Genomic DNA, 72089 nt, shown 5'->3' on the forward strand with positions numbered 1-72089 from the left:
ACGTGATACGATATATCGTAATGCAATATAACGTTATAACTTATATCGTAATAATATATGACGTTATACGTTATATCGTAATAGTATATAACGTTATACGTTATAACGTATTACTATATAACGACATACGATATATCGTAATGCTATATAACGTTATACGTTATATCGCAATAGTATATAACGTTATACGTTATATCGTTATACTACATAACGTTATACGTTATATCGCTATGCTATATAACGTTATACGTTATATCGTAATAGTATATAACGTTATACGTTACATCCTAATACTATATAACGTTATACGATACAACATAATACTATATAACATGATACGATATATCCTTATGGTATATAACGTTATACCTTGAATCGCAATAGTATATAACGTTATACGTTATATCGTAACAGTATATAACGTTATACGTTATGTCATATTACTATATGACTTTATCTGTTGTGACGTAATACTATAAAACGTGATACGATATATCGTAATGCTATATAACGTTATACGTTATATCCTAATACTGTATAACGATATACGTTATAACGTATTACTATATAACGTGATACGATATATCGTTATGCTATATAACGTTATACGTTATATCGTAATAGTATATAACGTTATACGATATATCCTAATCCTATATAACGTTATGCCTTGAATCGCAATAGTATATAACGTTATACGTTATATCGCAATTGTATATAACGATATACGTTATACCGTAACAGTATATAACGTTATACGTTATATCGCAATAGTATATAACGTTATACGTTGTATGGTAATAGTATATAACGTTATACGTTATATCGTAATTGTATATAACGTTATACGTTATATCGTAATTGTACATACCGTTATACGTTATATCGCAATAGTATATACCGTTATACGTTATAACGTATTACTATATAACGAGATACGATATATCGTAATGCTATATACCGTTATAACTTATATCGTAATAGTATATAATGTTATGCGTTATAACGTATTACCATATAACATGATACGATATATCGTAATGCTATATAACGTTATACGTTATATCGCAATAGTATATAACGTTATACGTTATATCGTTATACTACATAACGTTATACGTTATATCGTTATGCTATATAACGTTATACGTTATATCGTAATAGTATATAACGTTATACGTTATATCGTAATTGTATATAACGTTATACGTTATACCGTAACAGTATATAACGTAATACGTTATATCGTAATAGTATATAACGTTATACGTTATATCGTAATAGTATATAACATGGTACGATATATCGTAATGCTATATAACGTTATACGTTATATCGCAATAGTATATAACGTTATACGATATAACGTAATACTATATAACGTTATACGTTATATCGTAATAGTATATAACATGATACGATATATCGTAATGCTATATAACGTTATACGTTATATCGCAATAGTATATAACGTTATACGTTATATCGTTATACTATATAACGTTATACGTTATACCGTAATAGTATATAACATGATACGATATATCGTAATGCTATATAACGTTATACGTTATAACGTATTACTATATAACGTGATACGATATATCGTAATGCTATATAACGTTATACGTTATATCGCAATAGTATATAACGTTATACGTTATATCGTAATAGTATATAATATGATACGATATATCGTAATGCTATATAACGTTATACCATGTATCGTAATAGTATATAACGTTATACGTTATATCGCAATAGTATATAACGTTATACGATATAACGTAATACTGTATAACATGATACGATATATCCTAATGCTATATAACGTTATATCTTATATCGTAATAGTATATAACGTTATACGTAATATCGTAACAGTATTTAACGTTATACGTTATATCGTAATACTATATAAAGTTATACGTTATAACGTAATACTATATAACGTGATACGATATATCGTAATAGTATATAACGTTATACGTTATATCGTAATACTATATAACGTTATACGTTATAACGCAATAATATATAACGTTATACGATATAACGTAATACTGTATAACATGATACGATATATGCTAATGCTATATAACGTTATAACTTATATCGTAATAGTATATAACGTTATACGTAATATCGTAACAGTATTTAACGTTATACGTTACATCGTAATACTATATAAAGTTATACGTTATAACGTAATACTATATAACGTTATACGTTATATGGCAATAGTATATAACGTTATACGATATAACATAATACTATATAACGTTACACGTTATATCGTAATAGTATATAACGTTATACGATATATCGTAATAGTATATAACATGATACGATATATCGTAATGCTATATACCGTTATAACTTATATCGTAATAGTATATTATGTTATGCGTCATAACGTATTACCATATAACATGATACGATATATCGTAATGCTATATAACGTTATACGTTATATCGCAATAGTATATAACGTTATACGTTATATCGTTATACTACATAACGTTATACGTTATATCGTTATGCTATATAACGTTATACGTTATATCGTAATAGTATATAACGTTATACGTTATATCGTAATTGTATATAACGTTATACGTTATACCGTAACAGTATATAACGTTATACGTTATATCGTAATTGTATATAACGTTATACGTTATACCGTAACAGTATATAACGTTATACGTTATATCGTAATAACATACAACGTTATACGTTATAACGTAATACTATATAACGTGATGCGATATGTCGTAATGCTATATAACGTTATACGTTATAACGTATTACTATATAACGTGATACGATATATCGTAATACTATATAATGTTATACGATATAACGTAATACTATATAACATGATACGATATATCCTAATGCTATATAACGTTATACCTTGAAACGCAATAGTATATAACGTTATACGTTATGTCGTAATTGTATATAACGTTATACGTTATATCCTAATACTGTATAACGTTATACGTTATAACGTATTACTATATAACGTGATACGATATATCGTAATGCAATATAACGTTATAACTTATATCGTAATAATATATGACGTTATACGTTATATCGTAATAGTATATAACGTTATACGTTATAACGTATTACTATATAACGACATACGATATATCGTAATGCTATATAACGTTATACGTTATATCGCAATAGTATATAACGTTATACATTATATCGTTATACTACATAACGATATACGTTATATCGCTATGCTATATAACGTTATACGTTATATCGTAATAGTATATAACGTTTTAAGTTACATCCTAATACTATATAACGTTATACGATACAACATAATACTATATAACATGATACGATATATCCTTATGGTATATAACGTTATACCTTGAATCGCAATAGTATATAACGTTATACGTTATATCGTAACAGTATATAACGTTATACGTTATGTCATATTACTATATGACTTTATCTGTTGTGACGTAATACTATAAAACGTGATACGATATATCGTAATGCTATATAACGTTATACCTTATATCCTAATACTGTATAACGTTATACGTTATAACGTATTACTATATAACGTGATACGATATATCGTAATGCTATATAACGTTATAACTTATATCGTAATAATATATGACGTTATACGTTATATCGTTATACTACATAACGTTATACGTTATATCGTTATGCTATATAACGTTATACGTTGTATCGTAACAGTATATAACGTTATACGTTATGTCATATTACTATATGACTTTATCTGTTGTGACGTAATACTATAAAACGTGATACGATATATCGTAATGCTATATAACGTTATACCTTATATCCTAATACTGTATAACGTTATACGTTATAACGTATTACTATATAACGTGATACGATATATCCTAATCCTATATAACGTTATACCTTGAATCGCAATAGTATATAACGTTATACGTTATATCGTAATTGTATATAACGATATACGTTATACCGTAACAGTATATAACGTTATACGTTATATCGCAATAGTATATAACGTTATACGTTTTATGGTAATAGTATATAACGTTATACGTTATATCGTAATTGTATATAACGTTATACGTTATATCGTAATTGTACATACCGTTATACGTTATATCGCAATAGTATATAACGTTATACGATATAACGTAATACTATATAACGTTATACGTTATATCGTAATAGTATATAACATGATACGATATATCGTAATGCTATATAACGTTATACGTTATATCGCAATAGTATATAACGTTATACGTTATATCGTTATACTATATAACGTTATACGTTATACCGTAATAGTATATAACATGATACGATATATCGTAATGCTATATAACGTTATACCATGTATCGTAATAGTATATAACGTTATACGTTATATCGCAATAGTATATAACGTTATACGATATAACGTAATACTGTATAACATGATACGATATATCCTAATGCTATATAACGTTATAACTTATATCGTAATAGTATATAACGTTATACGTAATATCGTAACAGTATTTAACGTTATACGTTATATCGTAATACTATATAAAGTTATACGTTATAACGTAATACTATATAACGTGATACGATATATCGTAATAGTATATAACGTTATCCGTTATATCGTAATAGTATATAACGTTATACGTTATATCGCAATAATATATAACGTTATACGATATAACGTAATACTGTATAACATGATACGATATATCCTAATGCTATATAACGTTATAACTTATATCGTAATAGTATATAACGTTATACGTAATATCGTAACAGTATTTAACGTTATACGTTACATCGTAATACTATATAAAGTTATACGTTATAACGTAATACTATATAACGTTATACGTTTTATTGCAATAGTATATAACGTTATACGATATAACGTAATACTATATAACGTTACACGTTATATCGTAATTGTATATAACGTTATACGTTATATCCTAATACTATATAACGTTATACGTTATAACGTATTACTATATAACGTGATACGATATATCGTAATGCAATATAACGTTATAACTTATATCGTAATAATATATGACGTTATACGTTATATCGTAATAGTATATAACGTTATACGTTATAACGTATTACTATATAACGACATACGATATATCGTAATGCTATATAACGTTATACGTTATATCGCAATAGTATATAACGTTATACGTTATATCGTTATACTACATAACGTTATACGTTATATCGTAATAGTATATAACGTTATACGTTACATCCTAATACTATATAACGTTATACGATACAACATAATACTATATAACATGATACGATATATCCTTATGGTATATAACGTTATACCTTGAATCGCTATAGTATATAACGTTATACGTTATATCGTAACAGTATATAACGTTATACGTTATATCCTAATACTGTATAACGTTATACGTTATAACGTATTACTATATAACGTGATACGATATATCGTAATGCTATATAACGTTATAACTTATATCGTAATAATATATGACGTTATACGTTATATCGTTATACTACATAACGTTATACGTTATATCGTTATGCTATATAACGTTATACGTTATATCGTAATAGTATATAACGTTATACGATATATCCTAATCCTATATAACGTTATACCTTGAATCGCAATAGTATATAACGTTATACGTTATATCGTAATTGTATATAACGATATACGTTATACCGTAACAGTATATAACGTTATACGTTATATCGCAATAGTATATAACGTTATACGTTGTATGGTAATAGTATATAACGTTATACGTTATATCGTAATTGTATATAACGTTATACGTTATATCGTAATTGTACATACCGTTATACGTTATATCGCAATAGTATATACCGTTATACGTTATAACGTATTACTATATAACGAGATACGATATATCGTAATGCTATATACCGTTATAACTTATATCGTAATAGTATATAACGTTATGCGGCATAACGTATTACCATATAACATGATACGATATATCGTAATGCTATATATCGTTATACGTTATATCGCAATAGTATATAACGTTATACGTTATATCGTTATACTACATAACGTTATACGTTATATCGTAATAGTATATAACGTTATACGTTACATCCTAATACTATATAACGTTATACGATACAACATAATACTATATAACATGATACGATATATCCTTATGGTATATAACGTTATACCTTGAATCGCAATAGTATATAACGTTATACGTTATATCGTAACAGTATATAACGTTATACGTTATGTCATATTACTATATGACTTTATCTGTTGTGACGTAATACTATAAAACGTGATACGATATATCGTAATGCTATATAACGTTATACGTTATATCCTAATACTGTATAACGATATACGTTATAACGTATTACTATATAACGTGATACGATATATCGTAATGCTATATAACGTTATAACTTATATCGTAATAATATATGACGTTATACGTTATATCGTTATACTACATAACGTTATGCGTTATATCGTTATGCTATATAACGTTATACGTTATATCGTAATAGTATATAACGTTATACGATATATCCTAATCCTATATAACGTTATGCCTTGAATCGCAATAGTATATAACGTTATACGTTATATCGCAATTGTATATAACGATATACGTTATACCGTAACAGTATATAACGTTATACGTTATATCGCAATAGTATATAACGTTATACGTTGTATGGTAATAGTATATAACGTTATACGTTATATCGTAATTGTATATAACGTTATACGTTATATCGTAATTGTACATACCGTTATACGTTATATCGCAATAGTATATACCGTTATACGTTATAACGTATTACTATATAACGAGATACGATATATCGTAATGCTATATACCGTTATAACTTATATCGTAATAGTATATAATGTTATGCGTTATAACGTATTACCATATAACATGATACGATATATCGTAATGCTATATAACGTTATACGTTATATCGCAATAGTATATAACGTTATACGTTATATCGTTATACTACATAACGTTATACGTTATATCGTTATGCTATATAACGTTATACGTTATATCGTAATAGTATATAACGTTATACGTTATATCGTAATTGTATATAACGTTATACGTTATACCGTAACAGTATATAACGTAATACGTTATATCGTAATAGTATATAACGTTATACGTTATATCGTAATAGTATATAACATGGTACGATATATCGTAATGCTATATAACGTTATACGTTATATCGCAATAGTATATAACGTTATACGATATAACGTAATACTATATAACGTTATACGTTATATCGTAATAGTATATAACATGATACGATATATCGTAATGCTATATAACGTTATACGTTATATCGCAATAGTATATAACGTTATACGTTATATCGTTATACTATATAACGTTATACGTTATACCGTAATAGTATATAACATGATACGATATATCGTAATGCTATATAACGTTATACGTTATAACGTATTACTATATAACGTGATACGATATATCGTAATGCTATATAACGTTATACGTTATATCGCAATAGTATATAACGTTATACGTTATATCGTAATAGTATATAATATGATACGATATATCGTAATGCTATATAACGTTATACCATGTATCGTAATAGTATATAACGTTATACGTTATATCGCAATAGTATATAACGTTATACGATATAACGTAATACTGTATAACATGATACGATATATCCTAATGCTATATAACGTTATAACTTATATCGTAATAGTATATAACGTTATACGTAATATCGTAACAGTATTTAACGTTATACGTTATATCGTAATACTATATAAAGTTATACGTTATAACGTAATACTATATAACGTGATACGATATATCGTAATAGTATATAACGTTATCCGTTATATCGTAATACTATATAACGTTATACGTTATATCGCAATAATATATAACGTTATACGATATAACGTAATACTGTATAACATGATACGATATATCCTAATGCTATATAACGTTATAACTTATATCGTAATAGTATATAACGTTATACGTAATATCGTAACAGTATTTAACGTTATACGTTACATCGTAATACTATATAAAGTTATACGTTATAACGTAATACTATATAACGTTATACGTTATATGGCAATAGTATATAACGTTATACGATATAACATAATACTATATAACGTTACACGTTATATCGTAATAGTATATAACGTTATACGATATATCGTAATAGTATATAACATGATACGATATATCGTAATGCTATATACCGTTATAACTTATATCGTAATAGTATATTATGTTATGCGTCATAACGTATTACCATATAACATGATACGATATATCGTAATGCTATATAACGTTATACGTTATATCGCAATAGTATATAACGTTATACGTTATATCGTTATACTACATAACGTTATACGTTATATCGTTATGCTATATAACGTTATACGTTATATCGTAATAGTATATAACGTTATACGTTATATCGTAATTGTATATAACGTTATACGTTATACCGTAACAGTATATAACGTTATACGTTATATCGTAATTGTATATAACGTTATACGTTATACCGTAACAGTATATAACGTTATACGTTATATCGTAATAACATACAACGTTATACGTTATAACGTAATACTATATAACGTGATGCGATATGTCGTAATGCTATATAACGTTATACGTTATAACGTATTACTATATAACGTGATACGATATATCGTAATACTATATAATGTTATACGATATAACGTAATACTATATAACATGATACGATATATCCTAATGCTATATAACGTTATACCTTGAAACGCAATAGTATATAACGTTATACGTTATGTCGTAATTGTATATAACGTTATACGTTATATCCTAATACTGTATAACGTTATACGTTATAACGTATTACTATATAACGTGATACGATATATCGTAATGCAATATAACGTTATAACTTATATCGTAATAATATATGACGTTATACGTTATATCGTAATAGTATATAACGTTATACGTTATAACGTATTACTATATAACGACATACGATATATCGTAATGCTATATAACGTTATACGTTATATCGCAATAGTATATAACGTTATACATTATATCGTTATACTACATAACGATATACGTTATATCGCTATGCTATATAACGTTATACGTTATATCGTAATAGTATATAACGTTTTAAGTTACATCCTAATACTATATAACGTTATACGATACAACATAATACTATATAACATGATACGATATATCCTTATGGTATATAACGTTATACCTTGAATCGCAATAGTATATAACGTTATACGTTATATCGTAACAGTATATAACGTTATACGTTATGTCATATTACTATATGACTTTATCTGTTGTGACGTAATACTATAAAACGTGATACGATATATCGTAATGCTATATAACGTTATACCTTATATCCTAATACTGTATAACGTTATACGTTATAACGTATTACTATATAACGTGATACGATATATCGTAATGCTATATAACGTTATAACTTATATCGTAATAATATATGACGTTATACGTTATATCGTTATACTACATAACGTTATACGTTATATCGTTATGCTATATAACGTTATACGTTGTATCGTAACAGTATATAACGTTATACGTTATGTCATATTACTATATGACTTTATCTGTTGTGACGTAATACTATAAAACGTGATACGATATATCGTAATGCTATATAACGTTATACCTTATATCCTAATACTGTATAACGTTATACGTTATAACGTATTACTATATAACGTGATACGATATATCCTAATCCTATATAACGTTATACCTTGAATCGCAATAGTATATAACGTTATACGTTATATCGTAATTGTATATAACGATATACGTTATACCGTAACAGTATATAACGTTATACGTTATATCGCAATAGTATATAACGTTATACGTTTTATGGTAATAGTATATAACGTTATACGTTATATCGTAATTGTATATAACGTTATACGTTATATCGTAATTGTACATACCGTTATACGTTATATCGCAATAGTATATACCGTTATACGTTATAACGTATTACTATATAACGAGATACGATATATCGTAATGCTATATACCGTTATAACTTATATCGTAATAGTATATAACGTTATGCGTCATAACGTATTACCATATAACATGATACGATATATCGTAATTGTATATAACGTTATACGTTATACCGTAACAGTATATAACGTAATACGTTATATCGTAATAGTATATAACGTTATACGTTATATCGTAATAGTATATAACATGGTACGATATATCGTAATGCTATATAACGTTATACGTTATATCGCAATAGTATATAACGTTATACGATATAACGTAATACTATATAACGTTATACGTTATATCGTAATAGTATATAACATGATACGATATATCGTAATGCTATATAACGTTATACGTTATATCGCAATAGTATATAACGTTATACGTTATATCGTTATACTATATAACGTTATACGTTATACCGTAATAGTATATAACATGATACGATATATCGTAATGCTATATAACGTTATACCATGTATCGTAATAGTATATAACGTTATACGTTATATCGCAATAGTATATAACGTTATACGATATAACGTAATACTGTATAACATGATACGATATATCCTAATGCTATATAACGTTATAACTTATATCGTAATAGTATATAACGTTATACGTAATATCGTAACAGTATTTAACGTTATACGTTATATCGTAATACTATATAAAGTTATACGTTATAACGTAATACTATATAACGTGATACGATATATCGTAATAGTATATAACGTTATCCGTTATATCGTAATACTATATAACGTTATACGTTATATCGCAATAATATATAACGTTATACGATATAACGTAATACTGTATAACATGATACGATATATCCTAATGCTATATAACGTTATAACTTATATCGTAATAGTATATAACGTTATACGTAATATCGTAACAGTATTTAACGTTATACGTTACATCGTAATACTATATAAAGTTATACGTTATAACGTAATACTATATAACGTTATACGTTTTATTGCAATAGTATATAACGTTATACGATATAACGTAATACTATATAACGTTACACGTTATATCGTAATTGTATATAACGTTATACGTTATATCCTAATACTGTATAACGTTATACGTTATAACGTATTACTATATAACGTGATACGATATATCGTAATGCAATATAACGTTATAACTTATATCGTAATAATATATGACGTTATACGTTATATCGTAATAGTATATAACGTTATACGTTATAACGTATTACTATATAACGACATACGATATATCGTAATGCTATATAACGTTATACTTTATATCGCAATAGTATATAACGTTATACGTTATATCGTTATACTACATAACGTTATACGTTATATCGTAATAGTATATAACGTTATACGTTACATCCTAATACTATATAACGTTATACGATACAACATAATACTATATAACATGATACGATATATCCTTATGGTATATAACGTTATACCTTGAATCGCTATAGTATATAACGTTATACGTTATATCGTAACAGTATATAACGTTATACGTTATATCCTAATACTGTATAACGTTATACGTTATAACGTATTACTATATAACGTGATACGATATATCGTAATGCTATATAACGTTATAACTTATATCGTAATAATATATGACGTTATACGTTATATCGTTATACTACATAACGTTATACGTTATATCGTTATGCTATATAACGTTATACGTTATATCGTAATAGTATATAACGTTATACGATATATCCTAATCCTATATAACGTTATACCTTGAATCGCAATAGTATATAACGTTATACGTTATATCGTAATTGTATATAACGATATACGTTATACCGTAACAGTATATAACGTTATACGTTATATCGCAATAGTATATAACGTTATACGTTGTATGGTAATAGTATATAACGTTATACGTTATATCGTAATTGTATATAACGTTATACGTTATATCGTAATTGTACATACCGTTATACGTTATATCGCAATAGTATATACCGTTATACGTTATAACGTATTACTATATAACGAGATACGATATATCGTAATGCTATATACCGTTATAACTTATATCGTAATAGTATATAACGTTATGCGGCATAACGTATTACCATATAACATGATACGATATATCGTAATGCTATATATCGTTATACGTTATATCGCAATAGTATATAACGTTATACGTTATATCGTTATACTACATAACGTTATACGTTATATCGTAATAGTATATAACGTTATACGTTACATCCTAATACTATATAACGTTATACGATACAACATAATACTATATAACATGATACGATATATCCTAATGGTATATAACGTTATACCTTGAATCGCAATAGTATATAACGTTATACGTTATATCGTAACAGTATATAACGTTATACGTTATGTCATATTACTATATGACTTTATCTGTTGTGACGTAATACTATAAAACGTGATAAGATATATCGTAATGCTATATAACGTTATACGTTATATCCTAATACTGTATAACGTTATACGTTATAACGTATTACTATATAACGTGATACGATATATCGTAATGCTATATAACGTTATAACTTATATCGTAATAATATATGACGTTATACGTTATATCGTTATACTACATAACGTTATACGTTATATCGTTATGCTATATAACGTTATACGTTATATCGTAATAGTATATAACGTTATACGTTACATCCTAATACTATATAACGTTATACGATACAACATAATACTATTTAACATGATACGATATATCCTTATGGTATATAACGTTATACCTTGAATCGCAATAGTATATAACGTTATACGTTATATCGTAACAGTATATAACGTTATACGTTATGTCATATTACTATATGACTTTATCTGTTGTGACGTAATACTATAAAACGTGATAAGATATATCGTAATGCTATATAACGTTATACGATATATCCTAATACTGTATAACGTTATACGTTATAACGTATTACTATATAACGTGATACGATATATCGTAATGCAATATAACGTTATAACTTATATCGTAATAATATATGACGTTATACGTTATATCGTAATAGTATATAACGTTATACGTTATAACGTATTACTATATAACGACATACGATATATCGTAATGCTATATAACGTTATACGTTATATCGCAATAGTATATAACGTTATACGTTATATCGTTATACTACATAACGTTATACGTTATATCGTAATAGTATATAACGTTATACGTTACATCCTAATACTATATAACGTTATACGATACAACATAATACTATATAACATGATACGATATATCCTTATGGTATATAACGTTATACCTTGAATCGCAATAGTATATAACGTTATACGTTATATCGTAACAGTATATAACGTTATACGTTATGTCATATTACTATATAACTTTATCTGTTGTGACGTAATACTATAAAACGTGATACGATATATCGAAATTCTATATAACGTTATACGTTATATCCTAATACTGTATAACGTTATACGTTATAACGTATTACTATATAACGTGATACGATATATCGTAATGCTATATAACGTTATAACTTATATCGTAATAATATATGACGTTATACGTTATATCGTTATACTACATAACGTTATACGTTATATCGTTATGCTATATAACGTTATACGTTATATCGTAATAGTATATAACGTTATACGATATATCCTAATCCTATATAACGTTATACCTTGAATCGCAATAGTATATAACGTTATACGTTATATCGTAATTGTATATAACGATATACGTTATACCGTAACAGTATATAACGTTATACGTTATATCGCAATAGTATATAACGTTATACGTTGTATGGTAATAGTATATAACGTTATACGTTATATCGTAATTGTATATAACGTTATACGTTATATCGTAATTGTACATACCGTTATACGTTATATCGCAATAGTATATACCGTTATACGTTATAACGTATTACTATATAACGAGATACGATATATCGTAATGCTATATACCGTTATAACTTATATCGTAATAGTATATAACGTTATGCGTCATAACGTATTACCATATAACATGATACGATATATCGTAATTGTATATAACGTTATACGTTATACCGTAACAGTATATAACGTAATACGTTATATCGTAATAGTATATAACGTTATACGTTATATCGTAATAGTATATAACATGGTACGATATATCGTAATGCTATATAACGTTATACGTTATATCGCAATAGTATATAACGTTATACGATATAACGTAATACTATATAACGTTATACGTTATATCGTAATAGTATATAACATGATACGATATATCGTAATGCTATATAACGTTATACGTTATATCGCAATAGTATATAACGTTATACGTTATATCGTTATACTATATAACGTTATACGTTATACCGTAATAGTATATAACATGATACGATATATCGTAATGCTATATAACGTTATACCATGTATCGTAATAGTATATAACGTTATACGTTATATCGCAATAGTATATAACGTTATACGATATAACGTAATACTGTATAACATGATACGATATATCCTAATGCTATATAACGTTATAACTTATATCGTAATAGTATATAACGTTATACGTAATATCGTAACAGTATTTAACGTTATACGTTATATCGTAATACTATATAAAGTTATACGTTATAACGTAATACTATATAACGTGATACGATATATCGTAATAGTATATAACGTTATACGTTATATCGTAATACTATATAACGTTATACGTTATATCGCAATAATATATAACGTTATACGATATAACGTAATACTGTATAACATGATACGATATATCCTAATGCTATATAACGTTATAACTTATATCGTAATAGTATATAACGTTATACGTAATATCGTAACAGTATTTAACGTTATACGTTACATCGTAATACTATATAAAGTTATACGTTATAACGTAATACTATATAACGTTATACGTTTTATTGCAATAGTATATAACGTTATACGATATAACGTAATACTATATAACGTTACACGTTATATCGTAATTGTATATAACGTTATACGTTATATCCTAATACTGTATAACGTTATACGTTATAACGTATTACTATATAACGTGATACGATATATCGTAATGCAATATAACGTTATAACTTATATCGTAATAATATATGACGTTATACGTTATATCGTAATAGTATATAACGTTATACGTTATAACGTATTACTATATAACGACATACGATATATCGTAATGCTATATAACGTTATACTTTATATCGCAATAGTATATAACGTTATACGTTATATCGTTATACTACATAACGTTATACGTTATATCGTAATAGTATATAACGTTATACGTTACATCCTAATACTATATAACGTTATACGATACAACATAATACTATATAACATGATACGATATATCCTTATGGTATATAACGTTATACCTTGAATCGCTATAGTATATAACGTTATACGTTATATCGTAACAGTATATAACGTTATACGTTATATCCTAATACTGTATAACGTTATACGTTATAACGTATTACTATATAACGTGATACGATATATCGTAATGCTATATAACGTTATAACTTATATCGTAATAATATATGACGTTATACGTTATATCGTTATACTACATAACGTTATACGTTATATCGTTATGCTATATAACGTTATACGTTATATCGTAATAGTATATAACGTTATACGATATATCCTAATCCTATATAACGTTATACCTTGAATCGCAATAATATATAACGTTATACGTTATATCGTAATTGTATATAACGATATACGTTATACCGTAACAGTATATAACGTTATACGTTATATCGCAATAGTATATAACGTTATACGTTGTATGGTAATAGTATATAACGTTATACGTTATATCGTAATTGTATATAACGTTATACGTTATATCGTAATTGTACATACCGTTATACGTTATATCGCAATAGTATATACCGTTATACGTTATAACGTATTACTATATAACGAGATACGAAATATCGTAATGCTATATACCGTTATAACTTATATCGTAATAGTATATAACGTTATGCGGCATAACGTATTACCATATAACATGATACGATATATCGTAATGCTATATATCGTTATACGTTATATCGCAATAGTATATAACGTTATACGTTATATCGTTATACTACATAACGTTATACGTTATATCGTAATAGTATATAACGTTATACGTTACATCCTAATACTATATAACGTTATACGATACAACATAATACTATATAACATGATACGATATATCCTTATGGTATATAACGTTATACCTTGAATCGCAATAGTATATAACGTTATACGTTATATCGTAACAGTATATAACGTTATACGTTATGTCATATTACTATATAACTTTATCTGTTGTGACGTAATACTATAAAACGTGATACGATATATCGTAATGCTATATAACGTTATACGTTATATCCTAATACTGTATAACGTTATACGTTATAACGTATTACTATATAACGTGATACGATATATCGTAATGCTATATAACGTTATAACTTATATCGTAATAATATATGACGTTATACGTTATATCGTTATACTACATAACGTTATACGTTATATCGTTATGCTATATAACGTTATACGTTATATCGTAATAGTATATAACGTTATACGTTACATCCTAATACTATATAACGTTATACGATACAACATAATACTATATAACATGATACGATATATCCTAATGGTATATAACGTTATACCTTGAATCGCAATAGTATATAACGTTATACGTTATATCGTAACAGTATATAACGTTATACGTTATGTCATATTACTATATAACTTTATCTGTTGTGACGTAATACTATAAAACGTGATACGATATATCGTAATGCTATATAACGTTATACGTTATATCCTAATACTGTATAACGTTATACGTTATAACGTATTACTATATAACGTGATACGATATATCGTAATGCTATATAACGTTATAACTTATATCGTAATAATATATGACGTTATACGTTATATCGTTATACTACATAACGTTATACGTTATATCGTTATGCTATATAACGTTATACGTTATATCGTAATAGTATATAACGTTATACGTTACATCCTAATACTATATAACGTTATACGATACAACATAATACTATATAACATGATACGATATATCCTTATGGTATATAACGTTATACCTTGAATCGCAATAGTATATAACGTTATACGTTATATCGTAACAGTATATAACGTTATACGTTATGTCATATTACTATATGACTTTATCTGTTGTGACGTAATACTATAAAACGTGATAAGATATATCGTAATGCTATATAACGTTATACGATATATCCTAATACTGTATAACGTTATACGTTATAACGTATTACTATATAACGTGATACGATATATCGTAATGCAATATAACGTTATAACTTATATCGTAATAATATATGACGTTGTACGTTATATCGTAATAGTATATAACGTTATACGTTATAACGTATTACTACATAACGACATACGATATATCGTAATGCTATATAACGTTATACGTTATATCGCAATAGTATATAACGTTATACGCTATATCGTTATACTACATAACGTTATACCTTATATCGTAATAGTATATAACGTTATACGTTACATCCTAATACTATATAACGTTATACGATACAACATAATACTATATAACATGATACGATATATCCTTATGGTATATAACGTTATACCTTGAATCGCAATAGTATATAACGTTATACGTTATATCGTAACAGTATATAACGTTATACGTTATGTCATATTACTATATGACTTTATCTGTTGTGACGTAATACTATAAAACGTGATAAGATATATCGTAATGCTATATAACGTTATACGTTATATCCTAATACTGTATAACGTTATACGTTATAACGTATTACTGTATAACGTGATACGATATATCGTAATGCTATATAACGTTATAACTTATATCGTAATAATATATGACGTTATACGTTATATCGTTATACTACATAACGTTATACGTTATATCGTTATGCTATATAACGTTATACGTTATATCGTAATAGTATATAACGTTATACGATATATCCTAATCCTATATAACGTTATACCTTGAATCGCAATAGTATATAACGTTATACGTTATATCGTAATTGTATATAACGATATACGTTATACCGTAACAGTATATAACGTTATACGTTATATCGCAATAGTATATAACGTTATACGTTGTATGGTAATAGTATATAACGTTATACGTTATATCGTAATTGTATATAACGTTATACGTTATATCGTAATTGTACATACCGTTATACGTTATATCGCAATAGTATATACCGTTATACGTTATAACGTATTACTATATAACGAGATACGATATATCGTAATGCTATATACCGTTATAACTTATATCGTAATAGTATATAACGTTATGCGTCATAACGTATTACCATATAACATGATACGATATATCGTAATGCTATATATCGTTATACGTTATATCGCAATAGTATATAACGTTATACGTTATATCGTTATACTACATAACGTTATACGTTATATCGTTATGCTATATAACGTTATACGTTATATCGTAATAGTATATAACGTTATACGTTACATCCTAATACTATATAACGTTATACGATACAACGTAATACTATATAACATGATACGATATATCCTAATGGTATATAACGTTATACCTTGAATCGCAATAGTATATAACGTTATACGTTATATCGTAATTGTATATAACGTTATACGTTATACCGTAACAGTATATAACGTAATACGTTATATCGTAATAGTATATAACGTTATACGTTATATCGTAATAGTATATAACATGGTACGATATATCGTAATGCTATATAACGTTATACGTTATATCGCAATAGTATATAACGTTATACGATATAACGTAATACTATATAACGTTATACGTTATATCGTAATAGTATATAACATGATACGATATATCGTAATGCTATATATAACGTTATACGTTATATCGCAATAGTATATAACGTTATACGTTATATCGTTATACTATATAACGTTATACGTTATACCGTAATAGTATATAACATGATACGATATATCGTAATGCTATACAACATGATACGATATATCCTAATGCTATATAACGTTATACGTTATATCGTATTACTATATAACTTTATACGTTGTGACGTAATACTATAAAGCGTGATACGATATATCGTAATGCCATATAACGTTATACGTTATAACGCAATAGTATATAACGTAATACGTTATAACGTAATAGTATATAACAATATACGTTATAACGTATTACTATATAACGTAATACGATATGTCATAATGCTATATAACGTTATAACTTATATCGTAATAGTATATAAGGTTATACGTTATATCGTAATTGTATATAACGTTGTACGTTTTATCGTAATACTATATAACGTTATAGGTTATATGGTATTAGTATATAACGTTGTACGATATACGGCAATGCTATATAACTTTATACCTTGTATAGTAATAGTATATAACGATATACGTTATATCGCAATAGTATATAACGTTATACGTTATATCGTTATACTATATAACGTTATACGTTATATCGTAATAGTATATAACGTTATACCATGTATCGTAATAGTATATAAAGTTATACGTTATATGGCAATAGTATATAACGTTATACGATATAACGTAATACTGTATAACATGATACGATATATCCTAATGCTATATAACATTATAACTTATATCGTAATAGTATATAACGTTATACGTAATATCGTAACAGTAATTAACGTTATACGTTATATCGTAATACTATATAAAGTTATACGCTATAGCGTAATACTATATAACGTGATACGATATATCGTAATAGTTTATAGCGTTATACGTTATATCGTAACAGTATTTAACGTTATACGTTATATCGTAATACTATATAACGTTATAAGTTATAACGTATTACTATATAACGTGATACGATATATCGTAATGCAATATAACGTTATACGTTATATGGCAATAGTATATAACGTTATACGATATAACGTAATACTATATAACGTTAAACGTTATATCGTAATAGTATATAACGTTATACGTTATAACGTAATAGTATATAACAATATACGTTATAACGTATTACTATATAATGAGATACGATATATCGTAATGCTATATAACGTTATACGTTATAACGTATTACTATATAACGTGATACGATAGATCGTAATGCTATATAACGTTATACGTTATAACGTATTACTATATAACGTGATACGATATATCGTAATGCTATATAACGTTATCCGTTATATCGTAATACTATATAACGTTATACGTTATATCGCAATAATATATAACGTTATACGATATAACGTAATACTGTATAACATGATACGATATATCGTAATGCTATATAACGTTATAACTTATATCGTAATAGTATATAACGTTATACGTAATATCGTAACAGTATTTAACGTTATACGTTACATCGTAATACTATATAAAGTTATACGTTATAACGTAATACTATATAACGTTATACGTTATATGGCAATAGTATATAACGTTATACGATATAACGTAATACTATATAACGTTACACGTTATATCGTAATAGTATATAACGTTATACGATATATCGTAATAGTATATAACATGATACGATATATCGTAATGCTATATAACGTTATACGTTATAACGTATTACTATATAACGTGATACGATATATCGTAATGCTATATAACGTTATACGTTATATCGCAATAGTATATAACGTCATACGTTATATCGTAATAGTATATAATATGATACGATATATCGTAATGCTATATAACGTTATACCCTGTATCGTAATAGTATATAACGTAATACGTTATATCGTAATAGTATATGACGTTATACGTTATATCGTAGTAGTATATAACATGATACAATATATCGTAATGCTATATAACGTTATACGCTATATCGCAGTAGTATATAACGTTATACCATGTATCGTAATACTATATAACGTTTTACGTTATATCGCAATAATATATAACGTTATACGATATAACGTAATACTATATAACGTTATACGTTATATCGTAATAGTATATAACATGATACGGTATATCGTAATGCTATATAACGTTATAACTTATAACGTTATAGTATATATCGCTATACGTTATATCGTAACAGTATATAACGTTATACGTTATATCGTAACAGTATATAACGTTATACGTTATATCGTAACAGTATATAACGTTATACGTTATATCGTATTACTATATAACTTTATCCGTCGTGACGTAATACTATAAAACGTGATACGATATATCGTAATGCTGTATAACGTTATACGTTATATCGCAATAGTATATAACGTTATACGTTATAACGTATTACTATATAACGAGATACGATATATCGTAATGCTATATAACGAGATACGATGTATCGTAATGCTGTATAACGTTATAACTTGTTTCGTAATAATATATAACGTTATACGTTATATCGTAATAGTATATAACGTTATACGTTATATCCTAATACTATATAACGTTATACGATATAACGTAATACTATATAACATGATACGATATATCCTAATGCTATATAACGTTGTATCTTTAATCGCAATAGTATATAACGTTATACGTTATATCGTAATTGTATATAACGTTATACGTTATACCGTAACAGTATATAACGTTATACGTTATATCGTAATAACATACAACGTTATACGTTATAACGTAATACTATATAACGTGATGCGATATATCGTAATGCTATATAACGTTATACGTTATAACGTATTACTATATAACGTGATACGATATATCGTAATACTATATAATGTTATACGATATAACGTAATACTATATAACATGATACGATATATCCTAATGCTATATAACGTTATACCTTGAAACGCAATAGTATATAACGTTATACATTATGTCGTAATTGTATATAACGTTATACGTTATATCCTAATACTGTATAACGTTATACGTTATAACGTATTACTATATAACGTGATACGATATATCGTAATGCAATATAACGTTATAACTTATATCGTAATAATATATGACGTTATACGTTATATCGTAATAGTATATAACGTTATACGTTATAACGTATTACTATATAACGACATACGATATATCGTAATGCTATATAACGTTATACGTTATATCGCAATAGTATATAACGTTATACGTTATATCGTTATACTACATAACGTTATACGTTATATCGCTATGCTATATAACGTTATACGTTATATCGTAATATTATATAACGTTATACGTTACATCCTAATACTATACAACGTTATACGATACAACATAATACTATATAACATGATACGATATATCCTTATGGTATATAACGTTATACCTTGAATCGCAATAGTATATAACGTTATACGTTATATCGTAACAGTATATAACGTTATACGTTATGTCATATTACTATATGACTTTATCTGTTGTGACGTAATACTATAAAACGTGATACGATATATCGTAATGCTATATAACGTTATAACTTATATCGTAATAATATATGACGTTATACGTTATATCGTTATACTACATAACGTTATATGTTATATCGTTATGCTATATAACGTTATACGTTACATCGTAATACTATATAAAGTTATACGTTATAACGTAATACTATATAACGTTATACGTTATATGGCAATAGTATATAACGTTATACGATATAACGTAATACTATATAACGTTACACGTTATATCGTAATAGTATATAACGTTATACGATATATCGTAATAGTATATAACATGATACGATATATCGTAAAGCTATATAACGTTATACCCTGTATCGTAATAGTATATAACGTAATACGTCATATCGTAATAGTATATGACGTTATACGTTATATCGTATTACTATATATCTTTATCCGTCGTGACGTAATACTATAAAACGTGATACGATATATCGTAATGCTATATAACGTTATACGTTATATCGCAATAGTATATAACGTTATACGTTATAACGTATTACTATATAACGAGATACGATATATCGTAATGCTATATAACGTTATAACTTGTATCGTAATAATATATAACGTTATACGTTATATCCTAATACTATATAACGTTATACGATATAAAGTAATACTATATAACATGATACGATATATCCTAATGCTATATAACGTTGTATCTTTAATCGCAATAGTATATAACGTTATACGTTATATCGTAATTGTATATAACGTTATACGTTATACCGTAACAGTATATAACGTTATACGTTATATCGTAATAACATACAACGTTATACGTTATAACGTAATACTATATAACGTGATGCGATATATCGTAATGCTATATAACGTTATACGTTATATCGTAATAACATACAACGTTATACGTTATAACGTATTACTATATAACGAGATACGATATATCGTAATGCTATATAACGAGATACGATATATCGTAATGCTGTATAACGTTATAACTTGTTTCGTAATGATATATAACGTTATACGTTATATCGTAATGGTATATAACGTTATACGTTATATCCTAATACTATATAACGTTATACGATATAACGTAATACTATATAACATGATACGATATATCCTAATGCTATATAACGTTATACGTTATATCGTAATTGTATATAACGTTATACGTTATATCGTAATTGTATATAACGTTATACGTTATACCGTAACAGTATATAACGTTATACGTTATATCGTAATAACATACAACGTTATACGTTATAACGTAATACTATATAACGTGATGCGATATATCGTAATGCTATATAACGTTATACGTTATAACGTATTACTATATAACGTGATACGATATATCGTAATACTATATAATGTTATACGATATAACGTAATACTATATAACATGATACGATATATCCTAATGCTATATAACGTTATACCTTGAAACGCAATAGTATATAACGTTATACGTTATGTCGTAATTGTATATAACGTTATACGTTATATCCTAATACTGTATAACGTTATACGTTATAACGTATTACTATATAACGTGATACGATGTATCGTAATGCAATATAACGTTATAACTTATATCGTAATAATATATGACGTTATACGTTATATCGTAATAGTATATAACGTTATACGTTATAACGTATTACTATATAACGACATACGATATATCGTAATGCTATATAACGTTGTAACAAATATCGTAATATTATATAACGTTATACGTTATATCGTAATTGTATATAACGTTATACGTTATACCGTAACAGTATATAACGTAATACGTTATATCGTAATAGTATATAACGTTATACGTTATATCGATATTGTATATAACGTTATACGTTATACCGTAACTGTATATAACGTTATACGTTATATCGTAATTGTATATAACGTTATACGTTATATCGTAATTGTACATACCGTTATACGTTATATCGCAATAGTATATACCGTTATACGTTATAACGTATTACTATATAACGAGATACGATATATCGTAATGCTATATAACGTTATACGTTATATCGCAATAGTATATAACGTTATACGATATAACGTAAAACTATATAACGTTATACGTTATATCGTAATAGTATATAACATGATACGATATATCGTAAAGCTATATAACGTTATACGTTATATCGCAATAGTATATAACGTTATACGTTGTATAGTAATAATATATAACGTTATACGTTATATCGTAATTATATAAAACGTTATACGTTATACCGTAACTGTATATAACGTTATACGTTATATCGTAATTGCATATAACTTATACGTTATATCGTAATTGTACATAACGTTATGCGTTATATCGCAATAGTATATACCGTTATACGTTATAACGTATTACTGTACAACGAGATACGATATATCGTAATGCTATATAACGTTATAACTTATATCGTAATAGTATATAACGTTATACGTTATATCGTAACAGTACATAACGTTATACGTTATGTCATATAACTATATAACTTTATCTGTTGTGACGTAATACTATAAAACGTGATACGATATATCGTAATGCTATATAACGTTATACGTTATATCGCAATAGTAAATAACGTTATACGTTGTATAGTAATAATATATAACGTTATACGTTATATCGTAATTGTATATAACGTTATACGTTATACCGTAACTGTATATAACGTTATACGTTATATCGTAATTGTATATAACGTTATACTTTATATCGTAATTGTATATACCGTTATACGTTATATCGCATTAGTATATACCGTTATACGTTATAACGTATTACTATATAACGAGATACGATATATCGTAATGCTATGTACCGTTATAACTTATATCGTAATAGTATATAGCGTTATGCGTTATAACGTATTACTATATAACATGATACGATATATCGTAATGCTATATATAACGTTATACGTTATATCGCAATAGTATATAACGTTATACGTTATATCGTTATACTATATAACGTTATACGTTATACCGTAATAGTATATAACATGATACGATATATCGTAATGCTATACAACATGATACGATATACCCTAATGCTATATAACGTTATACGTTATATCGTATTACTATATAACTTTATACGTTGTGACGTAATACTATAAAGCGTGATACGATATATCGTAATGCCATATAACGTTATACGTTATAACGCAATAGTATATAACGTAATACGTTATAACGTAATAGTATATAACAATATACGTTATAACGTATTACTATATAACGTAATACGATATGTCATAATGCTATATAACGTTATAACTTATATCGTAATAGTATATAAGGTTATACGTTATATCGTAATTGTATATAACGTTGTACGTTTTATCGTAATACTATATAACGTTATAGGTTATATGGTATTAGTATATAACGTTGTACGATATACGGCAATGCTATATAACTTTATACCTTGTATAGTAATAGTATATAACGATATACGTTATATCGCAATAGTATATAACGTTATACGTTATATCGTTATACTATATAACGTTATACGTTATATCGTAATAGTATATAGCGTTATACCATGTATCGTAATAGTATATAAAGTTATACGTTATATGGCAATAGTATATAACGTTATACGATATAACGTAATACTGTATAACATGATACGATATATCCTAATGCTATATAACATTATAACTTATATCGTAATAGTATATAACGTTATACGTAATATCGTAACAGTAATTAACGTTATACGTTATATCGTAATACTATATAAAGTTATACGCTATAGCGTAATACTATATAACGTGATACGATATATCGTAATAGTTTATAGCGTTATACGTTATATCGTAACAGTATTTAACGTTATACGTTATATCGTAATACTATATAACGTTATAAGTTATAACGTATTACTATATAACGTGATACGATATATCGTAATGCAATATAACGTTATACGTTATATGGCAATAGTATATAACGTTATACGATATAACGTAATACTATATAACGTTAAACGTTATATCGTAATAGTATATAACGTTATACGTTATAACGTAATAGTATATAACAATATACGTTATAACGTATTACTATATAATGAGATACGATATATCGTAATGCTATATAACGTTATACGTTATAACGTATTACTATATAACGTGATACGATAGATCGTAATGCTATATAACGTTATACGTTATAACGTATTACTATATAACGTGATACGATATATCGTAATGCTATATAACGTTATCCGTTATATCGTAATACTATATAACGTTATACGTTATATCGCAATAATATATAACGTTATACGATATAACGTAATACTGTATAACATGATACGATATATCGTAATGCTATATAACGTTATAACTTATATCGTAATAGTATATAACGTTATACGTAATATCGTAACAGTATTTAACGTTATACGTTACATCGTAATACTATATAAAGTTATACGTTATAACGTAATACTATATAACGTTATACGTTATATGGCAATAGTATATAACGTTATACGATATAACGTAATACTATATAACGTTACACGTTATATCGTAATAGTATATAACGTTATACGATATATCGTAATAGTATATAACATGATACGATATATCGTAATGCTATATAACGTTATACGTTATAACGTATTACTATATAACGTGATACGATATATCGTAATGCTATATAACGTTATACGTTATATCGCAATAGTATATAACGTCATACGTTATATCGTAATAGTATATAATATGATACGATATATCGTAATGCTATATAACGTTATACCCTGTATCGTAATAGTATATAACGTAATACGTTATATGGTAATAGTATATGACGTTATACGTTATATCGTAGTAGTATATAACATGATACAATATATCGTAATGCTATATAACGTTATACGCTATATCGCAATAGTATATAACGTTATACCATGTATCGTAATACTATATAACGTTTTACGTTATATCGCAATAATATATAACGTTATACGATATAACGTAATACTATATAACGTTATACGTTATATCGTAATAGTATATAACATGATACGGTATATCGTAATGCTATATAACGTTATAACTTATAACGTTATAGTATATATCGTTATACGTTATATCGTAACAGTATATAACGTTATACGTTATATCGTAACAGTATATAACGTTATACGTTATATCGTAACAGTATATAACGTTATACGTTATATCGTATTACTATATAACTTTATCCGTCGTGACGTAATACTATAAAACGTGATACGATATATCGTAATGCTGTATAACGTTATACGTTATATCGCAATAGTATATAACGTTATACGTTATAACGTATTACTATATAACGAGATACGATATATCGTAATGCTATATAACGAGATACGATGTATCGTAATGCTGTATAACGTTATAACTTGTTTCGTAATAATATATAACGTTATACGTTATAACGTAATACTATATAACGTGATGCGATATATCGTAATGCTATATAACGTTATACGTTATACCGTAACAGTATATAACGTTATACGTTATATCGTAATAACATACAACGTTATACGTTATAACGTAATACTATATAACGTGATGCGATATATCGTAATGCTATATAACGTTATACGTTATAACGTATTACTATATAACGTGATACGATATATCGTAATACTATATAATGTTATACGATATAACGTAATACTATATAACATGATACGATATATCCTAATGCTATATAACGTTATACCTTGAAACGCAATAGTATATAACGTTATACATTATGTCGTAATTGTATATAACGTTATACGTTATATCCTAATACTGTATAACGTTATACGTAATAACGTATTACTATATAACGTGATACGATATATCGTAATGCAATATAACGTTATAACTTATATCGTAATAATATATGACGTTATACGTTATATCGTAATAGTATATAACGTTATACGTTATAACGTATTACTATATAACGACATACGATATATCGTAATGCTATATAACGTTATACGTTATATCGCAATAGTATATAACGTTATACGTTATATCGTTATACTACATAACGTTATACGTTATATCGCTATGCTATATAACGTTATACGTTATATCGTAATATTATATAACGTTATACGTTACATCCTAATACTATACAACGTTATACGATACAACATAATACTATATAACATGATACGATATATCCTTATGGTATATAACGTTATACCTTGAATCGCAATAGTATATAACGTTATACGTTATATCGTAACAGTATATAACGTTATACGTTATGTCATATTACTATATGACTTTATCTGTTGTGACGTAATACTATAAAACGTGATACGATATATCGTAATGCTATATAACGTTATAACTTATATCGTAATAATATATGACGTTATACGTTATATCGTTATACTACATAACGTTATATGTTATATCGTTATGCTATATAACGTTATACGTTATATCGTAATAGTATATAACGTTATACGATATATCCTAATCCTATATAACGTTATACCTTGAATCGCAATAGTATATAACGTTATACGTTATATCGTAATTGTATATAACGATATACGTTATACCGTAACAGTATATAACGTTATACGTTATATCGCAATAGTATATAACGTTATACGTTGTATGGTAATAGTATATAACGTTATACGTTATATCGTAATTGTATATAACGTTATACGTTATATCGTAATTGTACATACCGTTATACGTTATATCGCAATAGTATATACCGTTATACGTTATAACGTATTACTATATAACGAGATACGATATATCGTAATGCTATATACCGTTATAACTTATATCGCAATAGTATATAACGTTATACGTTATATCGTTATACTACATAACGTTATACGTTATATCGTTATGCTATATAACGTTATACGTTATATCGTAGTAGTATATAACGTTATACGTTATATCGTAATTGTATATAACGTTATACGTTATACCGTAACAGTATATAACGTAATACGTTATATCGTAGTAGTATATAACGTTATACGTTATATCGTAATAGTATATAACATGGTACGATATATCGTAATGCTATATAACGTTATACGTTATATCGCAATAGTATATAACGTTATACGATATAACGTAATACTATATAACGTTATACGTTATATCGTAATAGTATATAACATGATACGATATATCGTAATGCTATATAACGTTATACGTTATATCGCAATAGTATATAACGTTATACGTTATATCGCAATAGTATATAACGTTATACGTTATATCGTTATACTATATAACGTTATACGTTATACCGTAATAGTATATAACATGATACGATATATCGTAATGCTATATAACGTTATACGTTATAACGTATTACTATATAACGTGATACGATATATCGTAATGCTATATAACGTTATACGTTATATCGCAATAGTATATAACGTCATACGTTATATCGTAATAGTATATAATATGATACGATATATCGTAATGCTATATAACGTTATACCATGTATCGTAATAGTATATAACGTTATACGTTATATCGCAATAGTATATAACGTTATACGATATAACGTAATACTGTATAACATGATACGATATATCCTAATGCTATATAACGTTATAACTTATATCGTAATAGTATATAACGTTATACGTAATATCGTAACAGTATTTAACGTTATACGTTATATCGTAATACTATATAAAGTTATACGCTATAACGTAATACTATATAACGTGATACGATATATCGTAATAGTATATAACGTTATCCGTTATATCGTAATACTATATAACGTTATACGTTATATCGCAATAATATATAACGTTATACGATATAACGTAATACTGTATAACATGATACGATATATCCTAATGCTATATAACGTTATAACTTATATCGTAATAGTATATAACGTTATACGTAATATCGTAACAGTATTTAACGTTATACGTTACATCGTAATACTATATAAAGTTATACGTCATAACGTAATACTATATAACGTTATACGTTATATGGCAATAGTATATAACGTTATACGATATAACGTAATACTATATAACGTTACACGTTATATCGTAATAGTATATAACGTTATACGATATATCGTAATAGTATATAACATGATACGATATATCGTAAAGCTATATAACGTTATACCCTGTATCGTAATAGTATATAACGTAATACGTTATATCGTAATAGTATATGACGTTATACGTTATATCGTAGTAGTATATAACATGATACAATATATCGTAATGCTATATAACGTTATACGTTATATCGCAATAGTATATAACGTTATACCATGTATCGTAATACTATATAACGTTTTACGTTATATCGCAATAATATATAACGTTATACGATATAACGTAATACTATATACCGTTATACGTTATATCGTAATAGTATATAACATGATACGGTATATCGTAATGCTATATAACGTTATAACTTATAACGTTATAACTTATAACGTTATAGTATATATCGTTATACGTTATATCGTAACAGTATATAACGTTATACGTTATATCGTAACAGTATATAACGTTATACGTTATATCGTAACAGTATATAACGTTATACGTTATATCGTATTACTATATAACTTTATCCGTCGTGACGTTATACTACATAACGTTATACGTTATATCGTTATGCTATATAACGTTATACGTTATATCGTAGTAGTATATAACGTTATACGTTATATCGTAATTGTATATAACGTTATACGTTATACCGTAACAGTATATAACGTAATACGTTATATCGTAGTAGTATATAACGTTATACGTTATATCGTAATAGTATATAACATGGTACGATATATCGTAATGCTATATAACGTTATACGTTATATCGCAATAGTATATAACGTTATACGATATAACGTAATACTATATAACGTTATACGTTATATCGTAATAGTATATAACATGATACGATATATCGTAATGCTATATAACGTTATACGTTATATCGCAATAGTATATAACGTTATACGTTATATCGCAATAGTATATAACGTTATACGTTATATCGTTATACTATATAACGTTATACGTTATACCGTAATAGTATATAACATGATACGATATATCGTAATGCTATATAACGTTATACGTTATAACGTATTACTATATAACGTGATACGATATATCGTAATGCTATATAACGTTATACGTTATATCGCAATAGTATATAACGTTATACGTTATATCGTAATAGTATATAATATGATACGATATATCGTAATGCTATATAACGTTATACCATGTATCGTAATAGTATATAACGTTATACGTTATATCGCAATAGTATATAACGTTATACGATATAACGTAATACTGTATAACATGATACGATATATCCTAATGCTATATAACGTTATAACTTATATCGTAATAGTATATAACGTTATACGTAATATCGTAACAGTATTTAACGTTATACGTTATATCGTAATACTATATAAAGTTATACGCTATAACGTAATACTATATAACGTGATACGATATATCGTAATAGTATATAACGTTATCCGTTATATCGTAATACTATATAACGTTATACGTTATATCGCAATAATATATAACGTTATACGATATAACGTAATACTATATAACGTTACACGTTATATCGTAATAGTATATAACGTTATACGATATATCGTAATAGTATATAACATGATACGATATATCGTAAAGCTATATAACGTTATACCCTGTATCGTAATAGTATATAACGTAATACGTTATATCGTAATAGTATATGACGTTATACGTTATATCGTAGTAGTATATAACATGATAAAATATATCGTAATGCTATATAACGTTATACGTTATATCGCAATAGTATATAACGTTATACCATGTATCGTAATACTATATAACGTTTTACGTTATATCGCAATAATATATAACGTTATACGATATAACGTAATACTATATACCGTTATACGTTATATCGTAATAGTATATAACATGATACGGTATATCGTAATGCTATATAACGTTATAACTTATAACGTTATAACTTATAACGTTATAGTATATATCGTTATACGTTATATCGTAACAGTATATAACGTTATACGTTATATCGTAACAGTATATAACGTTATACGTTATATCGTAACAGTATATAACGTTATACGTTATATCGTATTACTATATAACTTTATCCGTCGTGACGTAATACTATAAAACGTGATACGATATATCGTAATGCTATATAACGTTATACGTTATATCGCAATAGTATATAACGTTATACGTTTAACGTATTACTATATAACGAGATACGATATATCATAATGCTATATAACGTTATAACTTGTATCGTAATAATATATAACGTTATACGTTATATCCTAATACTATATAACGTTATACGATATAACGTAATATTATATAACATGATACGATATATCCTAATGCTATATAACGTTGTATCTTTAATCGCAATAGTATATAACGTTATACGTTATATCGTAATTGTATATAACGTTATACGTTATACCGTAACAGTATATAACGTTATACGTTATATCGTAATAACATACAACGTTATACGTTATAACGTAATACTATATAACGTGATGCGATATATCGTAATGCTATATAACGTTATACGTTATAACGTATTACTATATAACGTGATACGATATATCGTAATACTATATAATGTTATACGATATAACGTAATACTATATAACATGATACGATATATCCTAATGCTATATAACGTTATACCTTGAAACGCAATAGTATATAACGTTATACGTTATGTCGTAATTGTATATAACGTTATACGTTATATCCTAATACTGTATAACGTTATACGTTATAACGTATTACTATATAACGTGATACGATATATCGTAATGCAATATAACGTTATAACTTATATCGTAATAATATATGACGTTATACGTTATATCGTAATAGTATATAACGTTATACGTTATAACGTATTACTATATAACGACATACGATATATCGTAATGCTATATAACGTTATACGTTATATCGCAATAGTATATAACGTTATACGTTATATCGTTATACTACATAACGTTATACGTTATATCGTTATGCTATATAACGTTATATGTTATATCGTAATAGTATATAACGTTATACGTTACATCCTAATACTATATAACGTTATACGATACAACATAATACTATATAACATGATAGGATATATCCTTATGGTATATAACGTTATACCTTGAATCGCAATAGTATATAACGTTATACGTTATATCGTAACAGTATATAACGTTATACGTTATGTCATATTACTATATAACTTTATCTGTTGTGACGCAATACTATAAAACGTGATATGATATATCGTAATGCTATATAACGTTATACATTATATCCTAATACTGTATAACGTTATACGTTATAACGTATTACTATATAACGTGATACGATATATCGTAATGCTATATAACGTTATAACTTATATCGTAATAGTATATAACGTTATACGTCATAACGTATTACCATATAACATGATACGATATATCGTAATACTATATAACCTTAAACGTTATATCGCAATAGTATATAACGTTATACGTTATATCGTTATACTACATAACGTTATACGTTATATCGTTATGCTATATAACGTTATACGTTATATCGTAATAGTATATAACGTTATACGTTACATCCTAGTACTATATAACGTTATACGATACAACGTAATACTATATAACATGATACGATATATCCTAATGGTATATAACGTTATACCTTGAATCGCAATAGTATATAACGTTATACGTTATATCGTAATTGTATATAACGTTATACGTTATACCGTAACAGTATATAACGTAATACGTTATATCGTAATAGTATATAACGTTATACGTTATATCGTAATAGTATATAACATGGTACGATATATCGTAATGCTATATAACGTTATACGTTATATCGCAATAGTATATAACGTTATACGATATAACGTAATACTATATAACGTTATACGTTATATCGTAATAGTATATAACATGATACGATATATCGTAATGCTATATAACGTTATACGTTATATCGCAATAGTATATAACGTTATACGTTGTATAGTAATAATATATAACGTTATACGTTATATCGTAATTGTATATGTTATACGTTATACCGTAACTGTATATAACGTTATACGTTATATCGTAATTGTATATAACGTTATACTCTATATCGTAATTGTATATACCGTTATAAGTTATATCGCAATAGTATATACCGTTATACGTTATAACGTATTACTATATAACGAGATTCGATATATCGTAATGCTATGTACCGTTATAACTTATATCGTAATAGTATATAACGTTATGCGTTATAACGTATTACTATATAACAACGTACGATATATCGTAATGCTATATAACGTTATACGTTATATCGCAATAGTATATAACGTTATACGTTATAACGTATTACTATATAACGAGATACGATATATCGTAATGCTATATAACGAGATACGATATATCGTAATGCTATATAACGTTATAACTTGTATCGTAATAATATATAACGTCATACGTTATATCGTAATAGTATATAACGTTATACGTTATATCCTAATACTATATAAAGTTATACGATATAACGTAATACTATATAACATGATACGATATATCCTAATGCTATATAACGTTATACCTTGAATCGCAATAGTATATAACGTTATACGTTATGTCGTAATTGTATATAACGTTATACGTTATATCCTAATACTGTATAACGTTATACGTTATAACGTATAACTATATAACGTGATACGATATATCGTAATGCTATATAACGTTATAACTTATATCGTAATAGTATATAACGTTATGCGTTATAACGTATTACTATATAACAACGTACGATATATCGTAATGCTATATAACGTTATACGTTATATCGCAATTGTATGTACCGTTATACGTTATATCGCAATAGTATATACCGTTATACGTTATAACGTACTACTATATAACGAGATACGATATATCGTAATGCTATATAACGTTATACGTTATATCGCAATAGTATATAACGTTATACGATATAACGTAATACTATATAACGTTATACGTTATATCGTAATAGTATATAACATGATACGATATATCGTAATGCTATATATCGTTATACGTTATAACGTATTACTATATAACGTGATACGATATATCGTAATGCTATATAACGTTGTAACCTATATCGTAATAATATATAACGTTATACGTTATATCGCAATAGTATATACCGTTATACGTTATAACGTATTACTATATAACGAGATACGATATATCGTAATGCTATATAACGTTATACGTTATATCGCAATAGTATATAACGTTATACGATATAACGTAATACTATATAACGTTATACGTTATATCGTAATAGTATATAACATGATACGATATATCGTAAAGCTATATAACGTTATACGTTATATCGCAATAGTATATAACGTTATACGTTGTATAGTAATAATATATAACGTTATACGTTATATCGTAATTGTATATAACGTTATACGTTATATCGTAATTGTATATAACGTTATACGTTATATCGTAATTGTATGTACCGTTATACGTTATATCGCAATAGTATATACCGTTATACGTTATAACGTACTACTATATAACGAGATACGATATATCGTAATGCTATGTACCGTTATAACTTATATCGTAATAGTATATAACGTTATGCGTTATAACGTATTACTATATAACATGATACGATATATCGTAATGCTATATAACGTTATACGTTATATCGCAATGGTATATAACGTTATACGTTATATCGTTATACTATATAACGTTATACGTTGTACCGTAATAGTATATAACATGATACGATATATCGTAATGCTATATAACATGATACGATATATCCTAATGCTATATAACGTTATACGATATAACGTAATACTATATAACATGATACGATATATCCTAATGCTATATAACGTTGTATCTTTAATCGCAATAGTATATAACGTTATACGTTATATCGTAATTGTATATAACGTTGTACGTTTTATCGTAATACTATATAACGTTATAGGTTATATGGTAATAGTATATAACGTTGTACGATATACGGCAATGCTATATAACTTTATACTTGTATAGTAATAGTATATAACGATATACGTTATATCGCAATAGTATATAACGTTATACGTTATATCGTTATACTATATAACGTTATACGTTATATCGTAATAGTATATAACGTTATAACTTATATCGTAATAGTATATAACGTTATACGTAATATCGTAATAGTATATAACGTTATAACTTATATCGTAATAATATAGAACGTTATACGTTATATCGTAATAGCATATAACGTTATACGTTATATCCTAATACTATATAACGTTATACGATATAACGTAATACTATATAACATGATACGATATATCCTAATGCTATATAACGTTGTATCTTTAATCGCAATAGTATATAACGTTATACGTTATATCGTAATTGTATATAACGTTATACGTTATACCGTAACAGTATATAACGTTATACGTTATATCGTAATAACATACAACGTTATACGTTATAACGTAATACTATATAACGTGATGCGATATATCGTAATGCTATATAACGTTGTAACCTATATCGTAATAATATATAACGTTATACGTTATATCGTAATAGTATATAACGTTATACGTTATAACGTATTACTATATAACGACATACGATATATCGTAATGCTATATAACGAGATACGATATATCGTAATGCTATATAACGTTATAACTTGTATCGTAATAATATATAACGTTATACGTTATATCGTAATAGTATATAACGTTATACGTTATATCCTAATACTATATAATGTTATACGATATAACGTAATACTATATAACATGATACGATATATCCTAATGCTATATAACGTTATACCATGTATCGCAATAGTATATAACGTTATACGTTATATCGCAATAGTATATAACGTTATACGTTGTATAGTAATAATATATAACGTTATACGTTATATCGTAATTGTATATAACGTTATACGTTATACCGTAACTGTATATAACGTTATACGTTATATCGTAATTGTATATAACGTTATACTTTATATCGTAATTGTATATACCGTTATAAGTTGTATCGCAATAGTATATACCGTTATACGTTATAACGTACTACTATATAACGAGATACGATATATCGTAATGCTATGTACCGTTATAACTTATATCGTAATAGTATATAACGTTATGCGTTATAACGTATTACTATATAACAACGTACGATATATCGTAATGCTATATAACGTTATACGTTATATCGCAATAGTATATAACGTTATACGTTATATCGTTATACTATATAACGTTATACGTTATACCGTAATAGTATATAACATGATACGATATATCGTAATGCTATATATCGTTATACGTTATAACGTATTACTATATAACGTGATACGATATATCGTAATGCTATATAACGTTATACGTTATATCGCAATAGTATATAACGTTATACGTTATAACGTATTACTATATAACGAGATACGATATATCGTAATGCTATATAACGAGATACGATATATCGTAATGCTATATAACGTTATAACTTGTATCGTAATAATATATAACGTTATACGTTATATCGTAATAGTATATAACGTTATACGTTATATCCTAATACTATATAAAGTTATACGATATAACGTAATACTATATAACATGATACGATATATCCTAATGCTATATAACGTTATACCTTGAATCGCAATAGTATATAACGTTATACGTTATGTCGTAATTGTATATAACGTTATACGTTATATCCTAATACTGTATAACGTTATACGTTATAACGTATTACTATATAACGTGATACGATATATCGTAGTGCTATATAACGTTATAACTTATATCGTAATAGTATATAACGTTATGCGTTATAACGTATTACTATATAACAACGTACGATATATCGTAATGCTATATAACGTTATACGTTATATCGTTATACTATATAACGTTATACGTTATACCGTAATAGTATATAACATGATACGATATATCGTAATGCTATATATCGTTATACGTTATAACGTATTACTACATAACGTGATACGATATATCGTAATGCTATATAACGTTGTAACCTATATCGTAATAATATATAACGTTATACGTTATATCGCAATAGTATATACCGTTATACGTTATAACGTATTACTATATAACGAGATACGATATATCGTAATGCTATATAACGTTATAACTTGTATCGTAATAATATATAACGTCATACGTTATATCGTAATAGTATATAACGTTATGCGTTATATCCTAATACTATATAATGTTATACGATATAACGTAATACTATATAACATGATACGATATATCCTAATGCTATATAACGTTATACCTTGAATCGCAATAGTATATAACGTTATACGTTATGTCGTAATTGTATATAACGTTATACGTTATATCCTAATACTGTATAACGTTATACGTTATAACGTATTACTATATAACGTGATACGATATATCGTAATGCTATATAACGTTATAACTTATATCGTAATAATATATGACGTTATACGTTATATCGTAATAGTATATAACGTTATACGTTATAACGTATTACTATATAACGACATACGATATATCGTAATGCTATATAACGTTGTAACCTATATCGTAATAATATATAACGTTATACGTTATATCGTTATTGTATATAATGTTATACGTTATACCGTAACTGTATATAACGTTATACGTTATATCGTAATTGTATATAACGTTATACGTTATATCGTAATTGTACCTACCGTTATACGCTATATCGCAATAGTATATACCGTTATATGTTATAACGTATTACTATATAACGAGATACGATATATCGTAATGCTATATACCGTTATAACTTATATCGTAATAGTATATAACGTTATGCCTCATAACGTATTACTATATAACATGATACGATGTATCGTAATGCTATATAACGTTATACGTTATATCGCAATAGTATATAACGTTATACGTTATATCGTTATACTACATAACGTTATACGTTATATCGTTATGCTATATAACGTTATACGTTATATCGTAATAGTATATAACGTTATACGTTATATCGTAATAGTATATAACGTTATACGTTACATCCTAATACTATATAACGTTATACGATACAACGTAATACTATATAACATGATACGATATATCCTAATGGTATATAACGTTATACCTTGAATCGCAATAGTATATAACGTTATACGTTATATCGTAATTGTATATAACGTTATACGTTATACCGTAACAGTATATAACGTTATACGTTATATCGTAATTGTATATAACGTTATACGTTATATCGTAATAGTATATAACATGATACGATATATCGTAATGCTATATAACGTAATACGTTATATCGCAATAGTATATAACGTTATACGATATAACGTAATACTATATAACGTTATACGTTATATCGTAATAGTATATAACATGATACGATATATCGTAATGCTATATAACGTTATACGTTATATCGCAATAGTATATAACGTTATACGTTGTATAGTAATAATATATAACGTTATACGTTATATCGTAATTGTATATAACGTTATACGTTATACCGTAACTGTATATAGCGTTATACGTTATATCGTAATTGTATATAACGTTATACGTTATATCGTAATTGTATATAACGTTATACGTTATACCGTAACTGTATATAACGTTATACGTTATATCGTAATTGTATATAACGTTATACGTTATATCGTAATTGTACATACCGTTATACGTTATATCGCAATAGTATATACCGTTATACGTTATAACGTATTACTATAAACGAGATACGATATATCGTAATGCTATGTACCGTTATAACTTATATCGTAATAGTATATAACGTTATGCGTTATAACGTATTACTATATAACATGATACGATATATCGTAATGCTATATAACGTTATACGTTATATCGCAATGGTATATAACGTTATACGTTATATCGTTATACTATATAACGTTATACGTTGTACCGTAATAGTATATAACATGATACGATATATCGTAATGCTATATAACATGATACGATACATCCTAATGCTATATAACGTTATACGTTATATCGTATTACTATATAACTTTATACGTTGTGACGTAATACTATAAAGCGTGATACGATATATCGTAATGCTATATAACGTTATACGTTATATCGCAATAGTATATAACGTTATACGTTATAACGTATTACTATATAACGAGATACGATATATCGTAATGCTATATAACGTTATAACTTGTATCGTAATAATATATAACGTTATACGTTATATCGTAATAGTATATAACGTTATACGTTATATCCTAATACTATATAACGTTATACGATATAACGTAATACTATATAACATGATACGATATATCCTAATACTATATAACGTTGTATCTTTAATCGCAATAGTATATAACGTTATACGTTATATCGTAATTGTATATAACGTTATACGTTATACCGTAACAGTATACAACGTTATACGTTATATCGTAATAACATACAACGTTATACGTTATAACGTAATACTATATAACGTGATGCGATATATCGTAATGCTATATACCGTTATACGTTATAACGTATTACTATATAACGTGATACGATATATCGTAATGCTATATAACGTTATACGTTATATCGCAATAGCATATAACGTTATACGTTATAACGTATTACTATATAACGAGATACGATATATCGTAATGCTATATAACGAGATACGATATATCGTAATGCTATATAACGTTATAACTTGTATCGTAATAATACATAACGTTATACGTTATATCGTAATAGCATATAACGTTATACGTTATATAGTAATAGCATATAACGTTATACGTTATATCCTAATACTATATAACGTTGTACGATATAACGTAATACTATATAACATGATACGATATATCCTAATGCTATATAACGTTGTATCTTTAATCGCAATAGTATATAACGTTATACGTTATATCGTAATTGTATATAACGTTGTACGTTTTATCGTAATACTATATAACGTTATAGGTTATATGGTAATAGTATATAACGTTGTACGATATACGGCAATGCTATATAACTTTATACTTGTATAGTAATAGTATATAACGATATACGTTATATCGCAATAGTATATAACGTTATACGTTATATCGTTATACTATATAACGTTATACGTTATATCGATATACTATATAACGTTATACGTTATATCGTAATAGTATATAACGTTATACGTTATACCGTAATAGTATATAACGTTATAACTTATATCGTAATAGTATATAACATGATACGATATATCGTAATGCTATATAACGTTATACGTTATATCGCAATAATATATAACAGTTATACGATATAACGTAATACTATATAACGTTATACGTTATATCGTAATAGTATATAACATGATACGATATATCGTAATGCCATATAACGTTATAACTTATATCGTTATAGTATATAACGTTATACGTTATATCGTAACAGTATATAAACGTTATACGTTATATCGTAACAGTATATAACGTTATACGCTATATCGTAACAGTATATAACGTTATACGTTATATCGTATTACTGTATAACTTTATCCGTTGTGACGTAATACTATAAAACGTGATACGATATATCGTAATGCTATATAACGTTATACGTTATATCGTAATAGCATATAACGTTATACGTTATAACGTATTACTATATAACGAGATACGATATATCGTAATGCTATATAACGTTATAACTTGTATCGTAATAATATAGAACGTTATACGTTATATCGTAATAGCATATAACGTTATACGTTATATCCTAATACTATATAACGTTATACGATATAACGTAATACTATATAACATGATACGATATATCCTAATGCTATATAACGTTGTATCTTTAATCGCAATAGTGTATAACGTTATACGTTGTATCGTAATTGTATATAACGTTATACGTTATACCGTAACAGTATATAACGTTATACGTTATATCGTAATAACATACAACGTTATACGTTATAACGTAATACTATATAACGTGATGCGATATATCGTAATGCTATATAACGTTGTAACCTATATCGTAATAATATATAACGTTATACGTTATATCGTTATGCTATATAACGTTATACGTTATATCGTAATAGTATATAACATGATACGAAATATCGTAATGCTATATAACGTTATACGTTATATCGCAATAGTATATAACGTTATACGATATAACGTAATACTATATAACGTTATACGTTATATCGTAATAGTATATAACATGATACGATATATCGTAAAGCTATATAACGTTATACGTTATATCGCAATAGTATATAACGTTATACGTTGTATAGTAATAATATATAACGTTATACGTTATATCGTAATTGTATATAACGTTATACGTTATATCGTAATTGTATATAACGTTATACGTTATATCGTAATTGTATGTACCGTTATACGTTATATCGCAATAGTATATACCGTTATACGTTATAACGTACTACTATATAACGAGATACGATATATCGTAATGCTATGTACCGTTATAACTTATATCGTAATAGTATATAACGTTATGCGTTATAACGTATTACTATATAACATGATACGATATATCGTAATGCTATATAACGTTATACGTTATATCGCAATGGTATATAACGTTATACGTTATATCGTTATACTATATAACGTTATACGTTGTACCGTAATAGTATATAACATGATACGATATATCGTAATGCTATATAACATGATACGATATATCCTAATGCTATATAACGTTATACGATATAACGTAATACTATATAACATGATACGATATATCCTAATGCTATATAACGTTGTATCTTTAATCGCAATAGTATATAACGTTATACGTTATATCGTAATTGTATATAACGTTGTACGTTTTATCGTAATACTATATAACGTTATAGGTTATATGGTAATAGTATATAACGTTGTACGATATACGGCAATGCTATATAACTTTATACTTGTATAGTAATAGTATATAACGATATACGTTATATCGCAATAGTATATAACGTTATACGTTATATCGTTATACTATATAACGTTATACGTTATATCGTAATAGTATATAACGTTATACGTTATATCGTAATAGTATATAACGTTATACGTTATATCGTAATAGTATATAACGTTATAACTTATATCGTAATAATATAGAACGTTATACGTTATATCGTAATAGCATATAACGTTATACGTTATATCCTAATACTATATAACGTTATACGATATAACGTAATACTATATAACATGATACGATATATCCTAATGCTATATAACGTTGTATCTTTAATCGCAATAGTATATAACGTTATACGTTATATCGTAATTGTATATAACGTTATACGTTATACCGTAACAGTATATAACGTTATACGTTATATCGTAATAACATACAACGTTATACGTTATAACGTAATACTATATAACGTGATGCGATATATCGTAATGCTATATAACGTTGTAACCTATATCGTAATAATATATAACGTTATACGTTATATCGTAATAGTATATAACGTTATACGTTATAACGTATTACTATATAACGACATACGATATATCGTAATGCTATATAACGAGATACGATATATCGTAATGCTATATAACGTTATAACTTGTATCGTAATAATATATAACGTCATACGTTATATCGTAATAGTATATAACGTTATACGTTATATCCTAATACTATATAATGTTATACGATATAACGTAATACTATATAACATGATACGATATATCCTAATGCTATATAACGTTATACCATGTATCGTAATACTATATAACGTTATACGTTATATCGCAATAGTATATAACGTTATACGTTGTATAGTAATAATATATAACGTTATCCGTTATATCGTAATTGTATATAACGTTATACGTTATACCGTAACTGTATATAACGTTATACGTTATATCGTAATTGTATATAACGTTATACTTTATATCGTAATTGTATATACCGTTATAAGTTGTATCGCAATAGTATATACCGTTATACGTTATAACGTACTACTATATAACGAGATACGATATATCGTAATGCTATGTACCGTTATAACTTATATCGTAATAGTATATAACGTTATGCGTTATAACGTATTACTATATAACAACGTACGATATATCGTAATGCTATATAACGTTATACGTTATATCGCAATAGTATATAACGTTATACGTTATATCGTTATACTATATAACGTTATACGTTATACCGTAATAGTATATAACATGATACGATATATCGTAATGCTATATATCGTTATACGTTATAACGTATTACTATATAACGTGATACGATATATCGTAATGCTATATAACGTTATACGTTATATCGCAATAGTATATAACGTTATACGTTATAACGTATTACTATATAACGAGATACGATATATCGTAATGCTATATAACGAGATACGATATATCGTAATGCTATATAACGTTATAACTTGTATCGTAATAATATATAACGTTATACGTTATATCGTAATAGTATATAACGTTATACGTTATATCCTAATACTATATAAAGTTATACGATATAACGTAATACTATATAACATGATACGATATATCCTAATGCTATATAACGTTATACCTTGAATCGCAATAGTATATAACGTTATACGTTATGTCGTAATTGTATATAACGTTATACGTTATATCCTAATACTGTATAACGTTATACGTTATAACGTATTACTATATAACGTGATACGATATATCGTAATGCTATATAACGTTATAACTTATATCGTAATAGTATATAACGTTATGCGTTATAACGTATTACTATATAACAACGTACGATATATCGTAATGCTATATAACGTTATACGTTATATCGTTATACTATATAACGTTATACGTTATACCGTAATAGTATATAACATGATACGATATATCGTAATGCTATATATCGTTATACGTTATAACGTATTACTACATAACGTGATACGATATATCGTAATGCTATATAACGTTGTAACCTATATCGTAATAATATATAACGTTATACGTTATATCGCAATAGTATATACCGTTATACGTTATAACGTATTACTATATAACGAGATACGATATATCGTAATGCTATATAACGTTATAACTTGTATCGTAATAATATATAACGTCATACGTTATATCGTAATAGTATATAACGTTATGCGTTATATCCTAATACTATATAATGTTATACGATATAACGTAATACTATATAACATGATACGATATATCCTAATGCTATATAACGTTATACCTTGAATCGCAATAGTATATAACGTTATACGTTATGTCGTAATTGTATATAACGTTATACGTTATATCCTAATACTGTATAACGTTATACGTTATAACGTATTACTATATAACGTGATACGATATATCGTAATGCTATATAACGTTATAACTTATATCGTAATAATATATGACGTTATACGTTATATCGTAATAGTATATAACGTTATACGTTATAACGTATTACTATATAACGACATACGATATATCGTAATGCTATATAACGTTGTAACCTATATCGTAATAATATATAACGTTATACGTTATATCGTTATTGTATATAATGTTATACGTTATACCGTAACTGTATATAACGTTATACGTTATATCGTAATTGTATATAACGTTATACGTTATATCGTAATTGTACCTACCGTTATACGCTATATCGCAATAGTATATACCGTTATATGTTATAACGTATTACTATATAACGAGATACGATATATCGTAATGCTATATACCGTTATAACTTATATCGTAATAGTATATAACGTTATCTGTCATAACGTATTACCATATAACATGATACGATGTATCGTAATGCTATATAACGTTATACGTTATATCGCAATAGTATATAACGTTATACGTTATATCGTTATACTACATAACGTTATACGTTATATCGTTATGCTATATAACGTTATACGTTATATCGTAATAGTATATAACGTTATACGTTATATCGTAATAGTATATAACGTTATACGTTACATCCTAATACTATATAACGTTATACGATACAACGTAATACTATATAACATGATACGATATATCCTAATGGTATATAACGTTATACCTTGAATCGCAATAGTATATAACGTTATACGTTATATCGTAATTGTATATAACGTTATACGTTATACCGTAACAGTATATAACGTTATACGTTATATCGTAATTGTATATAACGTTATACGTTATATCGTAATAGTATATAACATGATACGATATATCGTAATGCTATATAACGTAATACGTTATATCGCAATAGTATATAACGTTATACGATATAACGTAATACTATATAACGTTATACGTTATATCGTAATAGTATATAACATGATACGATATATCGTAATGCTATATAACGTTATACGTTATATCGCAATAGTATATAACGTTATACGTTGTATAGTAATAATATATAACGTTATACGTTATATCGTAATTGTATATAACGTTATACGTTATACCGTAACTGTATATAGCGTTATACGTTATATCGTAATTGTATATAACGTTATACGTTATATCGTAATTGTATATAACGTTATACGTTATACCGTAACTGTATATAACGTTATACGTTATATCGTAATTGTATATAACGTTATACGTTATATCGTAATTGTACATACCGTTATACGTTATATCGCAATAGTATATACCGTTATACGTTATAACGTATTACTATAAACGAGATACGATATATCGTAATGCTATGTACCGTTATAACTTATATCGTAATAGTATATAACGTTATGCGTTATAACGTATTACTATATAACATGATACGATATATCGTAATGCTATATAACGTTATACGTTATATCGCAATGGTATATAACGTTATACGTTATATCGTTATACTATATAACGTTATACGTTGTACCGTAATAGTATATAACATGATACGATATATCGTAATGCTATATAACATGATACGATACATCCTAATGCTATATAACGTTATACGTTATATCGTATTACTATATAACTTTATACGTTGTGACGTAATACTATAAACCGTGATACGATATATCGTAATGCTATATAACGTTATACGTTATATCGCAATAGTATATAACGTTATACGTTATAACGTATTACTATATAACGAGATACGATATATCGTAATGCTATATAACGTTATAACTTGTATCGTAATAATATATAACGTTATACGTTATATCGTAATAGTATATAACGTTATACGTTATATCCTAATACTATATAACGTTATACGATATAACGTAATACTATATAAAATGATACGATATATCCTAATACTATATAACGTTGTATCTTTAATCGCAATAGTATATAACGTTATACGTTATATCGTAATTGTATATAACGTTATACGTTATACCGTAACAGTATATAACGTTATACGTTATATCGTAATAACATACAACGTTATACGTTATAACGTAATACTATATAACGTGATGCGATATATCGTAATGCTATATACCGTTATACGTTATAACGTATTACTATATAACGTGATACGATATATCGTAATGCTATATAACGTTATACGTTATATCGCAATAGCATATAACGTTATACGTTATAACGTATTACTATATAACGAGATACGATATATCGTAATGCTATATAACGAGATACGATATATCGTAATGCTATATAACGTTATAACTTGTATCGTAATAATACATAACGTTATACGTTATATCGTAATAGCATATAACGTTATACGTTATATAGTAATAGCATATAACGTTATACGTTATATCCTAATACTATATAACGTTGTACGATATAACGTAATACTATATAACATGATACGATATATCCTAATGCTATATAACGTTGTATCTTTAATCGCAATAGTATATAACGTTATACGTTATATCGTAATTGTATATAACGTTGTACGTTTTATCGTAATACTATATAACGTTATAGGTTATATGGTAATAGTATATAACGTTGTACGATATACGGCAATGCTATATAACTTTATACTTGTATAGTAATAGTATATAACGATATACGTTATATCGCAATAGTATATAACGTTATACGTTATATCGTTATACTATATAACGTTATACGTTATATCGATATACTATATAACGTTATACGTTATATCGTAATAGTATATAACGTTATACGTTATACCGTAATAGTATATAACGTTATAACTTATATCGTAATAGTATATAACATGATACGATATATCGTAATGCTATATAACGTTATACGTTATATCGCAATAATATATAACAGTTATACGATATAACGTAATACTATATAACGTTATACGTTATATCGTAATAGTATATAACATGATACGATATATCGTAATGCCATATAACGTTATAACTTATATCGTTATAGTATATAACGTTATACGTTATATCGTAACAGTATATAAACGTTATACGTTATATCGTAACAGTATATAACGTTATACGCTATATCGTAACAGTATATAACGTTATACGTTATATCGTATTACTGTATAACTTTATCCGTTGTGACGTAATACTATAAAACGTGATACGATATATCGTAATGCTATATAACGTTATACGTTATATCGTAATAGCATATAACGTTATACGTTATAACGTATTACTATATAACGAGATACGATATATCGTAATGCTATATAACGTTATAACTTGTATCGTAATAATATAGAACGTTATACGTTATATCGTAATAGCATATAACGTTATACGTTATATCCTAATACTATATAACGTTATACGATATAACGTAATACTATATAACATGATACGATATATCCTAATGCTATATAACGTTGTATCTTTAATCGCAATAGTGTATAACGTTATACGTTGTATCGTAATTGTATATAACGTTATACGTTATACCGTAACAGTATATAACGTTATACGTTATATCGTAATAACATACAACGTTATACGTTATAACGTAATACTATATAACGTGATGCGATATATCGTAATGCTATATAACGTTGTAACCTATATCGTAATAATATATAACGTTATACGTTATATCGTTATGCTATATAACGTTATACGTTATATCGTAATAGTATATAACATGATACGAAATATCGTAATGCTATATAACGTTATACGTTATATCGCAATAGTATATAACGTTATACGATATAACGTAATACTATATAACGTTATACGTTATATCGTAATAGTATATAACATGATACGATATATCGTAATGCTATATAACGTTCTAAGTTATATCGCAATAGTATATAACGTTATACGTTGTACAGTAATAATATATAACGTTATACGTTATATCGTAATTGTATATAACGTTATACGTTATACCGTAACTGTATATAACGTTATACGTTATATCGTAATTGTATATAACGTTATACGTTATATCGTTATACTATATAACGTTATACGTTATACCGTAATAGTATATAACATGATACGATATATCATAATGCTATATAACATGATACGATATATCCTAATGCTATATAACGTTATACGTTCTATCGTATTACTATATAACTTTATACGTTGTGACGTAATACTATAAAGCGTGATACGATATATCGTAGTGCCATATAACGTTAGACGTTATATCGCAATAGTATATAACGTTATACGTTATAACGTAATAGTATATAACAATATACGTTATAACGTATTACTATATAACGTAATACGATATATCGTAATGCTATATAACGTTATAACTTATATCGTAATAGTATATAAGGTTATACGTTATATCGTAATTGTATATAACGTTGTACGTTTTATCGTAATACTATATAACGTTATAGGTTATATGGTAATAGTATATAACGTTGTACGATATACGGCAATGCTATATAACTTTATACCTTGTATAGTAATAGTATATAACGATATACGTTATATCGCAATAGTATATAACGTTATACGTTATATCGTTATACTATATAACGTTATACGTTATATCGTAATAGTATATAACGTTATAACTTATATCGTAATAGTATATAACGTTATGCGTTATAACGTATTACTATATAACATGATACGATATATCGTAATGCTATATAACGTTATACGTTATATCGCAATAGTATATATCGTTATACGTTATATCGTGATAGTATATAATATGATACGATATATCGTAATAATATATAACCTGATACGATATATCCTGATGCTATATAACGTTATACCTTGAATCGCAATAGTATATGACGTTATACGCTATACCGTAACAGTATATACCGTAATACGTTATTTCGTAATACCATATAACGTTATACGTTATATCGTAATTGTACATAACGTTATACGTTATATCGCAATAGTATATACCGTTATACGTTGTAACGTATTACTGTACAACGAGATACGATATATCGTAATGCTATATAACGTTATAACTTATATCGTAATAGTATATAACGTTATACGTTATATCGTATCAGTATACAACGTTATACGTTATGTCGCATTACTATATAACTTTATCTGTTGTGACGTAATACTATAAAACGTGATACGATATATCGTAATGCTATATAACGTTATACGTTATATCGCAATAATATATAACGTTATACGTTATATCGTTATTGTATATAACGTTATACGTTATACCGTACCTGTATATAACGTTATACGTTATATCGTAATAGTATATAACATGATACGATATATCGTAATGCTATATAACGTTATACGTTATATCGCAATAGTATATAACGTTATACGTTGTACAGTAATAATATATAACGTTATACGTTATATCGTAATTGTATATAACGTTATACGTTATACCGTAATAGTATATAACATGATACGATATATCGTAATGCTATATAACATGATACGATATATCCTAATGCTATATAACGTTATACGTTATATCGTATTACTATATAACTTTATACGTTGTGACGTAATACTATAAAGCGTGATACGATATATCGTAATGCCATATAACGTTATACGTTATATCGCAATAGTATATAACGTTATACGTTATAACGTAATAGTATATAACAATATACGTTATAACGTATTACTATATAACGTAATACGATATATCGTAATGCTATATAACGTTATAACTTATATCGTAATAGTATATAAGGTTATACGTTATATCGTAATTGTATATAACGTTGTACGTTTTATCGTAATACTATATAACGTTATAGGTTATATGGTAATAGTATATAACGTTGTACGATATACGGCAATGCTATATAACTTTATACCTTGTATAGTAATAGTATATAACGATATACGTTATATCGCAATAGTATATAACGTTATACGTTATATCGTTATACTATATAACGTTATACGTTATATCGTAATAGTATATAACGTTATAACTTATATCGTAATAGTATATAACGTTATGCGTTATAACGTATTACTATATAACATGATACGATATATCGTAATGCTATATAACGTTATACGTTTTATCGCAATAGTATATAACGTTATACGTTATATCGTAATAGTATATAATATGATACGATATATCGTAATGCTATATAACGTTATACCATGTATCGTAATAGTATATAACGTTATACGTTATATCGCAATAGTATATAACGTTATACGATATAACGTAATACTGTATAACATGATACGATATATCCTAATGCTATATAACGTTATAACTTATATCGTAATAATATATAACGTTATACGTAATATCGTAACAGTATTTAACGTTATACGTTATATCGTAATACTATATAACGTTATAAGTTATAACGTATTACTATATAACGTGATACGATATATCGTAATGCTATATAACGTTATACGTTATATCGTAACAGTATTTAACGTTATACGTTATATCGTAATACTATATAACGTTATAAGTTATAACGTATTACTATATAACGTGATACGATATATCGTAATGCTATATAACGTTATACGTTATATGGCAATAGTATATAACGTTATACGATATATCGTAATAGTATATAACATGATACGATATACCGTAAAGCTATATAACGTTATACCATGTATCGTAATAGTATATAACGTAATACGTTATATCGTAATAGTATATAATATGATACGATATATCGTAATGCTATATAACGTTATACCATGTATCGTAATAGTATATAACGTTACACGTTATATCGTAATAGTATATAACGTTATACGATATATCGTAATAGTATATAATATGATACGATATACCGTAAAGCTATATAACGTTATACCATGTATCGTAATAGTATATAACGTTATACGTTATAACGTATTACTATATAACGAGATACGATATATCGTAATGCTATATAACGTTATAACTTGTATCGTAATAATATATAACGTTATGCGTTATATCGTAATAGTATATAACGTTATACGTTATATCCTAATACTATATAACGTTATACGATATAACGTAATACTATATAACATGATACGATATATCCTAATACTATATAACGTTGTATCTTTAATCGCAATAGTATATAACGTTATACGTTATATCGTAATTGTATATAACGTTATACGTTATACCGTAACTGTATATAACGTTATACGTTATATCGTAATTGTATATAACGTTATACGTTATATCGTTATACTATATAACGTTATACGTTATACCGTAATAGTATATAACATGATACGATATATCGTAATGCTATATAACATGATACGATATATCCTAATGCTATATAACGTTATACGTTCTATCGTATTACTATATAACTTTATACGTTGTGACGTAATACTATAAAGCGTGATACGATATATCGTAGTGCCATATAACGTTAGACGTTATATCGCAATAGTATATAACGTTATACGTTATAACGTAATAGTATATAACAATATACGTTATAACGTATTACTATATAACGTAATACGATATATCGTAATGCTATATAACGTTATAACTTATATCGTAATAGTATATAAGGTTATACGTTATATCGTAATTGTATATAACGTTGTACGTTTTATCGTAATACTATATAACGTTATAGGTTATATGGTAATAGTATATAACGTTGTACGATATACGGCAATGCTATATAACTTTATACCTTGTATAGTAATAGTATATAACGATATACGTTATATCGCAATAGTATATAACGTTATACGTTATATCGTTATACTATATAACGTTATACGTTATATCGTAATAGTATATAACGTTATAACTTATATCGTAATAGTATATAACGTTATGCGTTATAACGTATTACTATATAACATGATACGACATATCGTAATGCTATATAACGTTATACGTTATATCGCAATAGTATATATCGTTATACGTTATATCGTGATAGTATATAATATGATACGATATATCGTAATAATATATAACCTGATACGATATATCCTGATGCTATATAACGTTATACCTTGAATCGCAATAGTATATGACGTTATACGCTATACCGTAACAGTATATACCGTAATACGTTATTTCGTAATACCATATAACGTTATACGTTATATCGTAATTGTACATAACGTTATACGTTATATCGCAATAGTATATACCGTTATAAGTTGTAACGTATTACTGTACAACGAGATACGATATATCGTAATGCTATATAACGTTATAACTTATATCGTAATAGTATATAACGTTATACGTTATATCGTAACAATATATAACGTTATACGTTATGTCGCATTACTATATAACTTTATCTGTTGTGACGTAATACTATAAAACGTGATACGATATATCGTAATGCTATATAACGTTATAACTTATATCGCAATAATATATAACGTTATACGTTATATCGTTATTGTATATAACGTTATACGTTATACCGTACCTGTATATAACGTTATACGTTATATCGTAATAGTATATAACATGATACGATATATCGTAATGCTATATAACGTTATACGTTATATCGCAATAGTATATAACGTTATACGTTGTACAGTAATAATATATAACGTTATACGTTATATCGTAATTGTATATAACGTTATACGTTATACCGTAATAGTATATAACATGATACGATATATCGTAATGCTATATAACATGATACGATATATCCTAATGCTATATAACGTTATACGTTATATCGTATTACTATATAACTTTATACGTTGTGACGTAATACTATAAAGCGTGATACGATATATCGTAATGCCATATAACGTTATACGTTATATCGCAATAGTATATAACGTTATACGTTATAACGTAATAGTATATAACAGTATACGTTATAACGTATTACTATATAACGTAATACGATATATCGTAATGCTATATAACGTTATAACTTATATCGTAATAGTATATAAGGTTATACGTTATATCGTAATTGTATATAACGTTGTACGTTTTATCGTAATACTATATAACGTTATAGGTTATATGGTAATAGTATATAACGTTGTACGATATACGGCAATGCTATATAACTTTATACCTTGTATAGTAATAGTATATAACGATATACGTTATATCGCAATAGTATATAACGTTATACGTTATATCGTTATACTATATAACGTTATACGTTATATCGTAATAGTATATAACGTTATAACTTATATCGTAATAGTATATAACGTTATGCGTTATAACGTATTACTATATAACATGATACGATATATCGTAATGCTATATAACGTTATACGTTTTATCGCAATAGTATATAACGTTATACGTTATATCGTAATAGTATATAATATGATACGATATATCGTAATGCTATATAACGTTATACCATGTATCGTAATAGTATATAACGTTATACGTTATATCGCAATAGTATATAACGTTATACGATATAACGTAATACTGTATAACATGATACGATATATCCTAATGCTATATAACGTTATATCTTATATCGTAATAGTATATAACGTTATACGTAATATCGTAACAGTATTTAACGTTATACGTTATATCGTAATACTATATAACGTTATAAGTTATAACGTATTACTATATAACGTGATACGATATATCGTAATGCTATATAACGTTATACGTTATATCGTAACAGTATTTAACGTTATACGTTATATCGTAATACTATATAACGTTATAAGTTATAACGTATTACTATATAACGTGATACGATATATTGTAATGCTATATAACGTTATACGTTATATGGCAATAGTATATAACGTTATACGATATATCGTAATAGTATATAACATGATACGATATACCGTAAAGCTATATAACGTTATACCATGTATCGTAATAGTATATAACGTAATACGTTATATCGTAATAGTATATAATATGATACGATATATCGTAATGCTATATAACGTTATACCATGTATCGTAATAGTATATAACGTTACACGTTATATCGTAATAGTATATAACGTTATACGATATATCGTAATAGTATATAATATGATACGATATACCGTAAAGCTATATAACGTTATACCATGTATCGTAATAGTATATAACGTTATACGTTATAACGTATTACTATATAACGAGATACGATATATCGTAATGCTATATAACGTTATAACTTGTATCGTAATAATATATAACGTTATACGTTATATCGTAATAGTATATAACGTTATACGTTATATCCTAATACTATATAACGTTATACGATATAACGTAATACTATATAACATGATACGATATATCCTAATACTATATAACGTTGTATCTTTAATCGCAATAGTATATAACGTTATACGTTATATCGTAATTGTATATAACGTTATACGTTATACCGTAACAGTATATAACGTTATACGTTATATCGTAATAACATACAACGTTATACGTTATAACGTAATACTATATAACGTGATGCGATATATCGTAATGCTATATAACGTTATACGTTATAACGCATTACTATATAACGTGATACGATATATCGTAATGCTATATAACGTTATACGTTATATCGCAATAGTATATAACGTTATACGTTATAACGTATTAGTATATAACGAGATACGATATATCGTAATGCTATATAACGAGATACGATATATCGTAATGCTATATAACGTTATAACTTGTATCGTAATAATATATAACGTTATACGTTATATCGTAATAGCATATAACGTTATTCGTTATATCCTAATACTATATAACGTTATACGATATAACGTAATACTATATAACGTGATGCGATATATCGTAATGCTATATAACGTTATACGTTATATCGCAATAGTATATAACGTTATACGTTATATCGTAATAGTATATAATATGATACGAAATATGGTAATGCTATATAACGTTATACCATGTATCGTAATAGTATATAACGTTATACGTTATATCGCAATAGTATATAACGTGATACGATATATCGTAATAGTATATAACGTTATACGTTATATCGTAACAGTATTTAACGTTATACATTATATCGTAATACTATATAACGTTATACGTTATATCGCAATAATATATAACGTTATACGATATAACGTAATACTATATAACGTTATACGTTATATCGTAATACTATATAACGTTATACGTTATATCGCAATAATATATAACGTTATACGATATAACGTAATACTGTATAACATGATACGATATATCCTAATGCTATATAACGTTATAACTTATATCGTAATAGTATATAACGTTATACGTAATATCGTAACAGTATTTAACGTTATACGTTACATCGTAATACTATATAAAGTTATACGTTATAACGTAATACTATATAACGTTATACGTTATATGGCAATAGTATATAACGTTATACGATATAACGTAATACTATATAACGTTACACGTTATATCGTAATAGTATATAACGTTATACGATATATCGTAATAGTATATAACATGATACGATATATCGTAAAGCTATATAACGTTATACCATGTATCGTAATAGTATATAACGTAATACGTTATATCGTAATAGTATATGACGTTATACCTTATATCGTAGTAGTATATAACATGATACAATATATCGTAATGCTATATAACGTTATACGTTATATCGCAATAGTATATAACGTTATACCATGTATCGTAATACTATATAACGTTTTACGTTATATCGCAATAATATATAACGTTATACGATATAACGTAATACTATATAACGTTATACGTTATATCGTAATAGTATATAACATGATACGGTATATCGTAATGATATATAACGTCATAACTTATATCGTTATAGTATATATCGTTATACGTTATATCGTAACAGTATATAACGTTATACGTTATATCGTAACAGTATATAACGTTATACGTTATATCGTATTACTATATAACTTTATCCGTCGTGACGTAATACTATAAAACGTGATACGATATATCGTAATGCTATATAACGTTATACGTTATATCGCAATAGTATATAACGTTATACGTTATAACGTATTACTATATAACGAGATACGATATATCGTAATGCTATATAACGTTATAACTTGTATCGTAATAATATATAACGTTATACGTTATATCGTAATAGTATATAACGTTGTACGTTTTATCGTAATACTATATAACGTTATAGGTTATATGGTAATAGTATATAATGTTGTACGATATACGGCAATGCTATATAACTTTATACCTTGTATAGTAGTAGTATATAACGATATACGTTATATCGCAATAGTTTATAACGTTATACGTTATATCGTTATACTATATAACGTTATACGTTATATCGTTATACTATATAACGTTATACGTTATATCGTAATAGTATATAACGTTATAACTTATATCGTAATAGTATATAACATGATACGATATATCGTAATGCTATATAACGTTATAACTTGTATCGTAATAATATATAACGTTATACGTTATATCGTAATAGTATATAACGTTGTACGTTTTATCGTAATACTATATAACGTTATAGGTTATATGGTAATAGTATATAACGTTGTACGATATACGGCAATGCTATATAACTTTATACCTTGTATAGTAATAGTATATAACGATATACGTTATATCGCAATAGTATATACCGTTATGCGTTATAACGTATTACTATGTAACGAGATACGATATATCGTAATGCTATGTACCGTTATAACTTATATCGTAATAGTATATAACGTTATACGTTATAACGTATTACTATATAACATGATACGATATATCGTAATGCTATATAACGTTATACGTTATATCGCAATAGTATATAACGTTATAAGTTATATCGTAATAGTATATAATATGATACGATATATCGTAATGCTATATAACGTTATACCATGTATCGTAATAGTATATAACGTTATACGTTATATCGCAATAGTATATAACGTTATACGATATAACGTAATACTATATAACATGATACGATATATCCTAATGCTATATAACGTTGTATCTTTAATCGCAATAGTATATAACGTTATACGTTATATCGTAATTGTATATAACGTTATAAGTTATACCGTAACAGTATATAACGTTATACGTTACATCGTAATAACATACAACGTTATACGTTATAACGTAATACTATATAACGTGGTGCGATATATCGTAATGCTATATAACGTTGTAACCTATATCGTAATAATATATAACGTTATACGTTATATCGTTATTGTATATAACGTTATACGTTATACCGTAACTGTATATAACGTTATACGATATATCGTAATTGTATATAACGTTATACGTTATACCGTAACAGTATATAACGTAATACGTTATATCGTAATGGTATATAACGTTATACGTTATATCGTAATAGTATATAACATGATACGATATATCGTAATGCTATATAACGTTATACGTTATATCGCAATAGTATATAACGTTATACGTTGTACAGTAATAATATATAACGTTATACGTTATATCGTAATTGTATATAACGTTATACGTTATACCGTAACTGTATATAACGTTATACGTTATATCGTAATTGTATATAACGTTATACGTTATATCGTTATACTATATAACGTTATACGTTGTACAGTAATAATATATAACGTTATACGTTATATCGTAATTGTATATAACGTTATACGTTATACCGTAACTGTATATAACGTTATACGTTATATCGTAATTGTATATAACGTTATACGTTATATCGTTATACTATATAACGTTATACGTTATATCGTTATACTGTATAACGTTATACGTTATACCGTAATAGTATATAACATGATACGATATATCGTAATGCTATATAACGTTGTATCTTTAATCGCAATAGTATATAACGTTATACGTTATATCGTAATTGTATATAACGTTATAAGTTATACCGTAACAGTATATAACGTTATACGTTATATCGTAATAACATACAACGTTATACGTTATAACGTAATACTATATAACGTGGTGCGACATATCGTATTGCTATATAACTTTGTAACCTATATCCTAATAATATATAACGTTATACGTTATATCGTTATTGTATATAACGTTATACGTTATACCGTAACTGTATATAACGTTATACGTTATATCGTAATTGTATATAACGTTATACGTTATACCGTAACAGTATATAACGTAATACGTTATATCGTAATGGTATATAACGTTATACGTTATATCGTAATAGTATATAACATGATACGATATATCGTAATGCTATATAACGTTATACGTTATATCGCAATAGTATATAACGTTATACGTTGTACAGTAATAATATATAACGTTATACGTTATATCGTAATTGTATATAACGTTATACGTTATACCGTAACTGTATATAACGTTATACGTTATATCGTAATTGTATATAACGTTATACGTTATATCGTTAGACTATATAACGTTATACGTTATATCGTTATATTGTATAACGTTATACGTTATACCGTAATAGTATATAACATGATACGATATATCGTAATGCTATATAACATGATACGATATATCCTAATGCTATATAACGTTATACGTTATATCGTATTACTATATAACTTTATACGTTGTGACGTAATACTATAAAGCGTGATACGATATATCGTAATGCCATATAACGTTATACGTTATATCGCAATAGTATATAACGTTATACGTTATATCGAAATAGTATATAATATGATACGATATATCGTAATGCTATATAACGTTATACCATGTATCGTAATAGTATATAACGTTATACGTTATATCGCAATAGTATTTAACGTTACACGATATAACGTAATACTGTATAACATGATACGATATATCCTAATGCTATATAACGTTATATCTTATATCGTAATAGTATATAACGTTATACGTAATATCGTAACAGTATTTAACGTTATACGTTATATCGTAATACTATATAAAGTTATACGTTATAACGTAATACTATATAACGTGATACGATATATCGAAATAGTATATAACGTTATACGTTATATCGTAACAGTATTTAACGTAATACGTTATATCGTAATACTATATAACGTTATAAGTTATAACGTATTACTATATAACGTGATACGATATATCGTAATGCTATATAACGTTATAACTTATATCGTTATAGTATATATCGTTTTACGTTATATCGTAACAGTATATAACGTTATACGTTATATCGTAACAGTATATAACGTTATACGTTATATCGTAACAGTATATAACGTTATACGTTATATCGTATTAATATATAACTTTATCCCTTGTGACGTAATACTATAAAACGTGATACGATATATCGTAATGCCATATAACGTTATACGTTATATCGCAATAGTATATAACGTTATACGTTATAACGTAATAGTATATAACAATATACGTTATAACGTATTACTATATAACGAGATACGATATATCGTAATGCTATATAACGTTATATCTTGTATCGTAATAATATATAACGTTATACGTTATATCGTAATAGTATATAACGTTATACGTTATATCCTAATACTATATAACGCTATACGATATAACGTAATACTATATAACATGATACGATATATCCTAATACTATATAACGTTGTATCTTTAATCGCAATAGTATATAACGTTATACGTTATATCGTAATTGTATATAACGTTATACGTTATACCGTAACAGTATATAACGTTATACGTTATATCGTAATAACATACAACGTTATACGTTATAACGTAATACTATATAACGTGATGCGATATATCGTAATGCTATATAACGTTATACATTATAACGTATTACTATATAACGTGATACGATATATCGTAATGCTATATAACGTTATACGTTATATCGCAATAGTATATAACGTTATACGTTATAACGTATTAGTATATAACGAGATACGATATATCGTAATGCTATATAACGAGATACGATATATCGTAATGCTATATAACGTTATAACTTGTATCGTAATAATATATAACGTTATACGTTATATCGTAATAGTATATAACGTTATACGTTATATCCTAATACTATGTAACGTTATACGATATAACGTAATACTATATAACATGATACGATATATCCTAATACTATATAACGTTGTATCTTTAATCGCAATAGTATATAACGTTATACGTTATATCGTAATTGTATATAACGTTATACCATGTATCGTAATAGTATATAACGTAATACGTTATATCGTAATTGTATATGACGTTATACGTTATATCGTAATACTATATAACGTTATACGTTATATCGTAATAGTATATAACATGATACGGTATATCGTAATGCTATATAACGTTATAACTTATATCGTTATAGTATATATCGTTATACGTAATATCGTAACAGTATTTAACGTTATACGTTACATCGTAATACTATATAAAGTTATACGTTATAACGTAATACTATATAACGTTATACGTTATATGGCAATAGTATATAACTTTATACGATATAGCGTAATACTATATAACGTTACACGTTATATCGTAATAGTATATAACGTTATACGATATATCGTAATAGTATATAACATGATACGATATATCGCAAAGCTATATAACGTTATACCATGTATCGTAATAGTATATAACGTAATACGTTATATCGTAATAGTATATGACGTTATACGTTATATCGTTGTAGTATATAACATGATACAATATATCGTAATGCTATATAACGTTATACGTTATATCGCAATAGTATATAACATTATACCATGTATCGTAATACTATATAACGTTTTACGTCATATCGCAATAATATATAACGTTATACGGTATAACGTAATACTATATAACGTTATACGTTATATCGTAATAGTATATAACATGATACGGTATATCGTAATGCTATATAACGTTATAACTTATATCGTTATAGTATATATCGTTATACGTTATATCGTAACAGTATATAACGTTATACGTTATATCGTAACAGTATATAACGTTATACGTCATATCGTAACAGTATATAACGTTATACGTTATATCGTAACAGTATATAACGTTATACGTTATATCGTATTACTATATAACGAGATACGATATATCGTAATGCTATATAACGTTATAACTTGTATCGTAATAATATATAACGTTATACGTTATATCGTAATAGTATATAACGTTATAACTTATATCGTAATAGTATATAACATGATACGATATATCGTAATGCTATATAACGTTATACGTTATATCGCAATAGTATATAACGTTATACGTTGTATAGTAATAATATATAACGTTATACGTTATATCGTAATTGTATATAACGTTATACGTTATACCGTAACTGTATATAACGTTATACGTTATATCGTAATTGTATATAACGTTATACGTTATATCGTAATTGTATATACCGTTATACGTTATATCGCAATAGTATATACCGTTATGCGTTATAACGTATTACTATGTAACGAGATACGATATATCGTAATGCTATATAACGTTATAACTTGTATCGTAATAATATATAACGTTATACGTTATATCGTAATAGTATATAACGTTATAACTTATATCGTAATAGTATATAACATGATACGATATATCGTAATGCTATATAACGTTATACGTTATATCGCAATAGTATATAACGTTATACGTTGTATAGTAATAATATATAACGTTATACGTTATATCGTAATTGTATATAACGTTATACGTTATACCGTAACTGTATATAACGTTATACGTTATATCGTAATTGTATATAACGTTATACGTTATATCGTAATTGTATATACCGTTATACGTTATATCGCAATAGTATATACCGTTATGCGTTATAACGTATTACTATGTAACGAGATACGATATATCGTAATGCTATGTACCGTTATAACTTATATCGTAATAGTATATAACGTTATACGTTATAACGTATTACTATGTAACATGATACGATATATCGTAATGCTATATAACGTTATACGTTATATTGCAATAGTATATAACGTTATACGTTATATCGCAATAGTATATAACGTTATACGTTATAACGTAATAGTATATAACAATATACGTTATAACGTATTACTATATAACGTAATACGATATATCGTAATGCTATATAACGTTATAACTTATATCGTAATAGTATACAAGGTTATACGTTATATCGTAATTGTATATAACGTTGTACGTTTTATCGTAATACTATATAACGTTATAGGTTATATGGTAATAGTATATAACGTTGTACGATATACGGAAATGCTATATAACTTTATACCTTGTATAGTAATAGTATATAACGATATACGTTATATCGCAATAGTATATAACGTTATACGTTATATCGTTATACTATGTAACGTTATACGTTATATCGTAATAGTATATAACGTTACAACTTATATCGTAATAGTATATAACGTTATGCGTTATAACGTATTACTATATAATATGATACGATATATCGTAATGCTATATAACGTTATACGTTATATCGCAATAGTATATAACGTTATACGTTATATCGTAATAGTATATAATATGATACGATATATCGTAATGCTATATAACGTTATACCATGTATCGTAATAGTATATAACGTTATACGTTATATCGCAATAGTATATAACGTTATACGATATAACGTAATACTATATAACATGATACGATATATCCTAATGCTATATAACGTTGTATCTTTAATCGCAATAGTACATAACGTTATACGTTATATCGTAATTGTATATAACGTTATACGTTATACCGTAACAGTATATAACGTAATACGTTATATCGTAATGGTATATAACGTTATACGTTATATCGTAATAGTATATAACATGATACGATATATCGTAATGCTATATAACGTTATACGTTATATCGCAATAGTATATAACGTTATACGTTATACCGTAACAGTATATAACGTAATACGTTATATCGTAATGGTATATAACGTTATACGTTATATCGTAATAGTATATAACATGATACGATATATCGTAATGCTATATAACGTTATACGTTATATCGCAATAGTATATAACGTTATACGTTGTACAGTAATAATATATAACGTTATACGTTATATCGTAATTGTATATAACGTTATACGTTATACCGTAACTGTATATAACGTTATACGTTATATCGTAATTGTATATAACGTTATACGTTATATCGTTATACTATATAACGTTATACGTTGTACAGTAATAATATATAACGTTATACGTTATATCGTAATTGTATATAACGTTATACGTTATACCGTAACTGTATATAACGTTATACGTTATATCGTAATTGTATATAACGTTATACGCTATATCGTTATACTATATAACATTATACGTTATATCGTTATACTGTATAACGTTATACGTTATACCGTAATAGTATATAACATGATACGATATATCGTAATGCTATATAACGTTGTATCTTTAATCGCAATAGTATATAACGTTATACGTTATATCGTAATTGTATATAACGTTATAAGTTATACCGTAACAGTATATAACGTTATACGTTATATCGTAATAACATACAACGTTATACGTTATAACGTAATACTATATAACGTGGTGCGATATATCGTATTGCTATATAACGTTGTAACCTATATCCTAATAATATATAACGTTATACGTTATATCGTTATTGTATATAACGTTATACGTTATACCGTAACTGTATATAACGTTATACGTTATATCGTAATTGTATATAACGTTATACGTTATACCGTAACAGTATATAACGTAATACGTTATATCGTAATAGTATATAACGTTATACGTTATATCGTAATAGTATATAACATGATACGATATATCGTAATGCTATATAACGTTATACGTTATATCGCAATAGTATATAACGTTATACGTTGTACAGTAATAATATATAACGTTATACGTTATATCGTAATTGTATATAACGTTATACGTTATACCGTAACTGTATATAACGTTATACGTTATATCGTAATTGTATATAACGTTATACGTTATATCGTTATACTATATAACGTTATACGTTATATCGTTATACTGTATAACGTTATACGTTATACCGTAATAGTATATAACATGATACGATATATCGTAATGCTATATAACATGATACGATATATCCTAATGCTATATAACGTTATACCTTATATCGTATTACTATATAACTTTATACGTTGTGACGTAATACTATAAAGCGTGATACGATATGTCGTAATGCCATATAACGTTATACGTTATATCGCAATAGTATATAACGTTATACGTTATATCGTAATAGTATATAATATGATACGATATATCGTAATGCTATATAACGTTATACCATGTATCGTAATAGTATATAACGTTATACGTTATATCGCAATAGTATATAACGTTACACGATATAACGTAATACTGTATAACATGATACGATATATCCTAATGCTATATAACGTTATATCTTATATCGTAATAGTATATAACGTTATACGTAATATCGTAACAGTATTTAACGTTATACGTTATATCGTAATACTATATAAAGTTATACGTTATAACGTAATACTATATAACGTGATACGATATATCGAAATAGTATATAACGTTATACGTTATAACGTAATAGTATATAACAATATACGTTATAACGTATTACTATATAACGAGATACGATATATCGTAATGCTATATAACGTTATAACTTGTATCGTAATAATATATAACGTTATACGTTATATCGTAATAGCATATAACGTTATAAGTTATATCCTAATACTATATAACGTTATACGATATAACGTAATACTATATAACATGATACGATATATCCTAATGCTATATAACGTTGTATCTTTAATCGCAATAGTATATAACGTTATACGTTATATCGTAATTGTATATAACGTTATACGTTATACCGTAACAGTATATAACGTTATACGTTATATCGTAATAACATGCATCGTTATACGTTATAACGTAATACTATATAACGTGATGCGATATATCGTAATGCTATATAACGTTGTAACCTATATCGTAATAATATATAACGTTATACGTTATATCGTTATTGTATATAACGTTATACGTTATACCGTAACTGTATATAACGTTATACGTTATATCGTAATTGTATATAACGTTATACGTTATATCGTAATTGTACATACCGTTATACGTTATATCGCAATAGTATATACCGTTATACGTTATAACGTATTACTATATAACGAGATACGATATATCGTAATGCTATATACCGTTATAACTTATATCGTAATAATATATAAAGTTGTGCGTCATAACGTATTACTATATAACATGATACGATATATCGTAATGCTATATAACGTTATACTTTATATCGCAATAGTATATAACGTTATACGTTATATCGTTATACTACAAAACGTTATACGTTATATCGTAATAGTATATAACATGATACGATATATCGTAATAGTATATAACGTTATACGTTATATCGTAACAGTATTTAACGTTATACGTTATATCGTAGTACTATATAACGTTATAAGTTATAACGTATTACTATATAACGTGATACGATATATCGTAATGCCATATAACGTTATACGTTATATCGCAATAGTATATAACGTTATACGTTATAACGTAATAGTATATAACAATATACGTTATAACGTATTACTATATAACGTAATACGATATATCGTAATGCTATATAACGTTATAACTTATATCGTAATAGTATATAAGGTTATACGTTATATCGTAATTGTATATAACGTTGTACCTTTTATCGTAATACTATATAACGTTATAGGTTATATGGTAATAGTATATAACGTTGTACTATATACGGCAATGCTGTATAACTTTATACATTGTATAGTAATAGTATATAACAATATACGTTATATCGCAATAGTATATAACGTTATACATTATATCGTAATAGTATATAATATGATACGATATATCGTAATGCTATATAACGTTATACCATGTATCGTAATAGTATATAACGTTATACGTTATATCGCAATAGTATATAACGTTATACGATATAACGTAATACTGTATAACATGATACGATATATCCTAATGCTATATAACGTTATAACTTATATCGTAATAGTATATAACGTTATACGTAATATCGTAACAGTATTTAACGTTATACGTTATATCGTAATACTATATAAAGTTATACGTTATAACGTAATACTATATAACGTGATACGATATATCGTAATAGTATATAACGTTATACGTTATATCGTAACAGTATTTAACGTTATACGTTATATCGTAATACTATAAAACGTTATAAGTTATAACGTATTACTATATAACGTGATACGATATATCGTAATGCTATATAACGTTATACCTTATATGGAAATAGTATATAACGTTATACGATATAACGTAATACTATATAACGTTACACGTTATATCGTAATAGTATATAACGTTATACGATATATCGTAATAGTATATAACATGATACGATATATCGTAAAGCTATATAACGTTATACCATGTACCGTAATAGTATATAACGTAATACGTTATATCGTAATAGTATATGACGTTATACGTTATATCGTAGTAGTATATAACATGATACAATATATCGTAATGCTATATAACGTTATACGTTATATCGCAATAGTATATAACGTTATACCATGTATCGTAATACTATATAACGTTATACGTTATATCGCAATAATATATAACGTTATACGATATAACGTAATACTATATAACGTTATACGTTATATCGTAATAGTATATAACATGATACGGTATATCGTAATGCTATATAACGTTATAACTTATATCGTTATAGTATATATCGTTATACGTTATATCGTAACAGTATTTAACGTTATACGTTATATCGTAACAGTATATAACGTTATACGTTATATCGCAAGAGTATATAACGTTATACGTTATATCGTATTACTATATAACTTTATCCGTTGTGACGTAATACTATAAAACGTGATACGATATATCGTAATGCCATATAACGTTATACGTTATATCGCAATAGTATATAACGTTATACGTTATAACGTAATAGTATATAATAATATACGTTATAACGTATTACTATATAACGAGATACGATATATCGTAATGCTATATAACGTTATAACTTGTATCGTAATAATATATAACGTTATACGTTATATCGTAATTGTATATAACGTTATACGTTATATCCTAATACTATATAACGTTATACGATATAACGTAATACTATATAACATGATACGATATATCCTAATGCTATATAACGTTGTATCTTTAATCGCAATAGTATATAACGTTATACGTTATATCGTAATTGTATATAACGTTATACGTTATACCGTAACAGTATATAACGTTATACGTTATATCGTTATACTATATAACGTTATACGTTATACCGTAATAGTATATAACATGATACGATATATCATAATGCTATATAACATGATACGATATATCCTAATGCTATATAACGTTATACGTTATATCGTATTACTATATAACTTTATACGTTGTGACGTAATACTATAAAGCGTGATACGATATATCGTAATGCCATATAACGTTATACGTTATATCGCAATAGTATATAACGTTATACGTTATAACGTAATAGTATATAACAATATACGTTATAACATATTACTATATAACGTAATACGATATATCGTAATGCTATATAACGTTGTAACCTATATCGTAATAATATATAACGTTATACGTTATATCGTTATTGTATATAACGTTATACGTTATACCGTAACTGTATATAACGTTATACGTTATATCGTAATTGTATATAACGTTATACGTTATATCGTAATTGTACATACCGTTATACGTTATATCGCAATAGTATATACCGTTATACGTTATAACGTATTACTATATAACGAGATACGATATATCGTAATGCTATATACCGTTATAACTTATATCGTAATAATATATAACGTTATGCGTCATAACGTATTACTATATAACATGATACGATATATCGTAATGCTATATAACGTTATAAGTTATATCGCAATAGTATATAACGTTATACGTTGTACAGTAATAATATATAACGTTATACGTTATATCGTAATTGTATATAACGTTATACGTTATACCGTAACAGTATATAACGTTATACGTTATATCGTAATAACATACAACGTTATACGTTATAACGTAATACTATATAACGTTATACGTTATATCGTTATGCTATATAACGTTATACGTTATATCGTAATAGTATATAACGTTATACGTTATATCGTTATACTACATAACGTTATACGTTATATCGTAATAGTATATAACATGATACGATATATCGTAATGCTATATAACGTTATAAGTTATATCGCAATAGTATATAACGTTATACGTTGTACAGTAATAATATATAACGTTATACGTTATATCGTAATTGTATATAACGTTATACGTTATACCGTAACAGTAGATAACGTTATACGTTATATCGTCATTGCATATAACGTTATACGTTATACCGTAACAGTATATAACGTTATACGTTATATCGTAATAACATACAACTTTATACGTTATAACGTAATACTATATAACGTGATGCGATATATCGTAATGCTATATAACGTTGTAACCTATATCGTAATAATATATAACGATATACGTTATATCGTTATTGTATATAACGTTATACGTTATACCGTAACTGTATATAACGTTATAGGTTATATCGTAATTGTATATAACGTTATACGTTATATCGTAATTGTACATACCGTTATACGTTATATCGCAATAGTATATACCGTTATACGTTATAACGTATTACTATATAACGAGACACGATATATCGTAATGCTATATACCGTTATAACTTATATCGTAATTAGTATATAACGTTATGCGTCATAACGTATTACTATATAACATGATACGATATATCGTAATGCTATATAACGTTATACGTTATATCGCAATAGTATATAACGTTATACGTTATATCGTTATACTACATAACGTTATACGTTATATCGTTATGCTATATAACGTTATACGTTATATCGTAATAGTATATAACGTTATACGTTACATCCTAATACTATATAACGTTATACGATACAACGTAATACTATATAACATGATACGATATATCCTAATGGTATATAACGTTATACCTTGAATCGCAATAGTATATAACGTTATACGTTATATCGTAATTGTATATAACGTTATACGTTATACCGTAACAGTATATAACGTAATACGTTATATCGTAATAGTATATAACGTTATACGTTATATCGTAATAGTATATAACATGATACGATATATCGTAATGCTATATAATGTTATACGTTATATCGCAATAGTATATAACGTTATACGATATAACGTAATACTATATAACGTTATACGTTATATCGTAATAGTATATAACATGATACGATATATCGTAATGCTATATAACGTCATACGTTATATCGCAATAGTATATAACGTTATACATTGTATAGTAATAATATATAACGTTATACGTTATATAGTAATTATATATAACGTTATACGTTATACCGTAACTGTATATAACGTTATACGATATATCGTAATTGTATATAA

This window comes from Bombus terrestris, chromosome 7 (genome assembly GCF_910591885.1).
Source record: "Bombus terrestris chromosome 7, iyBomTerr1.2, whole genome shotgun sequence".
Taxonomy (NCBI): Eukaryota; Metazoa; Arthropoda; class Insecta; order Hymenoptera; family Apidae; genus Bombus; species Bombus terrestris.